The sequence below is a fragment of the Harpegnathos saltator genome, unplaced genomic scaffold (assembly GCF_003227715.2).
Source record: "Harpegnathos saltator strain DR-91 unplaced genomic scaffold, Hsal_v8.6 scaffold455, whole genome shotgun sequence".
Taxonomy (NCBI): domain Eukaryota; kingdom Metazoa; phylum Arthropoda; class Insecta; order Hymenoptera; family Formicidae; genus Harpegnathos; species Harpegnathos saltator.
In genome coordinates this window covers 5,497-77,585 of record NW_020230267.1, presented here as the reverse complement: position 1 = coordinate 77,585, position 72,089 = coordinate 5,497, and the positions used below count along the sequence as shown (strand labels likewise).

At 39.6% G+C, this 72,089-nt stretch overlaps 1 protein-coding gene across 1 annotated transcript; it reads right to left on the bottom strand.

Annotated features, from left to right (window-relative positions):
- Positions 1 to 28,966: 28,966 nt before the first annotated feature.
- Positions 28,967 to 59,447, bottom strand: LOC112589275 (proline dehydrogenase 1, mitochondrial-like). The gene is made up of 3 exons (XM_025301874.1): positions 59,014 to 59,447; positions 30,399 to 30,607; positions 28,967 to 29,889 (listed from the first exon to the last, which is right to left on the bottom strand). The coding sequence occupies exons 1-3, from the start codon at positions 59,371 to 59,373 to the stop codon at positions 29,505 to 29,507; spliced, it is 954 nt and encodes a 317-aa protein (XP_025157659.1). The 5' UTR covers positions 59,374 to 59,447; the 3' UTR covers positions 28,967 to 29,504.
- Between the last annotated feature and the right edge of the window lie 12,642 nt (positions 59,448 to 72,089).

Genomic DNA, 72,089 nt, shown 5'->3' with positions numbered 1-72,089 from the left:
GTTATTCACGCTTTTTTGTAAATTACGCCTGACTTCAATGCATTGTTCCTAAAGGAAAGATTAATAATTTTAATATGGCCAAACATATATACGCGCGTGTGTGTGTAAATAATAAAGAAAAAAATGAAATAAAATAAGGAATATATAGAAAATAAGTCATGAAATATAAAATTACAAATTGCTGTCGACAAATTTTTTTCTCCCGAAGTAATTTTTCAAAATTATTTAAAGCAGCAACTGTTAGACATGATAATTCGGGAAGATAATGATTTTCTCCACGTGATTTCTTCTCATAACGAAGAAGTTCAAGAATTTTATTTTGGTTTCTAATTATTAGTTTTAAGTAATGTTTGCAGTAATCTATAAACATATTTAATATTTCTTAGTAAGAATCAAAATTACTGAAAAGAAAGTAAAGAAAAATACTAACGACATTCGTCATTTCCTTTCCCCACAATTGTTTCGACTTCATTATGACCCACAGGAACCACAGGAACAGCGGAATAATTAGCTTCTTCATACTCTCTCCCAGAATCCTCTTCGAAAATCTCATTTAAATGTTCGGAATATGTTGCAGAGTTGGAAGCACTATTATCATTATCTATAAAAGAGTAATGTTATTTATTTACATACATACATACATACATACGAGGGCGGTCCGATAAGTACTTAGCCTCACCGCCCGATGGCGCCACTATCGCAAGAGAAATTTACTATCGTGTAGTACATTCTCGTAGACGGCTACTGTCGAAATTTCAGCCGAATCGGACTCGTAGTTTTGTTTTGACCGCGTGTGGAAGCGGGCGTGTCCGCGGATTTTAGAAAAATGGGAAAAGAGCAATATCGGTCGGTGATTCGATTCTTGCTTTTGGAAGAGAAATCGCGCAGCGAAATCAAAGAGCGCTTGGATGCTGTGTACGGTGACTCTTCTCCTTCGATGGCGACCGTCAAAAATTGGTTTAACGAGTTTCAACGTGGTCGCACGTCGATTTTTGATGAGCCACGCCCAGGTGCCCCGAAAACGGCTACCACGGAGGATAACATGACAAAAATCCACGATCTCGTATTGGCAGACCGCCGATTGAAGGTGCGCGAGATAGCTGAGACAGTAGGCATCTCAAAAGACCGCGTGGGTCATATCCTGCATGAAATTTTGGGCATGAGAAAGCTGTCGGCGCGATAGGTGCCGCGTTTGCTCACTCCGGACAACAAGCTCAACCGTGAGACCACTTCAGAGCAGTGTTTGACGCTGTTTAAGCGCAATCCGAAGGAGTTTCTGCGTCGTTTCGTGACCGTCGACGAAACATGGATCCACTGGTACACACCAGAGACCAAGGAACAGTCGAAACAGTGGACTTCACCCGGCGAAGAAGGCGAAGACTGTCCTATCGGCCGGAAAGGTGATGGCCACCGTTTTTTGGGATTCACAAGGTGTGATCTACATCGACTACCTGGAGAAGGGCAAAATGGTCACAGGGCTGTACTATGCCGAATTATTGGGCCGATTCGACGTCGAATTACAGAAAAACGGCCCCATTTGGCGAAGAAAAAAGTGCTCTTCCACCATGACAATGCACCGGCTCACACCTCCGCCCTCGCCACGGTCAAATTGGTCGAATTGGGCTACGAACTGCTGCCCCATCCACCGTATTCTCCAGATTTGGCCCCGTGCGACTTCTTTTTGTTTCCAAACTTGAAAAAGTCACTCGCCGGGCAGAAATTTGAGTCGAATGAGGTGGTCATCGCCGCCACGGAGGCCTACTTTGCAGACCTCGAGAAAACATATTTTTCAGACGGGTTAAAGAAGTTGGAGCATAGCTGGGTCAAGTGTATCGAGCTAAAAGGAGACTTTGTTGAGAAATAAATCGCCACTTTTCCAAAATTTTCGTTTTTCTTTTGTAGGCTAAGTACTTATCGGACCACCCTCGTACATATATATACGATGATTATAATAAAATATTGGGTCTGGGAAAAAGTTCGTGGCGTTTTTTTAGTAAAATTCAACTGGTTTTCTTATGGTGTGAAAATTTATTTAACCAAATATTTATTTATTTAACCAAATATACTCCAATATTATCGACAATGTTTCGCCATTTTTCGGCTGGAGCCATGATGCCATCGGTGAAGAACTTCTATGGTTTCTGGTTGAAAAACTGAATCAAGTGGTTTTCACAGGCTTCTTTTGAAACCAGCTTAATTCCATTGAGAGAGTTCTGCAGAGATCGGAACAAGTGATAGTCAGAAGGTGCTATGTCTGGACTATACGGTGGATGCATCAAAACTTTCCAACCAAGCTCTCGCAATTTTTGACGGTTCATCAAAGAAGTGTGTGGTCGGGCGTTGTCATGATGGAAGACAACACCTTTCCTATTATTCAAGTCGTTTTCTTTCAATTACCTGGCTTAATCTCTCTAGTTGTCCACAGTAGAGTTGAGAATCCATCGTTTGACCAACTGGAAGTATCTCATGGTGGACGATTCCTTTCCAGTCCCACCACACATACAGCATCACCTTTTTCGGTGTCAATCCTGGCTTCGCGAACACTTGTGACGGCTCACCATTCCTTATCCACGATCTTTTACGCTTCCGATTGTCGTACGTGATCCATTTTTCATCACCGGTTATGACACGTTTCAGAAATGGCTCGATTTCATTGCGTTTCAACAGCGCATCGCAGATGTTAATTCGGTCTATCATGTTTTTCGCGCTCAACTCATGAGGAACCTATACATTGAGCTTCTTTTTGTAGCCAGCTTTGTGTAAATGGTTCAAAACAGTTTTGTGGTCAATGCCTAGCTCCATACCAATATCGACACTGCTGATATGCTTATCTTGCTGGACTTTTTCAAGAATTTCATCAGCTTTTTCAGTGATTGGACGACCAGAGCGTGACTCATCTTTCACATCAAAATTACCAGAACGAAAGCGAGCGAACCATTTCCGCGCAGCAGATTTTGATAAAGTACCTTCACCGTACACAGCACAAATTTTTTCACAAGCCTGCGCAGCGTTCTTCCCTTTGTCGTAATAATATTGCATAATATAGCGCAATTTTTCATTACTTTTCTCCATTTTCAAACGCAAACAACTTTCCAACCACTGCACCAATTTCGACGTTTTGGTACACTCAAAGTAACGCTCGAAGTGTCATTTTTCTAACGAGCGTTTAGTGGTGTCGCTGCGATCTGTGTTTCCTGAGTTATTTGCAATTGACGCCATCTATCGAGATAAACGCCACGAACTTTTTCCCAGACCCAATATTAACTTACTCATTGACGAAATGAATTTTATATTTTGTAGTGCTTATAACTCTTCTGAAGTTACCAATAGTTTCCTCTTCTGCAAAATTAATAATATCAGCAGAATAACATTAAATATATCGTAATAACAGACGCACAACACCGACCGGAGCTCAATAATATGTTTTATATAATATACAGGGCGTCTAATATACAGGGTGTTATAAAAGTCCCGGAAGAACAGAATAACTCGAAAAATATGAGACCTAAAAAAATGTGAAGTATTGCGTTTTTATGATATTTCCCTGGCTATTTAACGGTGACCTTGGATTTGACCTTGACAATGATCTTGAAGGTAATTTCAAGGTCAGGTCAATTTTTTAAATAGGACTTCATACTTTTGATACCAGAAATGAAAAGAGCGGAAAATTTTACGTTCGGATATGACCTTGAAGAATGCCAAATTTGACCTCTGAAGGTCACGTAAAGGGCTAAGCTTGTTTTAGGCTGAAAACGCGAATATCTTTGAAAATGCACTTGCTAGGGAGCAATGTTACACATAAGAATAAGAATGTAAAGGTCAACGAGGGACATTCAGCCGTGACCTTGCCCTTATTCTCAAGGTCATGAATTAAGATTATTATTAAGGTCAAACCGGACTTTTTAGGACTGAAAATCCTAACCTAAACGTGTCAAGATTGAAAAATTTTACGTTCGGATATGACGTTTTCAATCTTAATCTTGTTCTCAAAATTATGCGTTTTACGTTACTTCACTGATCGTGAAGTCTACAGAAAGTAAAGCGTCTCGGAATCCGACCACTGAAGGCAAAGTGTCTCAAACCCGACTACTGAAGGCAAAGTGTCTCAACCCGGCCACTGAGGGCAAGGTGTCTCAAACCCGACCACTGAAGGCAAGGTGTCTCAAACCCGACCACTGAGGGCTAGATTTCTCAAACCCGACCACTGAAGGCAAGGTGTCTCAAACCCGGCCACTTAAGGCAAGGTGTCTCAAACCCGACCACTGAAGGCAAGATGTCTCAAACCCGACCACTGAAGACAAGGTTCAGTTAATCCCGGCCACCGAAGGCAAAGCATCTTGTAACTCGGCCTGAGATTACAAGAGATGTTCCTCATTGACCGTTTGACAGTGTGCTAAGCGGACGTACAAATTGTCAGTCGCATTCCTTATCGTTTCTGGAGGTATTGCAGCACATTCGTCTATGATCCGTTATTGAAGTTCATCCAGGTTACGAGGTTTAGTGAAATAAACTTTATTTTTTATGTAGCCCCAAAGAAAGAAATCAAATGGTGCAATGTCGGGCGATCTCGGTGGCCATTCGATTGTTTCTCTTTTACTTATCCATCGATTAGGGAAAGTATCGTTTAAATAGTTCCGAACCATGCGTCCATAATGTGGCGGTGCCACCCATCTTGCTGGAACCAAACATCATCACAGTCATCACCAACAATCTCCTGTATTGATGGAACAATTTGGTCTGTTAGAAGCTGCAGATAGGTTTCTGAGTTCAAATTCCCATTTATAAAAAGGGCCCAACCACTTGATTATCATAAAGACCTGCCCAAACATTCTATTTTTGAAGTTGCTGCGTATGTGCTTCAAGCATCCAATGAGGATTTTCGTTGTCCCAATATTTAAAATTATGACGGTTTACCTTACCAATAATTTCAAAAGACGCTTCATCTGAAAAAACGATATTATGCAAAAAGTTCGGTTGCTGATCAATTCTTTGCATCATAACTTCCGAAAATTGCACCCTATGGTCAAAATAATCCTCATTCAACTCATGATGGAGATGAATTTTGTAGGGGTGGAATTTAATGGTCTTTAGATTTTTGGAAATTGACAATACACTCATTTGAAGCTGTTGAGATGCTTCTCTAATTGACAATCTGGGATTTTCAATAAATGAGTGGGCTACTTCATTTTGTCGCTCTTCTGTCGTTTGGGACCTTGGCCTCTCAGATTTTGGGCGGTTTTTATTACTCCCAGTTTCTACAAATCGTCTGATGGTGCGAGATACAGTCGATATTGAAATACCTTCGCCTTCATTACGAAAGTTTTTATTGAACAGCAATCTCACTTCACTATGACCTTTGTCTATCCCCCCATCCTCTCATCATTAATAGCGAAACTCTCTCATGCTCTATAAGAGAAGCCATTTGGAATTGAAAACAAAAAATTAGCAAAAATTTGGTATAAAAAATTCGGTTTCTTTACCTTTAAATAAAAATAATACGCAATTTACCATTGATCGTTAATAATAATATGATAATAATTCAAAACGGACTAGAATGACATCAAAACTTGTTAAATCGATGAAAACTCAAAAACAATCTATTATCTATTTGACACTGATAGAATCGGGACAAATAAAAACCTTGAAGCATACACTTTATCGATGGCGAATACATTTTTCGAATACCGATCCTGGGATTTTTGAGCTCGCTAAAACCGAATCCAACGTCGGATTTTGTAAATTCAAGATGGCCGATTCAAGATAGCGGCCGATATTTAAGAATAACAAAAATTGGATCTCGTTTAAGGAGTTTTTGAAGTCGTTTCTGAAATCGAATCCGACGTTGGATTTTACAAATTCAAGATGACCGATCAAAAATGGCGCCCGATATTGAGGAATTACCAACAATCGGAGTGTGACCTCGTATGTAACGTAAAATCTCACTCTTCACACTATGGGGTGGGAGGGTAAAAGTATGTGTTTCCAGCCTAAAAAAATTAATTGACCTTGATATGACTGACACATAACCTTAAGAACAAGGTTGAAAACGTTATATCCGAACGTAAAATTTTTCAATCTTGACACTTTTAGGTCAAAAGTATGGATTTTCAGTCCCAAAAAAGTCCGGTTTGACCTTAATATAATAATTTTAACTCATGACCTTGAGAATAAGGGCAAGGTCAGGGCTGAATGTCCCTCGTTGACCTCTACATTCTTATTCTTATGCTTAACATTGCTTTCTAGCAGGTGCATTTCGGAGATATTCGCATTATCAGCCTAAAACAAGCTTAGACCTTTATGTGACTTTCAGAGGTCAAATTTGGCAGTGTTCAAGGTCATATCCGAACGTAAAATATTCCGCTCTTTTCATTTCTGGTGTCAAAAGTATGGAGTCCCATTAAAAAAATTGACCTGACCTTGAAATGACCTTCAAAGTCACTGTTAATGTCAAATCCAAGGTCACTGTCAGATAGCCAGGAAAAAATTATAAAAACCCAGTACTTCACATTTTTTCTAGAACTCACATTTTTCGAGTTATTCTGCTTTTCCGGGACTTTTATAACACCCTGTATAAATATTTCTGTATATGAAGTAAAAATATGTAAAAGAAATAAAAAAAGAATCGTTATTATTTTGCAAAAAACTAAAATTAAAATATTAATTATAGATTCCTCTCTTGTGGTTAAACATTTTGTATAATGGTTAAATATTATAGTAATATGTAATCTGCAAATTACCTCCATCGTCCTCAGCAATATTAAAATATTTGTTCTTTAATACTGTTGCGGATTCGCCGAGAATCAGCAACGCTGCGCGTGATGTTTACACGATCACGATCGCTGTGTCGCCGCTGATGTCAGCGTACACGTGCGAGGCGACTCTCCGACATTCTAATGTCTCGTGCGATACTCGCTGCGCTCGGCGTGATTGTTCGGCCTCCCGACACGTGAAAACACACTTCCAAACAAAACTTGGGATGTGTCGCGAGGCTGAACCAATCATTGAGCGCCAACTAATCCAATAAGACTTTTTTTGTTCTAATCGAGAAACCGTTAGAAGCATCAATTTTGTATTCGAGATTTTTCCACCGCCGGAACTCACTCCGAATTTTCTCGTTGTCCCGGACGGACACTCCGACTTTTCTCGTTGTCCCGGACGGACTCTCAGTTCTTGCTCGCTATCCTGAACGGATTCGCAATTGATCATTCTTTTCTTATTGTTTCTTTTGTTTCGCGAATTTGTCTAAATTTAAAACTGTGTAACGTCCTACGCCGATTATCGTTTCCGATAGCCGGGCGTGCCGATTATCAGCCGCTTACGAAAATCGCTACCGTCGCGCGATCAACTGCTCAAAGCTCCGAGGCAATTCTTCCGGCGTTTCGATTCAAATACCTTTTGAGATATTTGATTAATTGAAATAATATTCTTGGGCGGTAAAGAGCTTATAGAATTCTTACTTGAGGACGCTACTTTCTAAGCAGATTTTCGACAAGACTTTTTTGCAGGAATTACTGAAAAATAAAAAAGAGCGAACAAAAAGATTGTACAAAACATTCAAAATTAAATTAACCTTACGAGAACCAGCATTTTTCCTTTAAAATTTGCAATTTTTTTCGCGGAAAATTTATATACAGGGTCATCGGAAAGTATCGGACCCCTCTAATATCTTCAGTTAGAATACATTTTGGAGAAAATGTCCAACAGCAGTGTTGTATGGTTTCAAGCGGGGAGTAAGATGATGACCTTGACTTTGACCTTGACCATGTCCTTCATGATCATTTCAAGGTCAACCTTATTTTTTTAATGGAATCCCCCACATTTTATTGCATATTCTTATAGCTTATCTCGAGAGCTTTCCAAGACACTATAATACAACATCTTTTCATTAAGTATTTTTTCAGTTATAAAAGTTTGAAATTAACAATTTGCTAAGTGGTATGTGATTCCGGCCAGTTAAGACAAGAGTGATGTATGATTCCGACCAGTTAAGGCAAGAGTGGTGTGTGATTCCGACCAGTTAAGGCAAGAGTGGTATATGATTCCGGCCAGTTAAGGCAAGAGTGATATGTGATTCCGACCAGTTAAAGCAAATTTCATTCCAATTGATCAGCTTGGGCAAAATATTCAATTGTATCAAGCAATTCACAACAAATGTTCAAATTGTTGCCCTTCAACAGCCTAGCAATGTGCCAATCTGTTATAAACAGCTGAAACCGCATTCCGGAACGTTTCCGGCGGTATTAGTTCTATATCTCGAGTTATTCTCCCTCTTAAATCATTTAAATCTTGAGGCTTGGTGGCATAAACTTTACTTTTCAAGTAACCCCACGAAAAAGAATCAAGTGGGGTCAAGTCCGGAGACCGAAGTGGCCACTCAATATGACCCCTTCGCCCTGTCCTGAAAGACCTCATTCAAATATTGACGGACAATGACACCATAATGAGGTGCAGCTCCATCCTGTTGGAAATAAATTTCATCCATATTTCCACCAGCTATGTCTCGAATAGCTGGAACAATTTGTTCGCGAAGCATGACTGTGTGTACTTGTGCTGTCAAATTGCCTTCAATGAAGAAAGGGCCAACTGGTCTACCATTAAGAATACCAGCCCATATGTTAACTTTTTGTGGATATTGGGTATGATTGTCTCTTTTCCAGTGAGGATTAACGTCACTCCAGTATCTACAATTGTGTGTGTTTACATTTCCAGTCAGTTCAAATGTTACCTTATCAGAGAAAACAATATTATTAAGTAATAAAGGATCGTCGACAATCATCTCCATTATAAGATCACAAAATACGATGCGTCTATCAAAATCGTCTTCGGACAACTCTTGAACCAAATGGAGTTTGTATGGATGCCATTTATTCAATTTCAGAATTTTACTGACAGATGCATGACCGATTTCGTGTTTTTGTGCAACGCGATTGATGGAAATGTGGGGAATTTCAACGAAAGACTGTAAAACATCTAATGCCTTATCATTATTTGTTGTTGTTTTACGTCTACCAGATCTTGGGCGGCTTTTAACGCTACCAATGTCCTCGAAACGTTGAATAGTACGGATTACAGTACATTTGGAGATCCTATTATTTTCATTCCGAAAATTTTCATTAAATAATCGCGTTACTGTTTTATAACTTCTTTGTTGATCTCCCCATCCTCGCATCATTAACAGTGTTATTCGATCTTTTTCAGAAAGCTCCGCCATTCTTAATTAGAGCAAAGAAGAATTAATCAGATAAATGATAGGAAATTGATCTAAATAATTAAGTAGAGAAAAATACTAATTATTAAGTGTTGGTCCAACTATCGATTTGTTTATTTCAACTAGCACTAGCAAAAAGCTCGTTGGGCAACTGAAAATCTAATAGATCAATTAATAATATTTACGAAAAAATTCTGGGCTATTGGAAACAAAATGAAGATGTTTGGGACAATTAATTGAAGCGCAATGGTTTCTTTTGCTACAGAAACAATTTTTGGGGCTGTTCGTTTTCGTCCACGAGATGACTGCTGCTCGCTAAGAAGAAGACAGCACTGCATCAAAGATTCAAATCAGTGATCCGCATTGTTTGCTCAAGAGCTTGTATTACTATTGGTGCCTGCGAGAGTGAGACAATAAAGATCGGCCCCGCCAACGCTTTCGAGCAGATTCCCGCTAACGCCTTCGGACATCGAGCAGCTTCTCGCGATCACCTTCGGGCAGTTTTCCGCCATGGCCTACTAGCATAACCGCTTGAAGCCGTACAACTTTGCTATTGGACATTTTTCCAAAATGCATTCTTACTGAAAATATTAGGGGGAGCCGATACTTTTCGATTAATGTATTTTCTTTAAACCAATTAATTGGTCTCATTATTTCGTGCACAAAAGTATTAAGGTTATGATTACTGAAAACTAAATAATATTTTACAAGATATTTTACATTTTGTGTCAAAAAATTGTTAACTTCAAACCTTTATAACTCCAAAAGTAATGAAAAAATGTTTTATTATAGTGTTTTGGAAAATTCTCGAGATAAGCTATAAGAATATGTAATAAAATATTGGGAGTTCCATTTAAAAAAATAAGGTTGACCTTGAAATGACTTTGAAGGACATAGTCAAGGTCAAAGTCAAGGTTATCATCTTATTCCCCGCTTGAAACCATACAACTTTGCTATTGGACATTTTTTCCAAAATGCATTCTACCTGAAGATATTAGAGGGGTGCGATACTTTTCGATGACCCTGTATATATATATATATATGTAATCATCATGTCGCGTAGAGTTTTCGAGTTTCTTTGTAACTCCTATGGAAGCCACACTGGTCCTCTAAAGGTTAAAGAAATTACTTTTGCTTATGATAAATGCGTAATAAGTATTAAATAATGAAATCAGAAACAGAAGACATAAAAAGAAAAATATTTATAGAATAAAATTTATGAAAATTAACATTTAATGTCACTATGAAGTATGGGAAAAATATAACATTCATTGTTAAAACAAACAGCAAAACATTTTTTTTTATTTCACAAACTGGCCAAACCTGATGTTCAGAGAATTCATGAGCTTTACAAATACCAAGTCATTCTGAATCGCAAAGTTAATCTTCTATTGTCTCAGAATTTAATACCTTATAACCAAATATAACTGCGCGTTTTTTATAAAAACAAATAGATTCTATAAAAATAATACTTCCATTTTGTAAATAACAACAATTATCAGGAGGTTTATCACGCAAAGAAAAAGTACAAAATTCAATAGACTTATGCGCATTTGAGTAGCCTTCAGGAAGTTGACTGTGTTTTCTTAGATTAATTAAACGGAAATCAGATTTTGTATTTTTTATTGTCAAAGGATAAAATTTCGATTTTTCAGTCATTCTGTTCATGACTTGTGACAAAGGGAAATTACCGGTTCTAACTAATTGCTTCATTGTCTGCAAATAATCTTCAAAAATAAAAACGCTACCAGTTATGTAAATATGAAACCGGAATTTTTGAAGAGAGAAAATACACGTTTATTGTATGAAAATGATAAAAAATATTTTATTCGAAGTATTGCCCATCGCTAGCTATACATTTTTCCCACCTGTCTGACAATTTGTGGATGCCACGCTAAAAAAATTGTTGCTCTTTTGAGGCAAACTAGTCATCGAGCCATTTTCGTACATTTTCGTAAGAAGTGAAGCGCTGCTCAACAAATGCGTGTTCCATCGATTCAAATAAGTAGTAATCGGACGGAGCCAAGTTTGGTGAGTAAGCCGCATGCGAAAGTATTTCCCAACTAAACGCCTCGATCGTTTCCTTGACCAGTTTTGCTATGTGTGGTGGTGCATTATCATGAAGCAAAATCACTTGTGTTGCCTTTTTTGATATTCTGGTCGTTTCTCATGCAAAGCTTGATTCAAATCGATCATTTGTTGTCGGTAGCGTTCAGTAATAACGGTTTCGCCAGGTTTTAGCAGCTCATAATAGATCACACCCTTCTGATCCCACCAAACATAGAGCATTGTCTTCCGTCCATAGCGATTTGGCCTTGCAGTCGATGTCGATGGTTCGCCTGGAGTTACTCATGGTCTTTTACGCTTAGGATTCTCAAAATATATCCACTTTTCATCGCCAGTCACAGTTCGATGGAAAAATGACTTTCTTTTGTACCTGGCGAGCAGCATTTCGCAAGTGGTTTTTCGGCTTTCCTGCTTTCCTGTCTTTCATTCAGTTCATGTGGAACCCATTTTCCCATCTTCTGAATCTTTCCCATGGCTTTCAAACGTATGGAGATGGCTTCTTGTGTCACATTTAAGGGGGGAACCTGGTTTATAGCGTCAAAATTTTCGAATTTTTTTTTTGCTTAATCGATAGTTAAACTATTTAAAAATATATTCCCAAAGTTTCAAAGCCCAATTCAAAGTATTTTAAAAGTTATAGAATACATGGTGAGTCAGCGTCGCGCAAGTATACAAGCGCTCGGCCGGAGTGGGCCGCGCGCTCACCCGATACAGATACGTGCTTCATGCCGGCACGATATTTGATTACACATTCCTATAGATTGTCACGTAGGTGTATGAGTGTATGCGTGTCTATGTGTGTATACGTGTGTATAGTTTACAGTTTCAACGATCAGTCTTGCTCTGATTCTCAACGAGTAAAGAGTTTCTACTTAGCAAAAGTCATTTGATAGTTTTAAATATGTATCCAAAAGGCTCAAGAAGTACTTCGCAGCGCATTTCGAAACCGCCGAAAAGAAGATTTCGTGGCAACCAGCATTCCAAGAATGAAAGTGATAATTTAGACGAGAGTATCAGTGCGAAAAAATTAAGTACAGTGAGTACTGATAATATTATTGTGAATCCATTACATTATTATATGTTGCGGGTTGAATCCGAATCGTTAACCAGTTGAACGCCGGGATCACCCAGATCTTGGGCGCGAGAGCGAGTGCGGCTGTTGACGACGAGAGTCAGCCAAAAGAGAGGACTGATCTGTTCTCGGGGCAATAACTTGCTTGAGATTCCGATGCGTTTTATTTGCTTTGACTCGGTACAGCGGCTTGCAGATGTAATCACGTGCCGGAGCGACGCGTTGTAGAGATTCGACGGTAGCCGAGCGGAACTTGAGAGAATTGAGTTCGAAAGTCGGATTCTACTGAACTCTATCATCACGATATCGATCGTGATATTTATAATTTTATATCTCTGATGCGGCTCAAGCCGATTGGCAGATTTGTACAAATCGTTGTTTGGCTGACACAAAGATCTTGATGGTAAATACATTGTTTTGCCGTTAGTCATGAGACATTAGACTGTCGCAAGTTTCCTCTGATGGAAAGAGTGTTATTGTCACCGATACAATGATACAGTATAACGCGCCGAGACAACACCAATCGACAAGACAAAGATCGAGCAAATAATTCGCTTGTAAACATGGGTGATTTGCCCGACTCGATGTTACCGGCGTCCAGCACACGCTCCGCGAGAATCCTCTGGACGATTTTAATGAGCACGCAGAACCGCCGATATGATTTTCCAATTCGGAACATTATAGAATCATAGAAAAAAGAAAAACTTATAAGTCCATTTTGACTTTGAATCCGTATGGCGAAGATTGCCCCGTAAAAAAAAGTGAGTGCGTCGGACACATTCAGAAGCGGATGGGGACGCGGCTTCGAAATATAAAAAAAAAGGAGAAGCTTGGCGGCAAGGGGAGATTGACCGATCTCGTCATAAAAAAATTAACCACTTACTACGGTTTAGCCATAAGACGAAATGTAGATTCTGTGGATGATATGAGAAAAAGCATAATGGCAACATTCTACCACTATTGCTCGACCGATGAAGAAACATGCCGAAACATGGAAATTGCCCCGCAGGCGCCGACAGTTGGTGCGAGTGGCGCAAAGCTGAAGCCGCCGGTCAACTCGTAAACTATAAACATCCTGCTCCAATTATAAAGCCTGATATTGAGAAACACTTTACTTTGATCTATGAAGATCTTTCCAATGAAGATCTTTTGACTAGATGTTTAGGCGAGCACACACAAAATTCCAACGAATCCTTCAATTCGACTGTGTGGCGTATCGCTCCCAAACACCTCAATTCGGGCTTTAAAATTGTTCAAATCGCTGCATATTTGGCTACTGGCATCTTTAATGAAGGCTACACTGCCATTTTATTAACAATGCAGTTATTAGAAATCAATATCGACCAGCAATGCAAAATGTTCGTTGATAATTACGATGCGTAGCGAGTTACGAGAAGGGAGCGGCGCCGAAGCAGCACGACCAAGGAAGCTCGCACAGCTCGTGGACTGGAGCAAATGCAACGAAACGAGTTTTATGAAGAAGCTGAAGGCTTGCAGTATGGCCCTGTTATAGCTGATTAGCATAAGATTGCGGTAAGTCTCCAATAAATGATATTTTTTTGTACCACAAACTTTAAACGCGTTTTTCTCGAAATATCATTTTCGTACTTTTTTAAAATCTGCGGGAAAGATAGAGAAAAAAGTAATTGATCAATCGACTTGATTCAAAGTGCGTTAGCTAGAGAATGAACAACCATTCTATGTGAACCTCAAACATTGGTAAAAACATTAATTTAAATAATTGTTATTGCATAAAAACGGAGAAAATTTTTTCTCAAAAATGTCATTTTTTGTTCAAGTGATAAAAAGTTTTGTATTTTACGGTTTTTTAACCATGTTGTTGTTTCACATAGAATAAAAATACATGAAAATTAATAATCTTTTTGGTTTTTTTGTTTCAGATCAAAATTGCAGGCTACATTTTTCCCGCAGATTGGCCACTCGGTTGGCGAGGCGCTCTGATTAAAGATACACCATGGCGCCATTTTGCAATTATTTTACAATATAAAAATTTTTTTTACATCTTCAAATAGGCAGTTAAATATTATAAAAGTTTTAGGAACCTCAACTGCATCATTGTCAGAAAAAAAATTCATAAAAATCTCCTTTTTTTTAGTCTCTTAAACCAGATTCCCCCCTTAATTGATCCGCGAGTTGTTGTTGCGTTTGAGCGACATCCTCATCCAACAATACTTGCAATTCGTTATCTTCAAACTTTTTCAGTGGTCTTCCATGTTCTTCGTTCCTCACGTAAAAATCGCTACGTTTGAATTTTTTAAACCACTCAAAGCACTGTGATTTACCAAGAGCATGCTCACCGTAAGCTTCGACAAGCATTCGATGCGATTCTGCAGCAGTTTTCTTCAAATGGTAACAGAATGCTGTCCGCAAATCGTAGCTTCCAGGCACAAAATTCGACATGTTCAACGCTATTACAAACTATGCTGTTGTATGAAACTTGTATTGTTGTGAGTTGAAAATCTTTGTCAGATGTCAACAAATGGAAATGGCGTCAATGACGCGGTTTGACAGTAACTACATTGACAGCTAGGGCCATTTATGGGCAAATTCCGGTTTCATATTTACAGACCTCGTAAATGTATCTAAAAGCCCATGAGATAAATAGTAACGGGGTAAATATATAAGATTATGAACATTGTAAATTATTGTATGATCATCATAAAGTTCTCTAATAGTTTTGACAAAATAGATCATAAGCATATTGATTATTAATAATACATTGATCTCGGTCACACAAAATTCTAGTATCATAATGTAATGAATTTAAATAATATGTTCATTTTTAGATAGATAAGTTTGAATTATTACAGGACCCAAATATAATAAAAATAAACTAAATTCTGTTACTTTCCATCGAGGAAGTTCAACAAATGTCCGTAGTTTTCGACGTATGTAGCTGAAGAACAATACATTTGATCAATTGACGGAAATTGTGGTGACCGGCCATTTTGATATATTGTGGTCCATTTTGTTAATAATTTTTTTTGTAACTCCTAAATAAAATAAATGCATATAATCCGAAGGAAAATCATTCGCTATACTAATACTACTATTCTTAAATGGAGATTTAGAGTTTTTATAACTTTTTGGAACGCCAATTCTAAAATTATTGTCAGTACGTTGAGAAGAATCAATTTCTAGAAAGACTATACGATTTAACATAGTCACATCTTCCTGTATGAATTCGCCGCATCGACTATTATGAGACGGAAAATTACGTAAAAAATTTCTTGCCACACTATCAGCTAAAATTCCCTTGATGTGAACAGTGAAAAGATTATTGTTGAAATGAAATCCTGCAGCATTTAAAGGTGTATATTCTTGTAAAAATTTAGAAAGAAAATCTTCAAGAGATATCGGTTTTCCCGTACCATGATAAGCGGCAATTACAAATAGTTGATATAATTGTTTATCAATGAGTTTGCCTAAAATTGACCATAATTCATTCTTCGAATTTTTTGGTAAAGGTAAACCATTTACATTTACATAAATATTTAAATCCGAAGAAAAGGAAGAAATATTTATTCGTAATTGATCTATTAATGCTTTTTGCAAACCATAATATATGTTTTCCTGTACCAATATTAAAAATTTCATTCTTTCGCGGTGTTTGTACTAAAGTTTTAGTTGACAAAGGTAGATTTATATGACCAGCAGCTCTAAAATCATTTAGAAGATCATCGGTTGCAGTTTGAGATATTTTATGCTTTATTTGTAAAATGCTAAAAGTATGCCATATTTGTAAAAATTTCATAAGATTGAAGGTTTTACATTCATTACTTTCATTATCTGACTCTTCGTTTTCTTCTAAATCATCTGCTAACTTATATTCAACATCAAGTATATTATTATCAAATTGATATGTATTAAAATTTTCAAAATTAAATAAATTATTTTCCGAAATATTTACTGCTTCTGTACTATTAGATTGATGACCTACGTTAGAACACTAGCAAAAAGCTCGTTGAGCAACTGAAAATCTAATAGATCAATTAATAATATTTACGAAAAAATTCTGGGCTATGGGAAACAAAATGAAGGTGTTTGGGACAATCAATTGAAGTGCAATGGCTTCTTTTGCTACAGAAACAATTTTTGGGGCTGTTCGTTTTCGTCCACGAGATGACTGCTGCTCGCTAAGAAGAAGACAGCACTGCATCAAAGATTCAAATCAGTGATCCGCATTGTTTGCTCAAGAGCTTGTATTACTATTGGTGCCTGCGAGAGTGAGACAATAAAGATCGGCCCCGCCAACGCTTTCGGGCAGATTCCCACTAACGCCTTCGGTCATCACGCATTCGAGCAGCTTCTCGCGATCACCTTCGGGCAGTTTTCCGCCATAGCCTACTAGCATAACCGCTTAAAGCCGTACAACTTTGCTATTGGACATTTTTCCAAAATGCATTCTTACTGAAAATATTAGGGGGGGGCGATACTTTTCGATTAATGTATTTTCTTTAAATCAATTAATTGGTCTCATTATTTCGCGCACAAAAGTATTAAGGTTATGATTACTGAAAATTAAATAATATTTTACAAGATATTTTACATTTTGTGTCAAAAAATTGTTAACTTCAAACCTTTATAACTCAAAAAGCACTTAATGAAAAAATGTTTTATTATAGTGTTTTGGAAAGCTCTCGAGATAAGCTATAAGAGTATGCAATAAGATGTTGGGGGTTCTATTTAAAAAAATAAGGTTGACCTTGAAATGACCTTGAAGGACATGGTCAAGGTTAAAGTCGAGGTTATCATCTTACTCCCCGCTTAAAATCATACGACTTTGCTATTAGACATTTTCTCCAAAATGTATTCTATCTGAAGATATTAGAGGGTCCGATACTTTTCGATGACCCTGTATACAAGGTGTTTGAAAGCTTATCATGCAGACGAAAGTTGGAGATAGATTGGGTGTAGCCGAGAAGAAAAGTCACGTACTATAATGTCAAATTGGCAATAGTTACCGAGTTATTAATTAAAACATGTGAGCCAACGAGCGCGCAGAGAGCGGAGGGCGGCCGCAGTAAGCACATAGACATTTGATACAGGCGGAGTCAGCGAGTAGCGGTAGGCGAGCGCGCGCGGCGAGGGGCAACGTAAACAACAAGAGGCGAACGCGCGCGACGAGGAGCGAGCGAGCGCGAACGACGAGGAGCGAGCGAGCGCAAGCGACAAGAGGCGAACGAGCGCGACGAAGAGCGAGCAAGCGCGAACGACGTGGAGCGAGCGAGCTATAAAGAAAAAGCTATAAAGAAAAAGCTCGCTCGCTCCTCGTCGCGCGCGATCGCCTCTTGTCGCTTACGTTGCTCCTCGCCGTGCGCGCTCGCCTACTGTCACTCGCTGACTCCGTCTGTATCAAATGTCTACGTGCTTACTGTGGCCGCCCTCCGCTCTCTACGTGCTCGTTGGCTCACATGTTTTAATTAATAACTCGGTAACTATTGCCAATTTGACATTATGGTACATGACTTTTTTTCTCGGCTACACCCAATCTATCTCCAACTTTCGTCTGCATGATCAGCTATCAATCACCCTGTATAAGAACTTACGTTTTGGAAGTATGTGCTATAGATATTCTTAGAATATTTGATGCGAGAGCCTCGTCCGATAAGAAACATATTATTTCTTCCTCATCATTGATATTTAAGACATCAAATTCATTTTCATTTGTTCTACAAATTATTATTATTTAGTAAACTAACAGAGATAAAGAAATAGAGAAATTACTTAGTCAGAAATGATAATTTAATATTTATTCAATATTATCATTTTTTTCAGCGTTTTAACATTAAGGAAGATAAAGAAGAGGGCAAGAGAAAGAAAGAACGAGAGAGAGAGAGAGAGACAGAGGGAGAGGGAGAGGGTGGTAGTGAGTAAGGGGGAGGGAGGGAGGGAGGGAGAGAGTTAGGAAGGGAGGGGGGAGGGAAAGAGAGAGAAGAGAGAGAGAGAGAGAAGAGAGAGAGAGAGAGAGAGAGAGAGAGAGAGAGAAGAGATATCAGAAAAAGAACACAAGGATATTGTATGTTCAATCGTAACCTATTTTAAGTATACTGGTTGTGAAATAAGATTTATTGAATTAGACTTATTGATTGATTTTAATGATATTTGAACTAAATTGGTTGATTGATGATGTGACTGATATTTGTGGAATAAATTGGTCTATTGGTTATATTTGATTGATATTTGATTACTGGTTGTGACATTCTGTTGAATTGAATTTGGTGAATTGAATTTGTTGATTGATGTTGAATTTAATTAGTTGATGATCGTTATTTGTGGAATTAAATTAATTTGCTGTATTTTATTGGTAATTGATTTGCAAAATTAATAATTAGATTTAGATTGAAGGTATTTAATATTTTAAATGTTATTGATTAATATTTGCATTAATGAAATATATTTGTTGACTGATGTTGATAATATTAATTGAATTGATTGATTAATGATATAATTAATATTTATGGGATTAAATTGGTTTACTGGTTGCATTTGATTGATATTTGATATTTGGTTAAATTTGATTAAATGCGATAAATTAAATTTAATTGAAGTTAATATTGAAAAATTAAATACTTTGATATTTTCACTGGTTTAAATATTAAATTCTCTTATTATTTACTCATTCTGTTCTTATTAAAAATATTAAAAACTGAATTTCTCATAATCTGTTAAATATTAAAATATTTAGTGCTATATTGTTGCTGACACATGACATGTTGATATTGCTGAAAATTTTGAATTAAACTTGCGATTGAAGGTAAGATTGAAAAATTGAATATTTTGACTTTTTGACTGATTCTGATATATTGACATTAGGAAACTAGAAATCTGAAAAATAAATTTATTTTTATTTAATTGATCTTAAATTATATTATTGTTAATACATGATGATATTTAAATTATGTATGTTTTTAATTGAATTTATATTATATTAAAAGATTGTATAACTTCTGCACTGATATTGATATTTTAAAAAATGAATTAATGTTAACGTTATGAATAAAAAAGTGATTAGGAAAAAGGCTAACAATATTTATAAAAAATATTTAATATTATTAAACATTTCTCCATTTAATTTTTATTTAATTAATTAATCATGCCTGGACGGAAAGTAATACGAACTATGGAAGAAGAAGAAGAGTTTCAACATTGTAAGCGAGAAAAGAAGACAGAAAATCAGAGAAAGTTAGGAGAAGTAAAAAAGAGGTCGATAGAAGTTACAAATCGTAATACTCCTACACGTGTTATTGACCTTAGTCCAAACACCGGACAAAATTCTGTAAATTATTCTAAAATGTTCGAAGCGAGTTCTTATGTTTCAGCTAATACGCGTGTAATATATTCTAAGAATGATATCATCACTGATATCACTGATGCTGAATGATATCAGCATGTGATGATGGCATCACAAGCTATTATTACATCATCTATTGCTGTTCCTTCTACGATAGAATGTGATAATGATATTGAAATAGATGATAATAGAGAATTACTTAATGTCAATAATAGTAAAAAAGTAATTCAGGACGTTCGAAATTTATCTGTTGAGACATCATTAAATGCAACCGATAATATTATTTCTCCAATACCTAGCACGTCAAATGTGTAAGAAAATTTAAACATTAACAGATCTAGAAATTTAAATATGGCAGAAAATTTTACAAATTCTAACATGTTTGAAGAAAGTTCTTATGTTTTAACTAATAAACGTGTAAGAGTAATTTATTCTGTGAACGAGATGATATCACAAACTTCTTCTATAAGAAAAAGTGACATTGAAATTATTGACGCACATGATAATAGAGGATTATTTAATGTCGATAATAGTAAAAAGATAATTCAAGACGTTCCTAATTTAATTGCTGAAACATCGTTAAATATAGCTAATGTTATATCTCCAGTACCTAGCACATCAAATAAGTTAGAAAATTTAAATATTAATAGATATGAAGATTTAAATATTTTATATGAAGTACCATTGCAAAATATCAATAAAGGCAAATTAGTAGAACGAATTAAAAAAATACGAGCTTAAGTAAAAAAATATACAAATATTCAATCATTTGATAGTATGTAACTAAAAAATATTGTGGAATATTATATAGGTGAAATGAATATATATTGTGATCATTGTGGTGCAAAACATTTTAATTCAGAAAAATTATTTAATAAAGGTAACTCGTTCAATGATTGTTGTCATCATGATTCAGTAATTTTGGATTCATTACCACAACCTCCACATAAGCTTTATAAGTTATTTAGTGGTGAACATCCAAAGTCAAGACATTTTTTATCGTATTCGTGGTTATAATAATTTATTTTCATTTGCAACGTTTAATGCAAAAATATCAAATTTTAGTACACAAAGGCCTAGACCATATTGCTTTATAATTCAAGGACAAATCTATTATCAAATTATTAGGTGTACAAATGAATCCAATTTTTTCAGCTACATTCAAGGTTTATTTTAAAAGAAAGTAAATTAAATTGTTCAATCAAAGTATTCGCCGTTGCTTTCTATAACTTTAAGCCATCTTTCAGGCAGCTGATGAATTCCATCTCGGGAAAATGTTACGTCTTTGGACACGATAAAGTCGTCAAGCCATTTTCGGATCTCATCCACTGATTGGAAGTGTATATCGGACAAGGCGTGCTGCATCGACTGGAACAAGTGATAATCGGATGGAGCAATGTCTGGTGAATACGCCGGGTGCTGCAAGACGTCCGGGCGCCAAGACTCATTGGTGTCTTTTGTATTGGAAACAATGTGTGGCCTGGCGTTGTCATGCAACAATTTCACTGGACATTCTCCTTTGCCAGTATACGGGCGTTTTCGTTCTAATTCTTGGCTCAAGCAGATTAATTGACGTTGATAGCAGTCCGCAGTAACTGTTCCATCCGGTTCCAACAACTCATAATAAAGCACGCCCTTGATATCCCACCAAATGCAAAGAAGAACCTTCTTTCCGAAACGAATGGGTTTTGCATGATTCGCCGGAATTTATCCCCCATTCGCCCATGACTTTCTGCGTTTCGGATTGCTATAGAGTATCCATTTTTCATCGCCCGTAACGATTTTCCACAAGAAAGACTTTCGACGCTGCTTATTGAGAAGAGAAAGACACGCTGCCACTCGTTGATTTTTGTTGGTTTCAGTGGGTTCATGCGGAACTCATTTTCCTTCTTTCTGGATCTTTCCCACCTCAGGCATTTGGAAATCGTTTGCTGCGTTACTCCCAATTGTTCTGCAAGCTCTTTTTGTGTTTGTGCCGAATTCTCAGCGAGCGGTTGTTCCAAATCATCATTATCGCACTTCGGAGGGCCTCCAGGGCGTTGTTTGTCGATTAAACTGAAATTACCGCTTTTAAACCGCTTAAACCAAAATGCACACACATCGTACGTACAACACCTTTGCCGAGAAAGGAACAAATCGATTCGCACGCTCTTGCAACATTTTCTCTTTGTTGGAACTCGTAAAGAATGCAGTGTCGGATATGCACCTTATCTGTTACCATTTTCGACTGTAATGAACTGAATACTTTTGGAGGTAATGTTGGGCCTTTCGCCAAACTATATGTTCTTTTTAATAGCTATATGTCAACATTGCATAATCACAAAAGAGCGGGAAAATCTATTCAATTTAAAATTGATTTCATAACTGCTTAAAATAGTTTGGATTATTTATTTGTACACCTAATACCCTGTGTAGTTGTTCACAGTTCGATTTGCCGTGAAATACAAACTACTATTTTAACAAATATAAAAGAAAAACCATAGTTTGATTCTCATAATATTCATGGCCTTGTACACATTGCTGATTGCGTAAAACAATTCGGACTATTAGATACTTTTAGTGCTTTTCTGTATGAGAATTTTTGGAAAGAATTGAAAGCGTCTTTATGAAAATTTGAGAAACCATTGGAGCAAATTAGCAATCGCTATGCAGAAATGAGTTACAATAATATTGAGTCTGGGAAAAAGTTCGTGACGTTTTTCCCGATAGATGGCGTCAATTGCAAATAATTCAGGAAACACAGATCGCAGCGATACCACTAAACGCTCGTTGGAAAGATTTATACACTCAAAGTAACTTTGAGCGTTACTTTGAGTGTATAAACATCGAAATTGGTGCAGTGGTTGGAAAGTTGTTTGCGTTTGAAAATGGAGGAAAGTAATGAAAAATTGCGCTATATCTTGCAATATTATTACGACAAAGGGAAGAACGCTGCGCAGGTTTGTGAAAAAATTTGTGCTGTGTACGGTGAAGGTACTTTATCAAAATCTGCTGCGCGGAAATGGTTCGCTCGCTTTCGTTCTGGTAATTTTGATGTGAAAGCTGAATCACGCTCTGGTCGTCCAATCACTGAAAAAGCTGATGAAATTCTTGAAGAAGTCCAGCAAGATAAGCATATCAGCAGTGTCGATATTGGTATGGAGCTAGGCATTGACCACAAAACTGTTTTGAACCATTTACACAAAGCTGGCTACAAAAAGAAACTCAATGTATAGGTTCCTCATGAGTTGAGCGCGAAAAACATGATAGACCGAATTAACATCTGCGATGCGCTGTTGAAACGCAATGAAATCGAGCCATTTCTGAAACGTGTCATAACCGGTGATGAAAAATGGATCACGTACGACAATCGGAAGCGTAAAAGATCGTGGATAAGGAATGGTGAGCCGTCACAAGTGTTCGCGAAGCCAGGATTGACGCCGAAAAAGGTGATGCTGTGTGTGTGGTGGGACTGGAAAGGAATCGTCCACCATGAGCTACTTCCAGTTGGTCAAACGATTGATTCTCAACTCTACTGTGGACAACTAGAGAGATTAAGCCAGGCAATTGAAAGAAAACGGTCCGACTTGAATAATAGGAAAGGTGTCTTCCATCATGACAACGCCCGACCACACACTTCTTTGATGAACCATCAAAAATTGCGACAGCTTGGTTGGAAAGTTTTGATGCATCCACCGTATAGTCCAGACATAGCACCCTCTGACTATCATTTGTTCCGAACTCTGCAGAACTCTCTCAATGGAATTAAGCTGGTTTCAAAAGTAGCCTGTGAAAACCACTTGATTCAATTTTGCAATCAGAAACCACAGAAGTTCCTCACCGATGGCATCATGGCTCTACCCGAAAAATGGCGAAACATTGTCGATAATAATGGAGTATATTTGGTTTAAATAAATTCATTTTCACACTATAAGAAAACCAGTTGAATTTTACTAAAAAAACGTCACGGACTTTTTCCCAGACCCAATATTAATTTTGACGATAAAAGTATGCCCAAAATTTGTGTAAAATATCCACATGAAAAAGGGCCATTAATATCAGGTTGTTTCAATCCACAATTTTCGAAGATTGAATTTCCTAATTTTATTCTTTCACTTAAGTCTTCTGATAATTGTTGTCACATAAGAAAAGATATTGTCTGCGTTGAAAATATAGCAATGTCAAGAGAAGGAAATCACATTATAATTGGTCGTAAATTTCGAGTTGTTGAAGAACTCTATAATAATCTGTAATAAATTATAAGCACTGAACAATAATAATATATGTATAATAACGTATGTACATTACATTTCGCTTTAACATTTACGTAGTACAATCAAATTCAAGCGACATCTTTTGTATAATGTTACTCGCACAAGTATTTCTTCATATAATTTCAGACGAAGATGTCAAGTGGAAGATTCGTTGTCACAAAATTTCCCTGTGACATGCAATACCCAGAATTTACTGATTGGCCTTCTTATAGAATTCGCTGAATATTTGACGAATACTGTAAGAGGTAAAAGAAGACAGCTTTCCTTTTAAATTTTGTTTGTTATTACTAATATAATGTTTAACTGACTAATTACTAATAATGTTTAAAACATTTGTAACGCTTATACAAAACTGAGAAGAAAATAAAGAAGGCTACACACATATGTGATACGAACACCGAAAAGGAATTGAAATATAAATTCCACAGAGTAAATACAGTTTTCTCTTCATACAAATGCAAAGGACAGCCATGTACAAGCAGATTATCAGTCCTATGTCCTCCTGCAAAATATAAGTTATATTTCATTTATTATACATAATGATTCGTACTTTATATTATATTAGGTTGGGGAAAAAGAAATCCATTATTTTTCGTTTATTTCAAGGCTTTATTTAACATAGTTAGGATTGTTCGATTTTGCTCAAATAAGCACCGTTTTATTCTACAATTTGTCGCCCTTTTAAAGATACTTTCATGATCCCTCTTTCATAGAAGCCCTGGTCCTTATTTGCAAAAAACTCGACTAAGCGATATTCACAGTCTTCTCTTGAAGTCAATTTCTTACTATCAAGGAAGTTTTGCAATGACAAAAACAGATGATAATCGCTTGATGCCAAGTCCGGACTATAAGGTGGATGCATCAAAACTTCCCAACCAAGCTCCCGGAGTTTCTGACGAGTCACTATAGACGTATGTGGCCTGGCATTGTCCTGATGAAAAACAATTCCTCTCCTATTGACCAATTCTGGCCGCTTCTGGTCGATCGCTAGCTTCAAACAGTCCAATTGTTGACAATAGAGGTCCGAATTTAATGTTTGGCCATATGAAAGCAGCTCATGGTGGATGATTCCTTTATAGTCTCACCAAACTCAGCAAAACCTTCCTGGCCGTTAATCCTGGTTTGGCCACCGTTTGAGCCGTTTCGCTACGCTTTGACCACGATCGTTTTCGCACAATATTGTTGTATGTAATCCATTTCTCATCCCCAGTCACCATCCGTTTCAGAAATGACTCGATTTCGTTCCGTTTGGTCAAGGCTTCGCAGATTGAAATTCGGTCCATCATGTTTTTTTGCGTCAATTCGTGTGGCACCCAAACATCGAGCTTTTTTTTGAATCCAGCTTTATGCAAGTGGTTTAAAACTGTTTTGTGGTCGATCTTCAGCTCCTGGACGATACTACGACCGCTAACATGCCGGTCTACTTCGATCATTTCCATAATTTTATTGACATTTTCGATAACGGGCCTACCTGTGAGAGATGCATCTTTAACATCAAAATTACCGGAACGGAATCGACGAAACCAAAATTGCGCATGATTGGCTGTGACATTATTGGGACCATAAACACCATTCACAATTTCAGCCGCCTGGCTTGCATTTTCGCCTTTATCGAAGGAAAATTGTAAAATATACCGAATTTTCTCTTTGTTGACGTACATCTTTTACGTGCTATAACTCATAACTTAATCGACACATCACAAAACCGTTAAAGAATTTTTTTAGTACGGGAATGTCACTTTTCCAACAAGTATATATATTAACCTATGCGATTAATACATCACGTGACATATACCACTAAAGCCATCTAGCGGAAAAATAATGGATTTCTTTTCCCTAACCTAATATATTATAAGTAGCTTAGCTGTGGAGATTCTAACCCAGGAGTGCTAAGGGGGACGCGGGGAAGCGGGGAACTCAGGGCTCGGGGTATGACGTCGCGCCCTGAGTTCCCCGCTTCCCTGCGTCCCCCTTAGCACTCCTGGGTTAGAATCCCCATAGCTATGTCATATAAGATGGCGGTCGTGACGTCAGGCATACGTCAGAGAGAAAAAAATCTACTGGGATGTAGTATCTACTGGATCGGGTAGACTCGAACCTGGGTCCTCGCGTTACTATCCAATGCTCCNTCTCTCTCTCTCTCTCTCTCTCTCTCTCTCTCTCTCTCTCTCTCTCTCTCTCTCTCTCTCTCCCCCCCCCCCCTCTCTCTCTCTCTCGTCCGTCAAACTCGGCCCCAACGGTGTTACGTCACGCAACATTTGGCTGGAGAGCTCGCGGTGAGCCGTTCGCCTATCCGATATTTATAGCCGACCGTGAACAGCGCGGATGCGCACCTCTGACTGGCGGAATTTCGAAAGATCCATCGTCGTCAAGCTGTTCGTCATCATTGGACGACGCGCCGCTTGACGCCGCTTGTCGCGGTGCGCTCGTTCTGGCGATTGCCCGACGTACGCGGCTACATAATGTCGAACTCGATGTTGTGTGTGCCAGATCGGCGCGCGCTTTCGCGCTGACGAGAAAGACCCGCGCCGCCGTCGCCGAGGACGGCGATCGATTTCGCGCCGCGCGAACTCCGGCGACCTCGTGACGTGGTTCGACGCCGCTGTCACCCGCGGAAAAACGGACGGCCCGCGCGTTGCGCTCTCGTTCGAGATGTCGATTCAAGGCTGGCCAGATTCGCTGCTCCGCAAATCGAGGCCCAATCCGGCTCGATTCCTCGTCAAATATAACTTGGTCCGATCTGTATCTGCCTCGGTAAAGTCAGACTTGGCCCGCGTCATTTTGTTGAGAAGAAACCAAGCGCGGCGACCCGACAGGTCCGTTCTGTAACTTTTAGCCACAGAGTCGTAACCGTTACGTTGTCGTCGCGCGTTTTTCCCATCACACATTGCGATCGCACAGCGACGTTGTTGCCGTAAAAAGTAATTTCGCGGGCTCGGCTTTGACTAGGGTTGCCAGATGGTCGGGACTTCCGGGAATGTGCCGGAATTCTTAAGCTTGTTCCGTGTCCAGGAATTTAAGTCTTCTGTCCCGGAAAATGAGAATTTCAACAAAACCATAATCATAACATTCATGTTTCTGATTGATACCAGAGAGAAATCTGAGAGCGGTCATCGCGATCTATAAGGTCGAATTTTTCGACGTGCCACCTAAGAAAGGAGAATAGGTAAAAGACCTCGATTTTTGCCCAAAAAGGTGTAAGTGAAAGTAGCATTGTTTTTTATAGATTTTGACCTGCTGAACACGATAAAACTATTGACAAGTTCATGAGGCGAAAATTGAGCATGAACATGGTGTATTTACAGAAAATTACAGAAAATCGGTTGATGTCTGGAGCTATTATAAAACGCATTCGTGTGAATTTTCGCTTTGGTTCGGGAATAAGAGGTACATTGTGTATGTGTGTATGTGCAAGGGAAGGTGTAAACAACTGTGTGTGTGGGGGGGGGGCTTGGGCAGGTAACATGAAATTGGCTGAAAGGGACTACCACAAAACAAAAATGCATCCGACGTGTTTGTATATGAAGAGGACGGTTAAAGAGGGAGATAACGAGGATTGTGCGTGTGTGTGTGTATGTAGGCCTGGAAGGAGGGATGGAGGGTTAAATAGTGTTTAATTAGGAAACTCATTTAACATTTCATTACCTAAACTATTAATCGTTTTACAATGCTACTCTAAAAACTGACTTAGCCTCCCATTAGATAAATTGTTAATCTTATTACACTGCTACACAACAGAAAGGCTAAATTGATTTAACCTCTTGCTTCTATTAATCTCGTTCTCTGCCGAACCCGGAACGAGAATGTGACGAGATATTGGTTCCATTTTTATGTATTTAACTTTTTATTTTTTATATTTTTTGTTTTTCTTGTTTTCTTTGTTTTATCTTTTTATATTTTGTTATATTTTTTGTTTTATATATATTTTTTTAATTTTTTTTCTTGTTCCGCTTGTTTCCGTACGCTGAAAGTTGATTTATTTTTCAATTAATCTGTGTCACAATCAGAAGTGTCCGCATCTTCCAGAAATATGTCTTTCATCGACGATTTCATCAACTTCAAATCATTAATATTCATTACAACAAATCCATGTTGTGTTTTCATAAAAACAGCAACAGCAGATTACATATTATTGTAATTTTTAGGTTATGTCAGGGCACTAAAATCAATATCTGCCAGATATCCGCTACTTCAGATATCAGATAAGTTTATCTGCCGGATATAAACTTTACAAAGGTGAAGAAAACCGATTATGGCAGATATCTCATGGATAAAATTATCGACAATTTATCTAGAGATGAAGAAGTTGGGCATAAGAAATGCCGCTGTGCACTCGCAATAAACAAATGCGTGAATCAGTAGAAAGAAGTTCGGACATGAACGTGCGATTGTATTTTTTACCACTAAATGGCTTAGTTGACATCAAGGAGGATGGATAAAAGACCTCGATTTTTGCCCAAAAAGGTGTAAGTGAAAGTAGCATTGTTTTTTATAGATTTTGACCTGCTGAACACGATAAAACTATTGACAAATTCATGAGGCATCGAGAACTCATGAATATTAATATTTTTGAATCTGATGAGGATGATGATGATGATGATGAGGAATTTGTGGAAAAAAACCCTATACAATAAGAAATAAACCGAACAATTTTCAAGTGTGAGATGATAGAATTTTTCGAATGATTTCGTTAGAAAAAGGATACAGTGGTCGAATTATTACATGCAATTGAAGACCGATTGTTAATATTGTGGAAATTACTTTAATTAGTTAATACTAACCCGGGAAAGAATATGTCGCTGGTAGAATAAGGTGATTTATAGTATATTTCTAGTATATTTTGTGTGTCAAAAGCTAGTAGTATGAAGAATAGCTATCTGTTAAGCCAGCGGTACACGGTGCTTGTTTTCGTGCTGGATTGCTTGCTGGATGAAAATACTGCATTCTGATTGGTACATTTCCGAAAATGGATGGAAATGCACCAATCAGAATGTAGTATTTTCATCCAGCAAGCAATCCAGCACGAGAACAAGCACCGTGTGCTGCTGGCTTTAGATACGTAACCGGAGATTTCACTGAAGAAAACGAATTTTTAATTATCTGACGGATATCTTTATCTGGAAGATAGCTATTGGAAGGTATGAAGAAACCGGGCATTAGCCGTCTTATCCCTCTATCTCTCAAATTTAACTAAAATTCTCCAACAACCTATTTTTCAATTGTCAATTCACCGTCATCTAAAAAGATGTCCCGGAAATAGTCATTTCGCATCTGGCAATCTTAGCTCTGACCCGAAGAGGGCAGATATAGAGCGGGTTCTGAATGTTGCTCTCTTTCTTCGTCGTTGCGTTAACGCGTTGACTGCCATGCGCCGGTCTCAGCTTCATGCTGACGTTGTAAATCGCCGCAGGGTCTCATTCATCTATGCGCAGAAAGCGAGCGATTCAGCGCGACAGGGAGCCAACGAGACGCGCTAACGAACACGCGTGTCATCGCTCGCACGGATCCGCTGTGCATTCTTCATGACCGCGCCTTCAGTCGAGCATCGAAGCAGTGAGAACCCACATAGCAGCTAACGTATTAATTAATTTAACGCGTACCGCTCGCGTCTGATTGCTCATCAACGAGCGCGCAACGTTCCGGTTGCAAATCGGTTTTCTTTGCAGTTGATTGCTGCGTCGCGACGCACGCAGCACCGGTGCGCTCCGCAACGTGAAACTGGACGAGGGTATACGAGGAGCAGGAGGACGGGAGCAGCCCGTGGGTGGGAGGAAACTGAAGAAGCGACTCACCCGCCACGGCCTCCAGACATCTGATAAATATGTCCATGTTTCGCTCGCACGACGCCTCATTCAGGTAGAAATACGTCCTGGCCGACGACACCTTGTACCGCCGGTCGGCGAACGACTTTTCTACATGGTACTTCTTCAGCGGGCCCTCCCTCTTCTCGTCGCCAGCTTCCGACACCGAGGCCCTGAAAATAAGAGAAGCGCGTGCTGTTAACGTATTCGACGCGTTTCGTTTTACCTCATCTCTTCCTTTCCGCCCCCCCTCCTCTGTCTCTTTCTTTTTCTTTCTTTCGATGATCGCGTCTGTAACTTTCCGCGATCGTCGCGCGAGCCGGTCTTCGCGCGCCCCAGGTAGGAAAGAAAAAGAAGTGTCCTGCCGATCGCCGAGCGCGTGAAAGAGGCGGAAACGTAAATAGAGAAGCGCTGTTCGCCGATAATATTAGTGCGGCGGTGGTGACGTCGTCGTCGTCGTCGTCGTCGTCATCATGAGATACGGTAAAGCGACACGCGGGATTAAATTCCATACTTGGCGAAGGGACTCGCGTCGCGAAACGGCGCGCGCTACTTTCGTAAGGATGTCGCGTCCGCGCTCGAGAAATCGGGGATACGCGCGTAATACAGCGTAATGGAGTAACGTAAGAGCGGGAAGCGAAACGAGACGGAGCGGAACGTGGTGGTACAGCGGCACACTCACTGGAGCTCGCGACGCTCGGCCTCCTCCTGCGAGATGTCCTCCTCGACGGAATAGTCGAGGATCGGCTTGACGCCGAACTGTCGCAGCCTGTCCAGGACGGGCGTGATCTGTACCTCGTCCTCGCCGGCGACAAAGTGGCCGTAGAACGTCGCCTTCATGAGCCTCGAAAATAGCGACTCGCCCAGCATCGCCTTGGCCAGTTTCATGAACTGCGAACCGAAATTCAGTCGGAAGGTTGCGCGATCAGATTTGCCTGCGGCATTTTCGCTGCGAGAGGAGAATACGCGAGAGACAATCACGTACACTGAGGAAAAGACCTCTGTTGTCACAAGAAATTAACGTTTGCTGTTGGATTATACGGGGGACAAATCAGTTGCCGCGACAAAACATTCTTCGTTCGTTTTAACAAATACATTGCTGGAGATGCAAATCATATGTGTTTGTTGGATGTATAACTCCTAAGAAAAAGAATAGCAACGTCGTAATATTATAGGGCGCCCGGGATCTTTCGGAAACGAAAAATGTTGTGGAGATTAATCAAATCAAACTGAGAAGAAAAATCAAGTACATCATTATTTTATACAATTATAGGCTCTTTTAACCGGTTTACGGTTAGACCTAAGTCTGAGTAGAGGTAAGATTTATTATTTTCTAGTCCGCCATTTTTGACCTGCCATTTTGAATTTTGCAACAACAATCTCAAATCTAAAATCAGCACGTTCGAAAACTATTATAAAACATGAAAGTAAATGTTTTCCTTCGCAAAAAAAATTTAACCATTTTAATGCTAATTTCCACCAGTAAATAGAACCGCAAGAGGGTTAATTGATAAGTTGTAAATTTATGTATTTATTTGTAAAGTGGTAAAGGATTTTTTCATTCAGAATGAACTAATCTACAATTATATGACGGTTATTGTGTCCAGCAATAGATGTGAATATGTTGAACTTCGAATCTTGAACCTGTCGCTAGGCACAATAGCCGTTATACAATTGATAATGAAATAGAATTGAATGAAATAGATTAAGTCATTTTGAACAAAAAATCCTTTACCATTTTGCAAATAAGTACGCAAATTTTTAAGTTATCAATTAAAAGAGCTTCTAGATGTGGTTTTATACAATTATATACACACATACATATATATATATATATTATATATACATATATATATATATATTATATACGTATATAATTATTTTGCAAAAATCGCAATAGTTATTAAGTTATTAATGATTATTAATTATTGAATGTTATTAATGATTGAAAATGACCATATCTAGAGGCTCTTTTAATTGATAAGTTGTAAATTTATGTATTTATTTGCAGAGTGGTAAAGGACTTTTTCGTTCAGAATGACCTAATCTACAATTATATAACGGCTATTGTGTCTAGTGATAGATATGAGTATATTGAGCTTTGAACCTTGAAATTTGAACCCTGTCGCTAGACATAATAGCTGTCATATAATTGTAGATCAGGCCATTCTGAACAAAAACTCCTTTACTATTTTGCAAACGAGTACGCAAGTTTTCAAGTTATCAATTAAAAAACTTCCAACTGTGATCATTTTTAATCATTAATAACTTAATAACTTCTACGATTTTTGCAAAACAGTATTCGACTTTTCTTGTCAGTTTGATCTGATTAATCTACACAATTTTTCGTTTCCAAAAGATCCCGAGCACCCTGTATACATGTACGTGACTCTTCTTGCTCGATATTCTGAACTTTCATATTTAGATAAAAGTATCTCTTAAAATGATTTATAAACTTTTTTAAGTAGCTATGAACCACTTTTATAAATTTTTATATTAATAAAAGTACGTTTACAGTATGGGCTTTTGTATGTATATTCCCCTTAACTTTACTTAACCTCATTTAATACTTTATTAATTCTATATACGAGTCGTGCTAAAAATAAAGATTAATGTAATAACGCATTGCACTATTTCTTTCCTCGAATTCCTGTAAAACACACACATACAGAATTATTATTTTGTTAACCCTTCTCTAGCAATGTTTGATTAGACGTAATCGAGCTATATTTAATTATCTGGTAATTATGATACGTAGCATGTATGTTTCCATTAAGTATCTTATGTATTTTGCTGTATATTATACATTGGTGAAGAAGAGTTAATACAACTGATTTACTTATACAGTCTGTAAAATAAGAGCGTGTACGGGTTAATGTGTAGAAAAATTTATTTTTAATGATTTTTAAGTACATGGATTTGTTGTACTCCATGAAAAGAAAAATGCTATACCATTAATAATGAGTCCAATCACCATCGGCATTGATAATTGCCGCCTGGCATCTCCGAGGCATACTTGCCACTAAGTTGACTGCGTATTCGTTCGGTAAAGACCTCCAAATGAGACGAATTTGTCGTGTCAGCTGATTCAAAGTGCACACTCTTTTTCCTCGAAGCTTGTGCTTGAGATATGCCCACACATTTTCAATGGGATTTGCATCTGGTGACTGCGATGGCCAATCAAGTGTGACGATGCCAGGACTGCTCTTTCCACTCGGTGCAAAGCTTGCTCCGGTGTTTTGGGTCGTTGTCTTCCTGTAAGATCCAGTCCTCGTTTCTTTTTTATGAAGCATCGTTCAGCAGTCGGCAACAAACACTTCTCATAAATTTTAAGCATTAAGGTCGGGTTCCGCTTAAACAAATTCACAATTTTTTTTCCATATTCGGCGTCACTTTGCCTATCGAGCCACGTTCTGGCAAGTCATCGACATTTTTGATCGTCTTATATTGCTGAACCCACTTAGCGACGAACGATTTTGACTTTCCCATGTATTTATTGTCATATGCAGCCACTGCATATGACATTTTTGGTCCTTTGGGGTGGGAACAAAGGAACACAGCCTCGTAGCACGATGCGTATGCGGCACTTATGCGGCGGCGGTTAACGTGTTTCTCAGATTAGAGTTCGACGCCAACTGAATCTTTTGTGACAAAGCATTCACGACAAAGATTTCATCTATCGGCTCACAAAAAAACTAGGACGATATTTGAAGCTAACTGCCATTTATGCCGTGCATGCTCTTACTTTACAGACTGTACATCATTTCTAACTTTTGCTCGCGCGTATTCTGTATTGCCAATAAATAAAAAAATTATGATTTGTTGGATTAACATAACAATACCATTTGTTCCTATTGTAAAATTGTTGGTCAGAGCTATAAATCATAAGTGACAAATCATTTGTTATCACAACGGAGTCATTTGCTGTCTCACATTAACAAACCGTTTGTTGCGGTTTAATTTTACTGATGTTTCATTAACTCAACTAAATCTTTTTCCTCAGTGTACGAATCTCGTCAAGTTTCGCAAAAGCGGAGCTTTAGCCAAACTTGCTCGAATTGATGGTTGATTGTCTCGCATTAATCTTGATTAATGTGACCAAATTGCCAAAGATACGGCTTCATCGGCTCCCTATTGGCCGTGCAAACGGTTTTTCATTCAATTTTCTCTCAAACATAACTCACACCCGAATTAATAACGGCGACTTGAAACTAGCGTCATTTTATAGACACGCAAATCCGAGTTTGCAGTTAAATCCGAGTTCTCAAGTTTAGTCACGAGTAACGCATCTGTAATCGTCATTCAATTGAGAAACTCGCATTTCACTCTCGATCTTGAATCTGGATTTGTCCCGTGTAATACGATATATAAGTTTCAGGCAATGAATCTTGAAAAGGTGCGATAGTATTGGGTGGTGAGTTTCTTAATTCATCGGTTGATTCATCGCATAAAGCGCAAATGCAACGAAGCGTTCGTTCACAGATGAATTACATCAATGCGTTCTTATTTACAGCGCTGAACTCATCGTATCCATCAGACCCATCGATTCATTTTGTCGATGGACTGATGAAACTTCTGATTGAATATAGTGAGGATAATAACCTAATATAAAAATGTTAATTATGTATGATTATTGACATGAAAACATTACTAAATTATTATTCAATTAAAAAAAAAATGTATAAAGACGAATCTTTTTTCGATTTTTCTCTTGACATTTTATCTTTAACAACTAATGACATAGTAACAGTAATACAGATTTATTATTAATTATTATTAATTAAACATGTATATGCAAGCACCTAAAAATTATATTTGATATAGAAAATTTTTATAGATTATTATTATATATTATTATATATTAGATTGGGGAAAAAGAAATCCATTATTTTTTCGTTTATTTCAAGGCTTTATTTAACATAGTTAGGATTGTTCGATTTTGGTCAAATAAGCACTGTTTTGTTCTACAATTTGTCGCCATTTTAAAGATAATTTCATGATCCCTCTTTCATAAAAGCCCTGGTCCTTATTTGCAAAAAACTCTGCGCAACTAAGCGATTTTCACAGTCTTCTCTTGAGGTCAATTTCTTACCATGAAGGAAGTTTTACAATGACAAAAACAGATGGTAATCGCTTGGTGCCAGGTCCGGACTATAAGGTGGATGCATCAAAACTTCCCAACCAAGCTCCCGGAGTTTCTAACGAGTCACTATAGACGTCTGTGGCCTGGTATTGTCTTGATGAAAAACAATTTCTCTCCTATTGACCAATTCTGGCCGCTTCTGGTCGATCGCTAGCTTCAAACGGTCCAATTGTTGACAACAGAGGCCCGAATTTAGTGTTTGGCCATATGAAAGCAGCTCATAGTGGATGATTCCTTTATAATCCCACCAAATACTCAGCAAAACGGCCTTCCTGGCCGTTAATCCTGGTTTGGCCACCGTTTAAGCCGTTTCGCTGCGCTTTGACCACGATCGTTTTCGCACAATATTGTCGTATGTAATCCATTTCTCATCCTCAGTCACCATCCGTTTCAGAAATGGCTCGATTTCGTTCCTTTTGGTCAAGGCTTCGCAGATTGAAATTCGGTCCATCATGTTTTTTTGCGTTAATTCGTGTGGCATCCAAACATCGAGCTTTTTTTTGAATCCAGCTTTATGCAAATGGTTTAAAACTGTTTTGTGGTCGAACTTCAGCTCCTGGGCGATACTACGACTGCTAACATGCCGGTCTACTTCGATCATTTCCATAATTTTATTGACATTCTCGACGACGGGCCTACCTGTGCGAGATGCATCTTTAACATCAAAATTACCGGAACAGAATCGACGAAACCAAAATTGCGCGTGATTGGCTGTGACAGTATCGGGACCATAAACACCATTCACAATTTCAGCCGCCTGGCTTGCATTTTCGCCTTTATCGAAGCAAAATTGTAAAATATACCGAATTTTATCTTTGTTGACGTACATCTTTTACGTGCTATAACTCACAACTTAATCGACAAATCACTAAACCGTTAAAGAATTTTTTTTAGTACGGAATGTCACTTTTCCAACGAGTATAAATATTAACCTATGCGATTAATACATCACGTGATATATACCACTAAAGTCATTTAGCGGAAAAATAATGGATTTCTTTTTTCCCAACCTAATATTATTATTATATATTAGATATAGAAAATAGAAGATATTTGTATAGAAAATAGTGCCACTGTATTCAGATGTAGCTCTTAAAACACATTTTTTATTATCTAGGATTTCGAGATATATGCTAAGTGTATTCTAATTACGCAAAAAATGCGAAAGATATGTATTATGTAAAAATAACATGTATACAACAAATAAAATGTTTATAATTTCTAATACTAGTTTTGTATAACTTACAAAATCTGGGTTTCAGAATTATATCTACATAAATATTAAATTGTTGATATTCACGAATCAAGTATATATATAATACTTATTATTTACTTTAGTTGAATTTATTCATCAAACTGTTTTTAAAAATATGCCATCAAACATTCATCGCAGACACCATATTGTCATTTCATTTGTTCGACGAAAATACGGTTAATTTATTAATTAAAATGGATTAAAAATCTGGATAAAAAAACTCACTTGTTATATTACCAGCACCACCAGGTGTATGTGTGTGTATTCAGCGTGTTAATAAAGCATGAATGAAAGGAATAATGTGCAGGCAGAGTCGCGGCACAAATGTAGATCTAACTCTCGTCAGAACGGGCAAGCCCGAATTCTCGGCTCTCGGAAATAATTAGCGCCGGCTGAACAATCTTCCTCTCCGTCGGCCTCTCTCCGTGCAGTTCTGCGGAAACGTCGCGATCGCAAGATGGACGAGCGCGTGTAACGTTACACAATATTGCGAGGCGTGGCGGCCGCGGGGGTGGAGAGAAGGAGGCCACAGCGCGAGGGAAGGAAAAAAAGAACCGTAAAAATAAAGCAGCGGCTAATTTCTCGCTCGAGGTTCAACAACGAGCGGACGACGTTACATAAGCGCGTCCCTCAGCCACGAACGACGAAAACGCGCGGCGGAGAGATAGACGCGTCGTAACACGCCCTCGCGATAAAGCGCGTAGGTGGTCGCATCTGAATGTCTAACATCCTCGTGAACGGCGCGACCGCCCTCGCGGAATATCGATCAGCCGGGGAACGAAAGCGGGTTGCCGGTATGCGCGCATTAACCTCGCTGCCGCCGCCGGCGAATGCCAGCTAGCTGAATGTCTCAACACGCTTAACTCCTTCGTTCCGCGAATGTAAATTTCTTCCGCAAATTGAAGATAAGACAAAGCTGTTTCGGCTGTCTCAAGCTGGAGATTTCGTAAATATACTGTTTAAAAGACTCATCTTCAACGGTTTTGATGTTACTTTGCGTATTATTGAAAAGATCCCCTTAGTAAAAGGCCAAAATGTCTAATCATATACAAAAATGTATAAGTTGGGTTAGGTTAGGTTAGGTTTTCCTCTCGGAGCTCCGGTAATTATGCACTATAGGGGATGTACCTTCAATGATTTTGACCTTGACATATGTTGTCAAGGTCATCACTCTGAGCAACGCGCAAAAGGTTTTAGGCGTCGCTCGTTGTTTGTTAAAAAGTTCTTGACGAAAGAAGTTTTATTAATCGAGCATAATTTTTCGACACTGTGTACATTTAGGTGCGGTAAACTTTATACATATGTGAACAGAGAAGAGGCTTAACTGCATAATTACCAAAAGTTATTACTTTAATATATTTTGTTATATAAATTTATTATATGATTATAATTACTGAAAATACAAAGCAAGTTTCACAAGAAAATGCATGGTCTCATTTAAAAAAATGGAGATGACCTTCAAATCTCCTAAGCACCTCCACCTAGGAAAAAATTACCTCCACCCACGCCAGAAGATGTCCCTTTCGATACCATACAACTTTTATTTAAAGTATTTTTTCCTATCTCGAAAACTGTGGGAGTTATTCAGGTGGCCTGTTTCAGATGCCTCACCCTGTATAAAGCGTTTAAAAGTGCGCAAAGGTAGTGCAATAAGATAAGCAGTGTCATATTTCACTGCATAAATAACAGTCGCGTGCCCGGGAATATTTCAGATTTCTACCGGAAAGAATTAAGTGCCAAAACTCATGTATATAAAAACGAGCGTATTGATAATTCGTTTTGATGGTTCTGAATACCATTTATAAAGTTTAGATTGGCGGCCATTGTTTATTACAAATCGTGAATACAAATTACGTTCATTTTGTTAAATTTCTTTTGCCGATAACTTTTTAACAAACAACGACCGCCGCCTGAAACACTTTGCACATTACGCAGGGTGATGACCTTGAGAACATCAAGGTCAAAGTCATTGAAGGTACATTCCCTGTACTGCATAATTACCAATACATATTTTTCTTTATTCGTTTATTCTAATATTTAAGTCTTTAATGTATAATTCTAATTTATATAGAAAATATGCTTGACCTGCTGGGAATCAATGTCGAAAGACTATTCGTCGTAAGAAGGATTAATTTGTATATTGTGTCAGGAAAATGGGCTCTATTTATGAAACTTCCCCCTTTAATAATTTTTTAATAAATAATGAGCGAAAAGCTCTTGTACCATTCTACTTAGGAGAGTGAGTTTTATAATATACAGGGTGTATAAAAAGTATCGAGACGGCGAAATACCTCGAAAACTAAGCATTCTAGAAAAAAACGTTTCAGGCAAAAGTTGTATGATTTCAAGGGAGACATAAAACAGCGATGTCATTTTGTTTACATATATCGCCATTTCCGAGATATTTACTGATCATTACTTTTCTTAAATGGAAATCTCAATTTTTTATTATATCATTTTTTTTTGCCAATCAATTTTAACAATTTTTGTCTGAAACATTTTTTTATTTGCCTAATGTTTTTTGAGATATTTAAGGAAAACTTGGCAACTTTTTTAATATTTAATTTACGATACCTCGCTATTTGTCGGAAGAAAAAGTAGTACTAAACTTTTTACTCTATCTGGTCCCAAGAATACATTGTTACAATAGCGCCTTGATTTTGGTTAATTTGCTGACTTTGAAATTTTCAAAAGATAACGAAAGTTATTATTGTAACAATATATTCTTGAAACGAAATAGAGTAAAAAAATCTAATATTATTTTTTTCGACAAAATAGTTAGCGATATATTGTAAGTTAAATATGGAAAAAGTTACCAAGTGTTTAAGTATTCTCTATAAATATCTCAAAAGAATATTAGGCAAGTAAAAAAATGTTTCAGACAAAAATTGTTCAAATTAATTGGTAGAAAAAAAATGATATAATAAAAAATTGGGATTTCCATTTAAGAAAAGTAATGATCAGTGAATATCTAAAAAATGGCGTCATCTGTAAACAAAATGATATAGTTGTTTTATGTCCCCCTTAAACCATATCATTTTTATCTGAAACATTTTTTCCTAAAATGCTTAGTTCTCGAGATATTTCGCCGACCCAGTACTTTTTATACATTCTGTATAGCAACATATCAAGACCATCAGAGGTAGGTCGGCATATTTACCAAGGATTTTTAATGAAAAAAATTACTTAGTGGGGAAAGGGAATGGGCGAGGGAGGAGTGTAGAAGATCCAGTTGGTATATATATCCGGTAATTTAAAATATTTATGACACCTATGTGTGTACCACTCGGGTTGAAAGAGTCAAGCCACTGTCGAGCAGAAGAAACTCCGAAAAATTCGATCAAGAGCAGCGTGGCAAGGTCTCACTGAAAACTCCGACGAAAAAGGCAGCTGCGCTTTGACGGTTGACGTCGCGCGCTTGACAGATTTGTCACGACCGGAGGGGGACTTTCTTTTCAATTTCCTTCTCTCATACTTTCTAGACTTCTTAGGCTGAAATTTCAGCCAAGAAACGGTGCAAGCAGTCAACGAATCGCTCGAACTCAAGTGATTTTTCTCACTCGTGAGAAGAGCAGAGTTCCCTCGAGTGAATATTCTGTAGTCGAAGAGTGAATCCGGTGTGTTCCTCTATTGTCACACCGACATGCTCCAGCTTAATCGATTGCGACATTCGATACGAACTTGAGACTCGCTTGAACGAAACATTTCAGCAGAGAAACTCGCTTAACAACTATTGTAAAATTCGTGAACTTGATTGCCGCGCGTTCTTGGATTCAGTCAAATTTAATAATATTTAATAATAACGCCAATGAAATTCACAAATTTCACAAAAAACAGCAATTGTAAAGCAGCTTTTCTGCTGAACGCTGAATGCAAACATTCGGACGGTGCAGTCGCTACGACTTCGAATGAGGAGACCGGCGCTTTTCACCGATTTTCAGGGAGACTCACCCGAAGGAATTTCGAAAACAAAGGACCACGAGGCCAACGAGATGGAAGAACCTGATTCGACGTTGACGTTAGAGGAGTCCGGATTTTGCGAGGGATCAACGAGAGGTAGCCGGCGCAATTTAGACGGAATCGTCGCTCTTCGTGTGAGAGACATTTGTCTGTTTGACAATGTCGTTACGGCATTAACGTGTCTCGCGGTTGTCGTGTCGGCGACGGCGCGAGCTATAAATCACAAGCGAGGTGCTAATTGAATTTTCGTAACACGGAGGCGGAGGTGGCGGAGGTGCACGCGACATTGTGTGCACACAGACGTGCGTAAACATGCGCCTGGTCGCGCTCGCAGCAGCCGAAGATTCGCGTTAATTGCCCGCCAACAGCCGTATTAACGATACTAACGACAATCCGCCGTGATTCGCGGCGAAAGGGGCGGCGAAGTCGCTCGCCGCGGAGATACATTTGATTGGATATAATAGGCATGGAAAGCGAAGCGCCGCTTCGTCGGGGTGTCAAATTGTCGCTCGCTGCCCTTGATGACGCTCCAACGTCATCTGGCTCACGTCACTCGCGGTATCTTCCATCCGTTTCGCGAAATGGAAGATACCGCGGCAGCTCAAGGGCAGTGAGAGCGGCAGTTTAGAGAAAAGGAAAGTCGTAGGTTTTAAGGTAAATGTCCTTGTAACCAAACGTTTAAGCGTAGGTCGTCACAAAAAGTACAATATATAATATTAAAAATAGTTTTGATATAAATATTTGCATTTATTCGAAAGCCTAAGATTCCCTTAAGTAAAGAAAAATTATTTAAACCAATATATATATCTATTATTAATGAAATATTTGCACAAGTAATGAAACGCATTAATGTACCGGTGACCGGACAGTTGAAACAGGTTATGACTCAATGTTCGAATATATTTGTCTCAGTGTCTGATCGCGATTGGAAAATTAGTTTGTGCTAACGGGAAATAATAGAAATATAGATGCTATCTCTTAATAAATTTATTAACGATTGACCATTACTTTGCCAAACTATAGGTGCATGCTTATTTAATTTATTCTTATTTTAACGCAAAAGTATCAAATTGGGTATATTTTTTTTTCCAACTAATCATCACATGTAGGAGTTTTTTTTCTTACAATAATTATTACTTTCATTCGTTATTGTAAAAGTAAATAGTAAATATTTTTTTTCGAAGTGATCGGATACTGGGACGTGTCCAGCCATTGGGACGTTTATCTTTCTTTCCGCGCGGGACGGCTGCTCCCAGACATTTCTGCTGTGCGGAGGAAGGAAACGCTTAGGACGATCGAGTTGGCCGTGAAAAATTAGCGCGACACACGCGCGCTCATAACACGCGCGAGAAATTCCTACGAGAAATTCCGCAAAGGAACATCTGATGCGCGAGGGAGGCGAGAAGAGGCGCGATTAATCAGCCTGTTAAAATAGAAACAATACGGCGTCTCTCTCTCTCTCTCTCTCTCTCTCTCTCTCTCTCTCTCTCTCTCTCTCTCTCTCTCTCTCTCTCTCTCTCTCTCTCTCAAGGCGGGCGCGTCGCTTGATTGCGAACGTTCTATGATGGATGTCCGCTTGGGTTTCATCGGGCGAAATCGTAGAAGTATGATTGCGATAGGGTGAGTCGTAAAAGTATGATGCCGGCCCCACGCGGAGAAATCGCCCGTGCCAATTAGCTCGACATTCGTGGGCTTTCGCTGGAAACTTTTCCCATCATGGCCCCCCTCTTTCTCTCTCTCTCTCTCTCTCTCTCTTTTTTCATCCCTCTCTCCCTTCCTTTCGTCTCTTCGAAGGGTGCGAGATGCGCTCATGTTAGCGATTGAAATAGCTCGAAGCCCGGCCGACAGCTTGCCGTTTCCACAATCCGAATTACAACATTCCGACCCCGACGTGAGAATCTCACTCGAGGCTTCGGTCGACATCTCATCCTTCGCCATACGAAGCTAACGAGCACGACTGGAAGAGACCGCTTGCTATCGTAATCGCCAACTGATGAGCGTTCGCCGATAGAATAGGTGGCGAAAGCAATCAATGACTAGAGTAAACTTGAAATTCTAGATTCTTAAGTAGCGGGCAAACAGATGGACGGGGGCCGCCGTGTATCGCGCTAATGATGGTAGTCAAACACGCACGCAGTATGTGTGCTTAACCGTGTCACTTGAGTCTCTCGTCGGCATTGTTGTGTTTGCTAAACTCGATACGAGGGCTTGCTGGAGTTTACCGTCGTCATATAGTATACCTTTTTTATTGATAAGTGCGAACATCGCGTACACTTGCAAATCGCTTTCTATCTATCTCCCTCTCTCTCTCTCCCTCCCTCTCTCTCTCTCCCCCCCTCTCTCCCTCCCTCCCCCCCTCTCTCTCTCTCTCGCTCTCTCCCTCCCTCTCCCTCCTTTCCCCCTCTCTCTCTCTTTCTCTCTTTCGCTCGTCTATACATTGCGTGACAGATTCCAGGATTGGGAAGTAACTCATTCCTTGTAACGAAGTTATAGTTACGGTTATTTTTTCTTTTGATAACTATAACTGAACTTCGTTCCGTTTCTTCCATTTTTAACTATAACTTAGTTACATTTGTTCGATAACTAATTTAATAGTTACTTTAATAGCTACTTCATACATTTCAAACTTCATATATTTCAAACTTCATATATTTCAAACTTAAGTTTCTGGCAGACCAGCACGATAACGCGACGTGCGATGCTTGATATCCAATAAGTATAGAGTTATTCTGGCTGCATTTGGAAAACGCGCTATCGCGTCATCTATCTTTATCGTTCATTAGATGTAAAACAAGGATAAAATGATGCAATAGCGCTAATAGTCTCCTCTCCGAACGCAACCTGTATTTCTTTCAAAAAAATTGTACGCCTATTGGACATTTCCGTCGCGCGTCGCCAGTCTTTATTTGTTAACATAACCTGCGTTCAGCGTGAAGTGCGCTGCGTGGTTTCAGTTATATAAAAAATTCGAGCAATGAATAAAACATATCTTCGGAGAAGGATTGTAAAATGCCATGGCCAGCATATGCAGGAATTCGAGTTACAGCAAAAATTTGGAAATAAGAACAACTGGATATTTCTCTGCAAAACATGCGCTGGCAAAAAATTATTCATTAGATTAATTATTCAAGTAGAACTTCAAATGCAACTGCAAATTTAAGAAAACATACGAGTGTACGTCTTTATTTATAAAATATCAATATATTTTATAATGAAAACTAATTTTTGATGTTAAGATTACTTTTAGTACCTTTAGTATTTATTATCCTCATCAAATTCACTTTCTTACAATTGTTATTAATAGTCTTAAAGAATAAATATGAATCGCTTATTTAAATTAATGAATTTAATTTGTAAAAATTATATACAATATGAGGAATATAATAATCAACAAACTATTTTTATATAAAATTAAAGGAATTTACGCAATTACGAAATTTAAAATAATAGCACAATTATTGTAAAAAAGTAACTGAAAAGTAACGACTCGTTACTTTCTAAATAACTATAATTGTAACATATTATTTTTGAAGGTCAGTAATTTGTAACTGTAAGTAGTTACTTTTTCAGTGAAAACAAAACTATAACTGTAACTGGATACTTTTACAAAGTAACTTTCCCAACTCTGATAGATTCAAATACAAGATGCACGGTAAGACACTCGTGCCTCGACCAATCGAGTCAAGCCGAGGAAAAATGGGAGACACGCGAGGCGCGAAAAAGCAAAGTCCGCGACTGCGCTCCCACTCTTCGATTTCGGGCTCTCGCGAATTTTAACGACTCACACATACACATATACAAGCTATGCCCGTACTTGCGACGTCGGCCCCGTTGGCGGCTCGTGTTGGACCTGCGGACTGCGGAGATTAATCGAAAGCGCGGCGTGCGCGCGCCACGTGCCAAAAGTACAGTCGCAGCTCGTCCGCCTCTCGGCGAACATTGTTCAAAGACGACGTTGCACAATCTCGCGAGCGGTCATTCGACACCTGCGCCCGGATGCGACAGGGTCCTGTAGGCCGTACCGGCCTCTCCGGGTCTCGTCTCGAAAATAAAATAGCCGTGATTAATTCCACGTTAACCCGACGCGTTAATAGCAGGCTGCGTCTCCTGCGTCATCGTCGGACAATGAGAATCGCGTTTCTTGGCGATTGTTGCTTGAGGGTTGTTGAACTACACCGTCCATGTCCCGTCCCGAGGTCTCACTCGAGTCCACGACGACGGTGTCTGGTAACTGGAGAACACGGCAATACCGGGTATCGCACGTGCGCAGCGCGCTACCGCGTTTCGCGTGACTCGAGATGACGGCTGATCCGGAAGAGACTGCCGACAAGCGAGCGAATGCCGGCACCTTAGGACTCGAATTCGCGTTCCTTTCAAAACGTCTCTTTCTTTCTCTCGGGACGGCGACTTGTCATGTCGACGTCGTTCGTTACCGTGACGGAAGCGCACTGCGAAACGGCTCGCGCGATTCTCGCTGCCGCGTGATTTTTCGTCATCATCGTCGACGTCATCATCGTCGACGGTCGGCCTACTCGTCTTTTACCGTATGGCGATGATCTACCCCGGAATGCGTTCATCGTCGAAATCGATGATATATTTAACATTCATTATCTCACGGATTTTCGTCCCGTTGAATCATCATCCGGCTTCAGGAAGAGAGGGGGGGGAGGAGGAGGAGGAGGAGGAGGAGGAGGAGGAGGAGGGGGGGGAGGAGGAGGAGGAGGAGGAGAGAGAGAGAGAAGTCGATAGTGGATCGTGGAACAATGTACACACTCTGGTGCTTGTTTTCGAAGGCTATCGCCTCGCTCGTCTGTCTTCTGTAAATACGCAGGGAAAAAAGCAGCGGCGGATGAAAGGCTGCTTTGCGAGGAGAGCGCACCTGCGAAATCACTCGACTTCGTCGAGAAGCGGAGCTCGTTATCGACGTCGACGGGCATCAGCTGTTTTCAGCTACGATCTGTTCTATTGATCACGGGCGTCCCGTTAGCCCTTAGTCGAATTCTCAGTATGTCAAGAGGCCCATCAGCGAATACCGATCGGCCAGTTCTCTACGAGAATGTTCAATTGTGGCTGATTCGTATCGGAGGTCCGTCTGCTCCGAGATCCCAGAACTTACGCAAGAAATTCGCGTAACGAAATCGCGAGTGAACTTTTGTCTAACCGAGATTAATTGATTCACTATGATCTTAGTTCGCTGTAATTCGGACTGGCATCGGGACTGATTAAATTGCTCTTCAGTCGCATCTGAATTTGTCAAATTGGTCTCACATCGGGGTTAATCAACTTTAAGCAATGGACGATTAATTCTGAGATCGCAGTTCTAAATTAATCCTTAAAGGCCACCATGAGTGAAACTTCATCCCATGCGAATTTTTGATTTTACTAAAAAACTCACCTATTCTGATTTTATACACTGAGAAAAAATTGTATTAAAATTAAACAAATCTTTGTTCGAATACGACTGTGAATACATTTATTTAAATTAAGCAATTATTTTCTAAAATTCAAGAAAACAGTTTACATTCAAAACCTCTGTATTTTATTTTAGAAATTAGTCGCATAATTTGAATAAATTTATTCACGGTCATATTCGAAGAAAGATTTATTAAATTTTAATACAATTTTTTCTCAGTGTAGATATATTTTGCTATAAACTGATTTTATAGATATATTTTGCTATAAACATAACAAGAAAAGTTAGCTTGGGGTGATATTTGACGGTAGCTTTTAAAGATTATTGAGAACTATTGAATGCTTTCCAGGTCCTGATTTGAACTCGAGTGAGATCGATCGAGCTCTCCTTTCGAGAGACAAAAATCGGACGCATTTCGGCGAGTCAACATCCACAGAGTTCTATATATAAGGTGTCTCAGAACTTTGGGACACGGGCTCCGTAGGGATATAGAGCTAAGTGAGAGGAACAAAAAAGTCCTGTGCCATAATGTGAAAATCGTAATAGTTTTTTAATTATAACAGCGCAAAGTTTGGCGTTTTCCACGCCCAGCGCGGCCTATAGACGCTCCGCGGCAAGCTATGTGCGTAGAGGCTGAGGTGTCTGTGAAGTTAGCACGACGTTTTAATAAAAAAAAAAAAAAAAACAGTACTAGTTCCAGTAGCACTTTTCATAGTTCTATAGTTCCTGATAAAAAGAAAAAAAAGTTTCGCATTTGTAATACCAAAAAATCGAAATTGAAAAAATGTCGTGCTAACTTCCGTTCCAGCACGACACAGTTCCCTCTAAAGTTCCAGAAGGTTTTACGTAATAGGCTTTCTGACGAGAGTTCCCGTTAGTTCTAGTCTAGATACATAGTAATTCCGAATTACAGTACCAAATTGCATCAAATAACAACATAACATCTTTGAAGCCAGCACGGCACTCTACGAAAATGCATCGTTCCGACGATTTCCGGCACGTTTGACGACTGTTCTAGTTTGTTCTACTCGAGTTCTATCCATTTCAATCGTTTTCAGAGAATGTTCCGACGTGCAAGTATTTTTTTATGAATTTTGAAATTTAACGCCAGCACGACACTTTACGAAAATGCATCGTACCGACGACTTCTGGCACATTTGACGATTGTTCTAGTTTGTTCTACTCGAGTTCTATCCATTTCAATCGGTTTCAGAGATTGTTTCGACGTGCAAGTATTTTTTTACGAATTTTGAAATTTAACGCCAGCACGACACTTTACGAAAATGCATCGTGCCGACGACTTCTGGCACATTTGACTGTTCTAGTTTGTTCTACTCGAGTTCTATCCATTTCAATCGGTTTCAGAGATTGTTCCGACATGCAAGTATTTTTTTATGAATTTTGAAATTTAGCACCAGCACGACACTCTATGAAAATGCATCGTGCCGACGACTTCCGGCACGTTTGACGACTGTTTTAGATTGTTCTACCCGAGTTCTATCCATTTCAATCGGTTTCAGGGAGTGTTGCGACGTGCAAGTATTTTTTTATTAATTTTGAAACTTAGCGCCACGACGTTCTATGAAAATGCATCATGCCGACGATTTCCGCACGTTTGACACGTTTGAGTAGATTGGATCGGAACATTCGCTGAAACCGGTTGAAATGGATAAAACTCGAGTAGAACAAACTAGAACAGTCGTCAAACGTGCCGGAAGTCGTCGGCACGATGCATTTTCATAGAGTGTCGTGCTGACGTTAAATTTCAAAATTCATAAAAAAATACTTGCACGTCGAAACACTCCCTGAAACCGATTGAAATGGAACTCGAGTAGAACAAACTAGAACAGTCGTCAAACGTGCCGGAAGTCGTCGGCATGATGCATTTTCGTAGAGTGCCGTGCTGGCACGACAATGCTTCAAAGATGTTATGTTGTTATTTGATGCAATTTGGTACTGTATTTCGAAATTACTATGTATCTAGTCTAGAACTAACGGGAACTCTCGTCAGAATGCCTATTACATAAAGCCTTCTGGAACTTTAGAGGGAACTGTGTCGTGCTAGAATGGAAGTTAGCACAACATTTTTTCAATTTCTATTTTTTGGTATTACAAATGCGAAACTTTTTTTTCTTTTTATCAGGAACTAAGGAACTATGAAAAGTGCTACTAGTATTGTTTTTTTTTTTTTTTATTAAAACGTGCTAACTTCACAGACACGGGGCTGAGTGATAACGCAGCTCGCGCTAATCATCACGCGGCCAATTCAAAGCGCGAAGACGTCATCGCGACAGTCAACGCTACAGCCGCGGAGCGGCTATAGGCCGCAATAAGCATGGAAAACGCCAAACTTTACGCGGTTATTACTAAAAAAACTATTACGATTTTCACATTATGGTACAGGCTTTTTATGTTCCTCTCACTTAGCTCTATGTCCCTACGGAGACCGTGTCCGAAAGTTCTGAGACACCCTGTATAAGCTAGACTGAGAACTTCCATTGGTTTTCATATATAAAAGTGACCCTTATGTAAAATATAAAATCGTGTGTACATGCGCATCGCAAGTTCCCGTAGTACTCTATATATTAAATGAACATTGAATGTGAACATTGAGTGTGTCATTGAATGTGACATTGCAAGAGGGAATATTAAATATTGGATAAATATTAACATCTTCTGGATATAAAAATGCTTGGTATGGTGCAGTTACATTCCTCTCGGAACTTTGTAATGCGCATGCGCGAAATTTCAATAGATACTTCTAAGGGACGTATTAAAGAGACTAGTTATCGGTCTAGTGCAGCGTTTTTCAACCCGTATGCCGTGAGAGGATCTAAGGTATACCGCGAAAATTTTCAAAGATCATTAATTAAATTATTTTCGAAAGCAGTTCAAAGCAGAATACGTGTATACGTCAAAATTAAAACCTCTTTAAATTGATTTTACGAATATATCATTGTTATAATAAATAAACATCGGCTTATTTCTAAAGTGGGTGTAGCCTTCATTACAAATTATAATAAATGTTTTATTTTTTGGCTGTGATGGTGCATTTTGTTTGTGTTAATAAATAATAAATCGAAGAAGGTATATTCTTTTTTATACTCTTTTTTTGATCAGCATAATTTAAGTGTGTCGCAGAAATTTAACTATAGGTTCAAGTGTGCCATGAGATAAAAAAGAACACTTGAAGAGAACACTGGTCTAGTATACGAGGGTGGTCCGATAAGTACTTAGCCTACAAAAGAAAAACGAAAATTTTGGAAAAGTGGCGATTTATTTCTCAACATAGTCTTCTTTTAGCTCGATACACTTGACCCAGCGATGCTCCAACTTCTTTAACCCGTCTGAAAAATACGTTTTCTCGAGGTCTGCAAAGTAGGCCTCCGTGGCGGCGATGACCTCCTCATTCGACTCAAATTTCTGCTCGGCGAGTGACTTTTTCAAGTTTGGAAACAAAAAGAAGTCGCACGGGGCCAAATCTGGAGAATACGGTGGATGGGGCAGCAGTTCGTAGCCCAATTCGACCAATTTGACCGTGGCGAGGGCGGAGGTGTGAGCCGGTGCGTTGTCATGGTGGAAGAGCACTTTTTTCCTCGCCAAATGAGGCCGTTTTTTCTGCAATTCGGCGTCGAATCGGCCCAATAATTCGGCATAGTACAGCCCTGTGACCGTTTTGCCTTTCTCCAGGTAGTCGATGTAGATCACACCTTGTGAATCCCAGAAAACGGTGGCCATCACCTTTCCGGCCGATAGGACAGTCTTCGTCTTCTTCGGAGCACGTTCGCCGGGTGAAGTCCACTGTTTCGACTGTTCCTTGGTCTCTGGTGTGTACCAGTGGATCCATGTTTCGTCGACGGTCACGAAACGACGCAGAAACTCCTTCGGATTGCGCTTAAACAGCGTCAAACACTGCTCTGAAGTGGTCTCACGGTTGCGCTTGTTGTCCGGAGTGAGCAAACGCGGCACCCATCGCGCCGACAGCTTTCTCATGCCCAAAATTTCATGCAGGATATGACCCACGCGGTCTTTTGAGATGCCTACTGTCTCAGCTATCTCGCGCACCTTCAATCGGCGGTCTGCCAATACGAGATCGTGGATTTTTGTCATGTTATCCTCCGTGGTAGCCGTTTTCGGGGCACCTGGGCGTGGCTCATCAAAAACCGACGTGCGACCACGTTGAAACTCGTTAAACCAATTTTTGACGGTCGCCATCGAAGGAGAAAAGTCACCGTACACAGCATCCAAGCGCTCTTTGATTTCGCTGCGCGATTTCCCTTCCAAAAACAAGAATCGAATCACCGACCGATATTGCTCTTTTTCCATTTTTCTAAAATCCGCGGACACGCTCGCTTCCACACGCGGTCAAAACAAAACTACGAGTCCGATTCGGCTGAAATTTCGACAGTAGCCGTCTACGAGAATGTATTACACGATAGTAAATTTCTCTTGCGATAGTGGCGCCATCGGGCGGTGAGGCTAAGTACTTATCGGACCGCCCTCGTATATATACAGGGTGCACGATTTATCTGAAGACATTAAAATATCTCGAGAACTATGCATTGGATAAAAAAAAGTGGTTAATGAAAATTGTTAGTCTCGAAGGGGGACATCCAATGATACCAAACTTGACCTCCCACTCCACCTCCTGGGGGTGGGGGTTGGGGGCAACTTTGAAATCTTAAATGGAAACCCCCATTTTTTATTGCAGATACGGATTCTACGCCACAAAATACGTAAATTTTGTCCGAAACTTTTTTTTTGATTCGTGATAGATGGCGCTGTAATCGCAAAAAATTATATTTTCCGCAATTCTCCAGAAATGATCATTGGATTGAGAAATAAAAAATACCTGTTCAATATTTTTAAAGAACATAATAAAAGTTATTCCCCCCCATCCTCTCGGGGTAGGGTGGGTGGTAACGTTCAAATCTCAAATGGGAACCCGAATCGAAGAGGGAACTGCTCGATATAAAACTACTACGTCCTCGTCGTTGTTCCTGTGTAACGCTAAAAGTAGTTTCTCGGAAAAATTCAACGCTATCTATCACGAATGAAAAAAATTGTTTCAATAAAAATATCACGTACAATCTAATTCTGCAATGAAAAATGTGGGTCCCCATTTGAGATTTGAACGTTATCACCTACCCTATCCCGAGAGGATGGGGGGCAATAACTTTTATTATGTTCTTTAAAAATATTGAACAGGTATTTTTTATTTCTCAATCCAATGATCATTTCTGGAGAATTGCGGAAAATATTATTTTTTGCGATTACAGCGCCATCTATCACGAATAAATAAAAAGTTTCGGACAAAATTTACGTATTTTATGGCGTAGAATCTGTATCTGCAATAAAAAATGGGGGTTTCCATTTAAGATTTCAAAGTTGCCCCCAACACCCACCCCCAGGGGGTGGGGTGGGAGGTCGAGTTTGGTATCATTGGATGTCCCCCTTCGAGACTAACAACTTTCATTAACCACTTTTTTTTATCCAATGCATAGTTCTCGAGATATTTCAATGTCTTCAGATAAATCGTGCACCCTGTATATGTAATATAGAAGTCTGTGGTCAACATCATCCCTCGCACGGTTCTTCGGTGCTACTGCAGTGTTGAGAGAAAGCCGTGTATTGGTGGCTACCGGCTCGATGGTAGTATCGAACCGACGCGACCCGCCGGAGGGCAATTTGTTCGTCCGTCCGTCCCTGGCGCGAGTCGTGCGAGCAGGCGCCAGCCGAACTCGATAGCCTTGGGATTACTTATCACGTGTAGTTACCAACCAACCGAGCCACAATCTCGCCTCTTCTGTCTGCCGCTCATACGGAACACCCTATATGTGTGTATAATTGACTGTCGACGGGCGCTACGTCACACCGGCCGGAAGACACACACATGTTCAGGCGCGTTTCGAGATCGACCGAGAGCGAGCGACCGGCAGGCCGAAATCCGGGCGTGTCAAGAGCGCAGGGGAAATTTCTAAAACGCGCGTGCCAACGAGAACAGGAGGAAAAGAAAGAGGACACGCGTCGGACCGGTCGGCCCGTCGATCGCCGGCCCAACGTCGGATCTGTTTGCCCAACTATTGCGCCAGGCAACCGCGAAGTACGAGTCAGCTGCAACGTCAGCGTCAGTCCGCCGAAAATCCGCGAGACTCGCTATCTCGCACGAACGCGTCGCAGCACGGCGTCGTCGCAGGGAATCGTCACGAGACAGATAAATGGGATAGATTTCGCGTGACACATAAATCGTCGATACATATACACATAAATACCAGAAACGAGAGAGAAGGAGGGAGGGAGGGAGGCGATGGGTGACTCACTTATCCCGCGAGAGGGAGAGAAAGAGAGGGAAAAAACCGGCCGCTGCACGAGGGCTTCGAGAAAGAATTGGAGCCGCTCCAATTTACGCTCCAACGTTATGACGAACGCGACTCGAGTAACGAGCGCAGAATTACGGCACGTACATACATAATTTACGCGGACATAAAAGGGTGCGAATAAAAGGAGAGAGGGAAAGAGAGAGAGAGAGAGAGAAAGAGAGAATAAATTTCCTCTCACGATCGCGACGCGCGCCTCCGTTCTTCGGCGGAGACTCCCGCGCGCCGAGAAGACCACTCGGCCGGTAATCGATGACACGTCAAGGCGAGCTTCGCGGAAACAAAGTCGCGCACGGCAGACGCGGCGACGCCTGCTGCGATAATGCATCGACGCAATGACGATGATGACGACGATGACGATGTTGGGCAACGCGCATGCGATTGGGTAACCGTGAACGGCTAGACGATCGGCGGAAAACGCGACTCGCTCGTCCGGCGATTCACGGCGCGTCAGTGATTGCGCGTGTACGCGCGTACTACGTGTCCCACTTCTGCTTCGTGTCGCTGCTAGCTGCAAAATGAGAGAGACAGAGACAAAGAGAAACAGAGAGAGAGAGAGAGAGAGAGAGAGAGAGAGAGAGAGAGAGAGAGAGAGAGAGAGAGAGAGAACAATGAGAACGCATCTCGCCTGTCGACGAGAGATGAAAGCATGAGTGAGAGACAGAGAGAGAGAGAGAGAGACAGAGAAAGAGAGAGAGAGAGAGAGAGAGAGAGAGAGAAGGGGGGAGGGGAAAGGAAAAGAAAGGGGGGAAATGAGAGAAGAAAAGATCCCATTTCCTGCCAAGGGCTCGTCGCGATGCAGCGTCGTGGGCTGTATACACGCGACCTTTTCATGGGCGGCGCGCAAAATTTCACGGAGAAGAGACGCATCACTCCTCGCACCGTGCCGTTCGGTCTGGTGCACCGTCTGACCGGAGTCTGACTGTCGCGAGAGGAGAGCCAACGGGCCTCATGGCGCGTCACGGGTCAGGTCAGGTTCTCAGGGTTGTGCCATTACAGGTGCCGGGACGATTCCAGGAGCGCGCGCAGTGGTGCACATTTGTGCGCCGATGCACCAAGTACGGTCGTCGTTCTCGTCTCGCAGCGCGTATCGAGAACCGTGCGTCGTGCAGCGAACATGTGTTCACGGCCACGAAGGAGAGAAAAAAGAAGGAGAAGGAGAGAGAGAGAAAAGAGAGACGGAGGAGGCCTCCCACACGCAGAGTGGCGTTCCTGCGGATTCTCACGGTCGCGAAATTGGCGGAGAACGCGTCCTCCTCGTCTTCCTCGGCCGGCTGCAGTTTCTCGACTTCGTTGAGGAAACTTTGTCAGACACCGAAGAGATTGAGATTGAACAATGCGATTCTCAGAATAAGGAAAAGGAACGACGACCGGGATGGGAAAATCGTTCGCGCGCGACGTCGCGTTTACCTTTTCCGCCACGAAGGAAAATTCTCTCCCCGAATCTTTCGTCAATCGATCTCCGATAAGACGAAGCCGTTGGTCGGCCAACTCTCGATTAGGGACACCGCGAGATCTGCGTCTCGTGTGACATGAAGACGCCGCGAAACAGCGGAGGCGAGAGGAGGGGGAGGAAGACGGACTGCCGCAACGAGGAGAGACCGGTCGAATAAATCTGTGGCTTTGTACGAAGTACAACTGTGTTAATTACTACGATCGTTTCGCCGACCAAGCGAGGTCGTTTTCCTCGTCCGTCGCGTTGCGTCACTTTTATTGCTGTGCCGCTTTCATGGCTTCCGCGTAATCCGTTAAAAATGCGTTCGTCTCGACCTGTAAAGCCGCCCCTTAACATCGTTTTCCCGTCCGCGACGAGAATTATTGCGTCTTGAGCGTCCGAGGAACCGTCATTGGAGGGAGCGATCGATATGGCAGCATGTGAGAGAGAGAGAGAGAGAGAGAGAGAGAGAGAGAGAGGAGAGAGGGGGGAGGAGGAGGAAACGAACCATTCGCGAATGGAATCGAGCGACGGAAATCGCTGGCGCGTGCCGCCTCTTTCGGAGAAACATTTTCCAGCCGGCCGCGAAACGCTCTTGCGAGCCACGTCGTGCACGATGAATTATGCATCGTCAAATGAACGAAATGTTGATCGGGCGACGGGTAATTGGCGGGTTTACATGCGGCGTGATTTATTGTCGAGCGATCGCGAGAGCGAGCGAGCGAGCGAATGAACGGGCGGACGAACGCGACGCCTGCGATTCCGCAACGAATAAACGCAGCCGATAGCGCGCACGTAACGAATTTTGCGTTACGTAAAGTTCGGCGGTTATAGCGCGACTTTGTTGCATACATACGTGCGTGACGAAGATGTATCTCCGCACGTAGAGTGGCTATTTCGCAAGGCCAGAGGAAGACCGCCACCTCGAGCAAGTCGCGCGCGCCATAATCTTATCGTTCGTCTCTCCTGATCCCGTCGCTGTCATCGGCCCTTTCGTGTTTCGGGGATTTGAGAAGAAACGCGAGAAGATCAGAAGAGAAACTTAAAATCCCATCGCGACCCTCCTCCACCTCCTCCTCATTCCCGTCGCGATGGGCAGTACCTCGTGACTCCATCCGCACTGAAAAGGTGGCGGATTATCCACGGGCTATTATTTTTCCGGCTGTAATTAAAATTCCACGCAACTGCGATCACACAACGGCGACTCTAATTATGGTAAACAGCTCGGTAAAAAAAGAAAAAAGAAAGAAAAGAAAGAAAAAAGTCACACGGCGCTCGAGAGAGCGGGACAGGATCTTTCAATCGGCGAGACAGACGACGTCGATTGAACACGCTCTTCCTGGCATCTCTTCTTTTAGCCAACAAAAATACGAGCGAAACGAGTCAACGATTATATTTGACGTTGCATAATTTATGAAGTCGCGAGTAACAGGCACCGCGATCGCACCGATGCGGTCCCCATTACACCTAGTGTGTAATGAAAAGACCGACTGTCATTAATTGGTTCCATTCCACACAGACGAGTCCGTATATTTTACTCTCCGATTGGCCTCCGATCAGCTCCTGATCTCTCTGGAATCGCGACAACGACGATGGCGATCCGCGTGCACGCGAGACTTAATCAACGATCGAGATTATAATGACGCGATGTTACCGTGAACAGGGCGTACACCGCAAATCTGAGTGTATTCTTGTGACACGCATAAGCGTGTGATTGGCTGAAATTTTCCTTACACGTTTCTCATCGTCTTCAATCATGTCATTCAATACGTTCGAACGTGTTAAATGCTGTCTGAATGAATTAAATGACGCGATTTAAAACGATAAGAAACGTAAAGAAGGAATGTAAAGAAAACTTCAGCCAATCACACGCTTACGCGTGTCAAAATAACACACTCGGATTTGCAGTATAGTCGTGAACTTTTTATATCCTGACGGTGCTTAAAAGTATCGCTCTATATAGGGTGAGTCATTTTAAGGTATATGTGTTACCTACCTCAATAACTTTCCCATTTTTAGTTGTAGAAACAAATGTTTCGGACAAAAATTGTATGGTTTCAAGGGGAATATAAAACAACTATATCAGTTTATGTATAGATGGCGCCACTTTCGAGATATTCATTAATCTCATTACTTTTCTTAAATGGAAACCTTAATTTTTTATTATATAATCTTTTTCTACCAATTAATTTAAATAACGTTTGTCTGAAACACTGTTTTATTTGCCTAATATTTTTTTAGATATTTAAGAAAAATTTGATAACTTTTTCCATATTTAATTTACGATATCTCGCTATTTGTCGGAAGAAAAAGTAGTACTAAGCTTTCTTACTCTATCTGGTCTCAAGAATACATTGTTACAATAGCGCCTTGACTTTGGTTAATTTGCCGACTTTGAAATTTTCAAAAGATAACGAAAGTTATTATTGTAACAATATTCTTGAGACGAAATAGAGTAAAAAAGTCTAGTACTAATTTTTTCGACAAATAGTTAACGAGATATAGTAAATTAAATATTAAAAAAGTTATCAAGTTCTCCTTAATTATCTCAAAAAATATTAGGCAAATAAAAAAATGTTTCAGACATAAAAGTTGTTAAAATGGATTGGTAGGAAAAGATTTTACAATAAAAAATAAGAAAGTTATTGGGGGTGGGTAACACACCCTTAAAATGACTCACCCTGTATAAGCGCTCATATGTTTTTGAATTCTTCTTTTCTGTGTCTCACCCTATACTCCTGCCGGTACTTATAGGCACCGCTTTAAAATCGTTAAAATGTTATAAAATTAATTTTCCTACTCCTTAAGTTTACAATATGCCAGAAGCTACTTAACTATATAAAAACTTAAATGGAAAGTCTCGGGTAAATTAATTTAGGATATAAAGGATTAAAGAAAAGAAGACAAAACAAGAAGAGAGAAAGAGAAAGAGAGAGAGAGAGAGAGAGAGAGAGAGAGAGAGAGAGAGAGAGAGAGAGAGAGAGAGAGAAGAAAAAAGAGGACGACGACTACGGGATACATAATTGCGACAATGGACGGAGCAACCTTCCGCTTTCGTCCTCCGTCGTCCGATAACCGATTAAGGAAGCATTCCTCGATTTCGCTTAGCAGAAGCGCGCTATCGCGCGTGTCTATTATCGGACGGCCGGTTATGTAATTGCCGGACGGCCGGCGGTGGTTTGCGGCAAAATTCCTAGGTCGATCCGGTGTCCGACAATACCAGAGATCAATAACGGCGCGGCGCCACGCCACATCGTCGTCGGTGGTACCTCTCAATGCAAATCGCGCACGCGAAATGCTTACGTAACTCGCGGCACATCGGCGTCGTCGGCGTCGTCATCGACGTCGAGGTTCTCTCGCTTCGTCATGGCGAGCGGAGCGCAAACAGGCGAATTGGGATTCCCGGCGTCTCTTTCTTCCGCTCTTCCTCGCCTGCGCTTCAGCTTCGTCGCTCGTGTTCGCGAGCCGGCCGGAATGCGCGCCAAACGTACCCGCTTGGTCCGGCCGCGATTGAAAACGCGTTGCGAATAGCGAACCGCGTTTCCGAGAACACGGAATAAAACGAGCGCGATCGATTAATAGGCGAAGCGACCCGTCAAGAGTCGCACTGTTCTTTTCTTTTCTCAACTGTTTATTATTCTTCTCGAGATTTCGACGATCGGTCGAACATTCTCGCGACTAATGCGCCGCCCGGAGCGAGACGACTTGGCGAAGGACGAACACGAGTTGAAAATGTGCCGGTGAAAATTGAGATAAATTGCGCAATTAATAGCACTGCAAATGATAAAAGTACCGCAAGAGAATGATATGGTTATCGGCCGTATCGGGAAAATTATTGCATAATTATTCGAGAACATCAACTACGAGAGAGAGAGAGAGAGAGAGAGAGAGAGAGAGAGAGAGAGAGAGAGAGAGAGAGAGAGAGAGAGAGAGAGAGAGAGAGAGAGAGAGAGAGAGAGAGAGAGAGAGAGAGAGAGAGAGAGAGGAGAGAGAGGAGGAGGGAGGGAGGGAGGGAGGGAGGGAGGGAGGGAGGGAGGGAGGGAGGGAGGGAGGAGGGAGGGAGGGAGGGAGGGAGGGAGGGAGGGAGGAGGAGAGAGAGAGAGAGAGAGAGAGAGAGAGAGAGAGAGAGAGAGAAACATGCTTGAAGGAAGTGTTAGAAAATTCGGGAAATATTCATGCCGCGTAGAGAAACTGACAGGTATGTGAAGGGGAAGTCCTATCTCAGGGAAGAGGTCCGCCCAGCATTTTTGTCACGTCGAAAATCATGAAAAGGATTCAGAACCTCTGCCGCAGGATTAGCCTGGTCGTGTTGGTCTCGTGCCGTCGACACGAGCTCGACTGGAATCAATCCGCGGAGAGAGACTCGATATATCGTGTCCCTCGCTCTTCAGCGAAATATACTGTCTCTTCCTCTTCAGATAATCTGTGACGCAAAGTAGGAAGGCTACGAGTTGCCTGGGGTTAGTGCCGCGTACTCATGCGTGCTCGCGTTATCTACATCGCGACGACTGCGTCAGATTTCATTCGTCACCGATCGTTATAACCGGAGCTCCGGGCGTCCCGTTTAACGCGGACGCGAAAGCCGCGAGTGTCATTTCCGGCCGTGGCAGCAATCCGTCCGCGAGCCGGCGGGTCGTTAGTCTGGCGAAAGTAGCTTGAAGAAAATAACAGAGCCGCGCCGGGATTTCGAGCGTGTGACAGGTACACGCACCTGCGGCAGGTGCGTGTATCGCCGCCGCGCACGGATCTTTAAAGGTGCAGTGACCGCCTTTGCTGGCCATCGACGAACTGCGACAACTCGCCTGCGAATTTCATAAATAAGACGTCTCGCTCTGTTTCTCGAATCGATCGTCCTATCGACTAGACAGAAAGGTCGATCGTTCTTGAGTGACCAGCGGGGAGAGATTCGTGATGGTTCTATTTGCACTGTTTATTCGTGTCATTTTCCGCTGCCCTTCGCGATTCCTACGCTTAGAAAAATGCGAGGAAAAGAGGTTCGCTGCTTTAACCTTTTGTACTCGGAATGCCAGCACAGCTGGCAAGGACATTTATTCCGGCAACTCGGAATGCCAGTTGTGTTGGCATGAAAAAGATTTAAAGACAGAGAGCAATAAAATAATAAAATACGGCGACAACATTACAGGAAATAAAAACCCTTTTTTGTAGTTTTTTTTTCTAAGAATCTAGAAATTGTATTTATAATTATCGAGTTGATGGAAGGAAATATTCTTCGAATGCAGAGAATTAAAGGAAGGAAAAAGCGAGAGGCGGCGAAGAAGAGGGATCTTATCCAGCGGACGATCTGAGTCACGCGGCTGACACTTCGCTATTATTCCTCCTGTAGATCGCGATCCTACCTGCGTCGCATATACGGAAAAAGGATCCGAGACATCTCTCGACAAAGGAAACTGTCCGTTCGCACAGCTCTGTGAGCTGTCTCAGTTAAACATCTGCTCGGGAAGCCTGCACGAAATTCACCCGCGGAGATTGATTCTTCCCCTTCAACGTGTGTGCTACCTATCGCGATGTGTTTTCTTTGCTTGGTGGAATTGCTAGATTTTGTTAATTTTGGTGAAACCTACAAATTTCATCTCATCATTGTGTACAATGACGAGATCTTCAGCTTGGAAGATAAGCTTGGGAGCAGAAGAAGCATGGCTACGAATTGCAGGGAGGGAGGACCTCCCAAGGCCTCTAAAATGCGCATATCTCACCTTCATATTGTTCTCCACGACGTACTCGATGGAGCACATTTGGTACACCAGGTAGGCACGTATCAGCTCCATGGTGGTCTTGCTCTTGAACGCGGCGATCGGGTCGTTAAACTTCAAATCGAGCGGGTCGATCTGCCGAGGCGGCGCCGGCGGCTGCCGCTTGACGTCAGCGGCGGTGGTGGCGGCGGTGGCGGTGGCGTAGCAGCGCGTGTCGCGCACCTGTGTAACCAGCCGCAGGGACGGTGTCCTCGTCGCCGCCGCGTTCTCCAGGAGGCCGACCACGGGCATCGGCGACGCGCCGCATTTGGCCAGCTTTTTGCCGGCGCAGCATCGCCGCGACACGCTTCGCAAAAACGCCATTGCTTTTTGGCGCGGTCGCGCGCGCGTGCGAAGGAACAGGGAAAGAAAGAGAGAAAGCGAGACGAAGAGAGCGAGGGAGTGAGAGAGAGAGAGAGAGAGAGAGAGAGAGAGAGAGAGAGAGAGAGAGAGAGAGAGAGAGAGAGAGAGAGTGTGTGTGGGTGTGTGTGTGTGTGAAAGAGAGAACGCGCGCGCGCGCGCGTGTGTGTGTGTGTGTGTGTGTGTGTGTGTGTGTGAGAGAGAGAGAGGGAATTAGCGGACGAAAGAGATCGTCAGGGCGGCGTTTTCGCGGTATCGAAACGATATCGCTACGGAACGACCGCTTGCTCGCCGAGACTACCCTGATCTTCTCCTTCGGATAGGAATGTGAGAGATTAGATGAGAAAGAGAGGACGGGAGCAGGAGGACGGTGGGAGGGAGAGAGAGAGAGAGAGAGAAAGAGGGAGAGACGATCACGCGCGATGGATCAGCTCACCGACGGCAACGATGGCCCAGGGTAGTAAATGGTACCTGCCACGGTCGAGTCGGGGAGTCCAATAGTCGAGGCGGCGGCTGCGACGGTGGTGTTGGTAGTAGTAGCAGCACAGTTAGTTGTAGTAGTAAGCAGTGCAGCAGCAGCAGTAGTGATGGTAGTGGTGGTGACGACGACGACGGCGGCAGGGCTCCCGTACGGTACTCTCGGCGCGAAGCGCGAGGTGTGGTGCTGCTGTTGTTGGTTCTCTCGTTTGCGACACACAGCGACGTATACCCTGGCCGACGTATACGTGCATACACGGGAGCCGCGCGGCGCGACTGAACCAGTCACTAGCGCGTCCTATTAGCGCGTCGTCGTGACGCCGCGAGGTTGGCAGACGTAGAGCTTCGACGAGAAAGGTACGCGAGCGCGCGAGCGAGCGAGCAACGCAACGGCAATGGCGGCCGACCGACCGGCTCTGTGCTTCTCTACCTCACCTCACGACGCGACGGGAATATTATTGATTTTCGCTCGCCGGGCGCCGTCCGACACGGTGTCGTTGAAGTCGAGACCGTGGATGGCTTAAATATAACGCGCCGCGCCGGAATACTCCGACCGCCGCCGACGCGCCTCGGCACCGATTAACGCGCGCCGCCGCGTTTTTCGCCCACGTCGATTGGCCAGTCGCCGGAGGTGTGTACCGCTGACTCGCCAGCGCATTGGTCCGCGGGGAACGCCGACGCATGCGCTTCAGCGGCGGACAGTAGCGTGCCTTGCGCTTCAAATCGTTCTGGGATTATTTGTCGGAATGCTTACGGAATTTATTGGGTGAGTGCAAAAGTTCGTGCGGAGTTTGTGAGTAAAAGTCACACAGTGATTAGGCAAACAAAAATCTTTATTCAATCAATGATATATTCTCCATCGTTTTCTATAATCTTTTCCCAACGTTCTGGCAGCATACGGATGCCTTGATCATAAAAACTGCGCGGTTTAGATTCGAAGAACGAAGAGACGCCGTTTTTTAAGGCCTCCAAAGAAGGCCGTCAAAGTTTTTTCCATTTAAATAATTTTGCAATGACCGGAACAAGTGATAGTCAGATGGTGCGATATCAGGAGAATGCGGTGGATGCGTTAAGACATCCCATTTCAGGCTCTTCAGTTTGCGCAGCGTCTTTTTCGAAACGTGTGGTCTGGCGTTGTGTCGTGATGAAAGACGACTCCCTTGCGATTTGACAAAATCGGACGTTTCTCTTTTATTTCTCGATTCAGATTGGTTAATTGGCGACAGTACTTGTCCGAATCAATCGTTTCGCCAGCGGGGAGAAGCTCGAAATAGATTATGCCCTTGCAATCCCACCAAACAGAGAGCATCACCTTCATCGGGTGCAAACTGGCCTTTGGCATTGCGTCACCATGCTCACCTGATTGTTTCCATGTCCGCTTGCGCTGAACATTGTTGTAGAGGACCCATTTCTCATCGCCCGTCACTAGTCGATCAAAAAACGACTCGTTATTGAGCCGCTCGAGTAAAGAAACGGCTGCAGAAATTCGCTTGATTTTGTTCTTCTCGGTCAGCAAATGGGGCACCCATATATCGAGCTTCAAATCGAATCCCATCTTTTTTAAACGCCGAAAAGCGGTTGATCGGTCAACGTTTAGTGCTGTAGCAACTTCTTCTGTTGAAATTCGCGGATTATTGAGCACTAAAGTATGCAAAACATCGTCATCAATGTCAGAAGGTCGACCAGAGCGTGGCTCGTCTTCAAGGTTAAATTCTCCGCGCTGAAATTTAGCAAACCATTTTTCCACAGTTCGTTTAGCTGGTGCTTCATCCTGATAAACATCCTGAATGTTTTTTACGGCTGCGGCAACGTTTATTCCCTTCCGAAACTCGTAAAGCATAACATGCCGTAAATGCATCTTATCGATACTCATTTTTAAAGTGATATTTCTCGAAGCAGTTTGTATGAAAACAAATGATTTTTTTTTTAATAACAGCTGAAGACGTCACCTTTCCAACGTTATATAATATGTAGATGGAAGTATTAATGACAACACTTTACGACGCTTATAACTCCATCTATTGAAACTCCGCACGAACTTTTGCACTCACCCAATATATTTCGATTGTATTTATTTTTTCACAGGGAACACAAATTCTGTGTAAACGGATATATCAATTGGATGCTATGTACTCTTTCACGGATCAACCATTCCTCGTAGTTACATCTTTAGGCTAAAGCTAACATTACATATGTTGTACGAGCTTATCAGTCGTTTCGATTGGCTGATATTGTGCATGCACGCGTTTGTACGAGAAAATTTTGTCATATGTAATATAGTTCATCTGTCACAAAAAAAATATTACATAATTATGTATACATATATAATATACAGGGTGTCCCATTTTAAACGATCCACTCAAATATCTCAAAAATACTGCGTTAAATCGAAAAATGTTTCAGACAAAAATTGTTTGGCTTGAAGGGGGACATAAGACAGCGATGGCATTTTGTTAATAGATGGCGCCACGTTTGAAATATTCACTGGGACACTCTGTATAACAAATGATAATTTGTATCAGCCATATTTCAATGTTTCTTAAATGGTTAGTGAATTAAACAACACTGTATTTGTAATATACTAATGTATTTGTAATATATTAATGTTAACTAATATACTGATGTATTTGTAATATATTAATGTTAACTAATATACTAATGAATTTGTAATATATTAACCCATTAACGCCTAAAAGTCCTAAAATATTAGCCTTGCTTTGCAATTGTATTTTATGTAGAGAAACATATTATATAAGGTTGGAATAGCATTTCCTTATGTTTTCGGGGTCGTCCTACAAGATTCCGGCATCAGAATTCGTTTAGATTCACAATAAAATCCAATATGGTGGAATTTTTGGAAAAAAGCCGTGAGAAATCGACAATTTTATTTCTTATAAGCTCGATTTCGTATCAAAAACGTTACTTTGATACAGATACAAGTGTCACATCTTGTTTAAAAAATGTTGAACTTTCAATGTATGCATTGGTGAAAATGTGAATTCAAGATGGCTGCCTCAAAATGACGGTTTGAACGAAAAAAACTTAAAAAATAATGTATTTTTAGAATAACTTCGCAAAATCCTAATATTTAGCATTAATTTAGTGTCCAGGGTACTGATTTTAGGATATTTGTTGACAACTAATTCATATTAGAGGATTTCAACATGGCGGATCCAACATGGCGACTAAAAAGCACGAATAATCGTGAAAATTTCCAGATTTTCATGAATTTTCTTCCATTATTTTCATGTTCATGAATTATTTTCGAGAGGTATATACACATATACAGGGTGGGTAATTATAAACTTACAAACTTTATAAAAAACAAAAAATATCGAGGTAAGTACAACGGAGGGGAAAAAATTGGAATCGGCTACGTAAAGTTTTGAGAAAAATTATTAAATAAATGAGCGTATAAATGCGCGTCATTAAAATATCAATATTACATTGATTAATCTACAATAACAGAGATAATTGCAGAAACATGTAATGTTTATATTGTACATATTTATATTATACATGTAATATTTAAATAATTATGGAAAACTTTAGTATTCATTGTTCTTAAAATACTTACATGTGATGAGCAAAAACAAAAATTGCAAAAGATTTTGATATAATTTCCTACATTGTGTAATGCATTATGTGGATAGAAAGCATGTGGTCATACAAGTGATATTACATTTTACTCAATTTTATATTATTTTCTTTTAGAGTAATTTATTTTCAAAATATTTTTGTATCTAAAAATATAATTTTATACTCTACGATATACGGACGATAATCCACATATTACAATTATAAATATTCACATAGCATAGTGTTAATGGTTATTTGTGGTAGCAACTATAAGTTTCTGTTGATATTAAAGTAGGAGAACATCAAAGTGATAGAGACATATGATTGAGATCTACTAAAGACGAAGCATTTGCAGCAGATGAAATAGATATATCATCCCCAGATTATGTTTTTGAGGGACCAATTTGTTACATATATTAGTAGCTAATAAAGCTGTTTAATTAAGTAATTATAGAATGTTATTCTCTGCAAAGGAAAATTTAACAAAGAAAAAACATATAATTAATTACTAAACTAGTCGAAACAGATATTAGATATATTATTGACATTAGAGATATTATTTTGGAATGTTACAATTCTTATAATATATAATAATAATATATAATATTATCGTTATTATATTCAGCATATATTGTACATGAAAATTAATATAAAAAAAAATTAATAAAAATTGATTGCAATTTTTTTCACAAACTCATAAAATAATTTGCACATATGTATATATTATAAATATATCCAATTAAAACTTGCAATTGTCCCTATTTATTTTTGTTTCATTTTCATGTTGTACAACATATTAAATATAATAATTATTTACTATATATATTGTACATATACAACTATAGTGGAATATAACAATGCTAGTTTACATATAATGGTCCCATTTTCTATAGAACATACTTTTATTCCATTAATTTTTTTGAAACATAAATATTCAAATGCAAATTATTAAATATTTTTATTCAATATATTTCTTATATCAATATAACATAACTTCATTCAGCATTATATAAGCAGCAGTATATAAATATATTGTGTATATTTCTTATTAAAAATATACTATTTGTAACATGTATACTTTTTTTATTTTTTTTGTGATTGCAAATAAATCTGTAAATAATATTTAAAATATTGTATTCAAGTAATGACATTGCTTACCAAGCTATGGACATAAATATTCACTTTCACTCATATAAACAAAAGTAATAACTATAAAAACAGATGTTTTCCTAATGCTTCTTCGTTAATTATATCTTTAGTATACTTTATACATCATACATTTAGTAATTATTTAGAAGACGGGCCTCACCTTGGATTTCGCTCAAACTCACCTATCTTGTGTATTTTGACGTGTAGAAGCCGAATCTGCAAGTAAAAATGGTCGCTCGGCTCTAGTTTGCGAGAAATAAATAGTTAAAAAGTGACACATGCGAGGTTAGGAAATCTGTCATGCCGGTAATACAGAGACTTAAGGCCATTGCACGTACAAAAGTTTTAAGGCTCGTCTACAATAGCTGTAAGAGTAAGGCTGTAAGGCTGTAACGTAAACTGTCAGCGAATGAAAATATTTCATTTCGTATCTTGCAACCTTACAGCCTTACTCTTACAGCTAATGTAGACGAGCCTTAAGGTTACGACTAAAAATTTTTTACGTGCAATGGCCTTTAAAGGTCATTCTACAATGAAGTTGTAGTAATATGCAGTAGAGAATAGGTTGTAGGATGCAAGGCGTAGCGCGATTTCTTACAACCAGGCTCATCTACAATCAGGTTTCGTAAATACGTCATACGGCGTAGCAGATAACCAATCACACTTCTCCGTGTGCTCATATGCGCGTCTCGCCGTTTTGTCTTAACCTATTGTGTTGTCTTCAAATCTAATTAAATCCTGTAAGATTGATTGATACAATTGACTTTGATGTGAAATCACTATCAATATACAGGGTGTTATAAAAATCCCGGAAGAGCAGAATAACTCGAAAAATATGAGCAGAGAGAAGCCTGAGAGCGGGGATGGCTGCATTTACAGCGTTATGGAAAAGTTGGCTGATTCGCAGCGCCAACTGGGTCCATTTTTCATGGACATGAACTACTAAGCCAATGTCCACGATTTGTCGGTACTATTCCGTGCTATGTCCATAATTATTTGGTTCTGTTCTGTGCTATGTTCACGAGCGAGCTAGATTAGTTAGATGAAAACGAAGAATCGGTCTTTGTCTCACCACCAGCGAATAGACAATCGCGACGAAGCGAGCCAGCAGCGATGTTATCGTAAAGGCTCGTCTACATTAGCTGTAAGAGTAAGGCTGTAAGGTTGCAAGGCACGAAATGAAATATTTTCATTCGCTGACAGCTTACGTTACAGCCTTACAGCCTTACTCTTACAGTTATTGTAGACGAGCCTTAAGGCAGACGTCGCCGTCCCCCCCTTTCACCCTCTTGTTTTCCTTTCCACACTGTTTTATATTCATAATTCGGGAAGAAAATAATTTCGAGAGTTCGGACGATTTCTAGCAATGACGCGACAGAGATAACACGCGGCCACATTAATTTGTCATGACTTTTATGTTACTTATAATTACATAAACGCCCATATATGTAAATTATAGATAATTATTGCGCGTATGTTTTAATATTGTACAATATGGTATATAATAACAACAACTTCATTTCTTGCAGTAATTTTTTTAAGATCTTCGTTGAGGTCGTGAATTAATCTTTTTCTTCATCAATCAGTTTTCTGCAAAAATTACGATTCTTTAAATAAAATATAAAATGTTTCTTTTCTCTTCTGTCCGAAGAGTTAATTAAAAAATATGTACTCCACAGAGTCAACTAAAAAATGTGTAGTCAGAAGAGTCAATTTAAAAGTGTACTCCGAAAAGTCAATTTAATAGCGTATTCCGAAGAGTCAATTTGAAAGCGTACTCTGAAAAATCAAATTAATATTGTAATCCGAAAAGTCAATTTATAATAGAATATTTACTTCGATGATTCAGCTAAAGAAAAAAACATTTATTTATTAATATATTCAGAGAATAATATTTAATTTATTATTTATACTTATCTTACTTATGCTTACCCTACATATGCTTCTTTGAATGAAAAATTTAATTTGTTGACTGATTCAGATTCAGATTTGTTAAAATATCTCTTATGCGCAACTCTTGAACAGGTAGGTAGTAAAATAATTTTTTTTCTCTACGAATTTTACAAACTTTTCACGAACATAAAAATTGAAAGATTCTCAGAGGACAAATAGTTTTTCTTGAACATTTAAACCAAAGGAAAATATTTTCCCATTAATAAAGAATGAATAATTAATATCTCACACAAGAGGAATCTTCATCCTTGAAATCACCGTGCGATTTTGCTTTTAGAAAAGTATAATATTGATGTAATACTAACAAATGCTACCCAATAACGGTGCAAATCTTAAACGTTTTTGAGAAATGCAGTTCGAAGTTTAGTCTTTTCTTTTAGTGTCGTTATAGCAGAAGAATTACCAATTTGCTTCAGTAGCGCAGTGGATCAGGCTTTGTGATATGAGAGTAGAGGTTGTTCAAGTGTGTTATTTTTACTATCACAGGGAGAACTATGTAGAATGTATAATAATACTCAGACAAATTCTTTACATAATTATACTTATTTCTTTTAGCATGAATAAAAATGATCAGTGCTAACATGATAAGTGTATATCGCAATTGTATATGTACACATACACACACAGATACACACGTATACCAATGATGTCAAAACCGAACAATTCGTGAAAATTTTTTATTGATCGCAATTGTACGCAAAGATGAAAGAGAAGTACACGGGTCTCCGCGGGTATCTCGTCATATTAATTGTCTATGAGCTGATAAACAATTGATCTCCGGTATTTACAAGTTACGCTTGTCCGCAGCTTGTTCGGTTTTGACATCATTGGTATCAGTGATGCGAATTTGGTGATGGGCTTGCAGGAGGATTCTCCCCCCCTCTCATATACGCACACAGCCAGCTCGGTCAATCCGTGTGAGCCACGCGATCGTCAATCGTCGACGCGCCGAGCGAGCGAGAGAGAGAGAGAGAGAGAGAGAGAATATCATTCCCTCCTTGTCGCTCTCGTTCTCGCTCAGCGAGCGAGCCTAATTCTTTCTTGCCCATAAACTGAATCGCGGGCGCGACTGTCTCTCTCTCTTTTCCTCTCTATGACAATACTGAAAAGTTTTGTCTACTCGGCGCACCGAAATTATTACAAATAATATTTTATTATTAATAATATTATTTGTAATATATATTATTTGTAATATTATTATTTGTAATTTTATTTGTAATTGTATAATAATGTTACAAATAATACAAACTTTTACTAATTTTATTTGTAAAAATTTATATCATTCGTAATATTATTTGTAATAGTATTGATAATATTCGGCGCCAAGAAAATGAAATATATTTTATTAATTATTTTGCGGAGTCGGGCAGGTTCACAGGTTTTATTATTGAATTGTTTAATAATATTTTAAGAATAATTTTAAGTTATACAAGGATGTAGTATGAAATATAAAAGAATATTGTAACAGAATCAAGAAGTACGAAATGAAACCTCTTTGCTTTTATTACAATATCCTGTAAGTTAATAAATATTTTTCATACGGTATTAAATAATCTCCAAAAATAATTACATCCGTGAAATTTTCTATCTGCGCAAAAAAAATTCATAAAATATATTTGTTTCGTTGCCCTAAATGAGAAAACTCTCAGAACAATGTTATAGTTGTTCAGTGCACTACTCAATAAAAATATAATAATACTATGTTTGTATGTGTGAAGAATATTTGCTAACTTACAGGATATTGTAATAAAAGCAAGGAGGTTTTATTTCGTACTTCTAAGACCAAGACTTATTAACGGCTAAAGACATATTCGAATTGATCTTGCCTTAGTTGGTCGGATCAGTGATGAGTCTTACCTTAAATTCCAAGCCTCATAACTCGGAAAGTACTCGATGAAATGTAACTATGTTAGAGTGTTTTTGAATGCTCTCGAGATAAGCTACAAGAATATGTAATAAAATATCGTAGTTTCTATTTAAAAAAACATTAATGACCTTGGCCTGATTTTGACAAGGTCACTTCACTCAAGGTCAAGTCCACATTTCTGTTATGTGTCATCCTTCATGCCATGCAACTTTCGTTCGAAAAATTTTTTAATAAAATCATCGATAATGGACCATATCATTTAGTTATAAAAGTCTGGAAACGGTCAAATACCTCGAAAACGAAACATTTTTAAGAAAAATGTTTCCAACTAAAGTTGTAGGGTTTTAAAAGTTCTATTGAATGATTATATCCAGTTGATCTTGAGTAGAGGAGTCAAGGCGAGGTCAATGCTAACATGATTTTTTTAAATGGAACATCCCATTTTTTATCACACAGTGTTAAAGATGACAGCGAGACGTTTCCAAAACACTACTTGATGACTTATTTTTGTTGAGAATTGTCTGAGTTATGAGCTTTAGAATTTACGGTGCCGCCAGCATTAGTATTATTCAGGATGTATCGCGTGGAGGTTGCATGGTCGGAATTTACACCCCCCTGTGTGTGTGTGTGTGTGTGTGTGTGTGTGTGTGTGTCAGCAGAGATAAGGACTATGCAGTAGTAGTGCGTCAATTTTTAACTGATACTTTCCCAAACCGATGGATAACAAGATGTGGAGAAATAGAGTGGCCCTCTAGATCACCAGATCTTTCTCCATTGGACCACTTCTTATAGGGATACATTAAAAACAATGTGTACGGAACGAAACCTGCTAACTTACGGCAGACCTTACGGAACGCATACTGCACCAAGTAAATCTTATTTCACCAGAAATGAGACGAAACGTTTTAAATGAATTTCATCTACGATAAGGTTATTCTCAAGCAGCAGACGGAAGACAATTTGAACACTTAATTCAATAAAAACCCGTCTACATACACACGCGCACGCGCGCGCGTGTGTGTGTAGTAATGTAGTAAAGTAATGTTTTGGAAACGTCTCGCTGTCATCTTTAACACTGTGTGATAAGAAATTGAGTATTCCATTTAAAAAAGTTATGTTGGCCTTGACCTCGCCATGATCTTTTTACGCAAGGTCAAACGGATATCATTATTCAATAAAACTTTTAAAACCCTACAACTTTGGTTGGAAACATTTTTCTCAGAAACGTTCTATTTTCGAGATATTTGACCGTTTTCAGACTTTTCTAATACCCTGTATACATATATGTATAAACAAATTTACTCTGCGTGCTGTCCCAACAACTAAAGTATCAGTAGCAGGACAGTTGTATAAAGTAATGAATGCCATATTCATCATGGATTGTGCATTGCAAGCGGTCATTACACAAGTATATGTAGAGAAGGTAAATCTGATTGGATTGAAGCTGATGATACGCAAATAAAAAACACTGGCCCAGAGGCGCTACAAATGTTTGTATTCTTTTCATGGCAAAAATTTAACACGTTTATTAATAGTATCCAACATTAAAAAAAAATATCTTTTTAAAAGTTATTATTATTCAAGAAAAACCTAACGAAAAAAAATGTACGTAACATAAGTTTCTACATGTAAAATTTATTATAAAATTTTTAGAAGTATCAAACCCAAATTATTTTTTTTAATGTATATATGTGTACATAAGTTTTTACAAGTAAAACTTATAACTATAACAAAACTCTGCAACACTATTCTACTGTACAAAAGAAGTGATTTATTAGAACAGTAGCGCCAACTAAGAAACCTAACATATATATATGATTATTGTATACTTAACTTAATATTTTTAGAAATCTCAAACCATGTGGAGGTTGTATGGTCGAACTTTACATCCCCCCCCTGTGTGTGTGTATGAGTGTGTATGTGTCAGCAAAAATAAGATTCGTTCCTCCGCGGTTCGTCACTACCGCAGTATTTAATGACTCCAAACCCTCTCTGCTATGTGTGTATGTGCGCGCGCGCGCGCGCGTGCGCGTGTGTATGTAGACGGGTTTTTATTGAATTAAGTGTTCAAATTGTCTTCCGTCTGCTGCTTGAGAATAACCTTATCGTAGATGAAATTCATTTAAAACGTTTCGTCTCATTTCTGGTGAAATAAGATTTACTTGGTGCAGTATGCGTTCCGTAAGGTCTGCCGTAAGTTAGCAGGTTTCGTTCCGTACACATTGTTTTTAATGTATCCCTATAAGAAGTGGTCCAATGGAGAAAGATCTGGTGATCTAGAGGGCCACTCTATTTCTCCACATCTTGTTATCCATCGGTTTGGGAAAGTATCAGTTAAAAATTGACGCACTACTACTGCATAGTCCTTATCTCTGCTGACACACACACACACACACACACACACAGTGGGGTGTAAATTCCGACCATGCAACCTCCACGCGATACATCCTGAATAATACTAATGCTGGCGGCACCGTAAATTCTAAAGCTCATAACTCAGACAATTCTCAACAAAAATAAGTCATCAAGTAGTGTTTTGGAAACGTCTCGCTGTCATCTTTAACACTGTGTGATAAAAAATGGGATGTTCCATTTAAAAAAATCATGTTAGCATTGACCTCGCCTTGACTCCTCTACTCAAGATCAACTGGATATAATCATTCAATAGAACTTTTAAAACCCTACAACTTTAGTTGGAAACATTTTTCTTAAAAATGTTTCGTTTTCGAGGTATTTGACCGTTTCCAGACTTTTATAACTAAATGATATGGTCCATTATCGATGATTTTATTAAAAAATTTTTCGAACGAAAGTTGCATGGCATGAAGGATGACACATAACAGAAATGTGGACTTGACCTTGAGTGAAGTGACCTTGTCAAAATCAGGCCAAGGTCATTAATGTTTTTTTAAATAGAAACTACGATATTTTATTACATATTCTTGTAGCTTATCTCGAGAGCATTCAAAAACACTCTAACATAGTTACATTTCATCGAGTACTTTCCGAGTTATGAGGCTTGGAATTTAAGGTAAGACTCATCACTGATCCGACCAACTAAGGCAAGATCAATTCGAATATGTCTTTAGCCGTTAATAAGTCTTGGTCTTAGAAGTACGAAATAAAACCTCCTTGCTTTTATTACAATATCCTGTAAGTTAGCAAATATTCTTCACACATACAAACATAGTATTATTATATTTTTATTGAGTAGTGCACTGAACAACTATAACATTGTTCTGAGAGTTTTCTCATTTAGGGCAACGAAACAAATATATTTTATGAATTTTTTTTGCGCAGATAGAAAATTTCACGGATGTAATTATTTTTGGAGATTATTTAATACCGTATGAAAAATATTTATTAACTTACAGGATATTGTAATAAAAGCAAAGAGGTTTCATTTCGTACTTCTTGATTCTGTTACAATATTCTTTTATATTTCATACTACATCCTTGTATAACTTAAAATTATTCTTAAAATATTATTAAACAATTCAATAATAAAACCTGTGAACCTGCCCGACTCCGCAAAATAATTAATAAAATATATTTCATTTTCTTGGCGCCGAATATTATCAATACTATTACAAATAATATTACGAATGATATAAATTTTTACAAATAAAATTAGTAAAAGTTTGTATTATTTGTA

What these genes read in the sequence shown, in the direction of transcription:
- LOC112589275 (XM_025301874.1), bottom strand. Translation starts at nt 59,373, where the DNA reads ATGGCGTTTTTGCGAAGCGTGTCGCGGCGATGCTGCGCCGGCAAAAAG. An exon ending in TCGTGGAGAACAATATGAAG is followed by an intron (nt 30,608 to 59,013) that starts GTGAGATATGCG and finishes TTCGGTTCGCAG; the next exon opens with TTCATGAAACTGGCCAAGGC. An exon ending in GCCGAGCGTCGCGAGCTCCA is followed by an intron (nt 29,890 to 30,398) that starts GTGAGTGTGCCG and finishes TCTTATTTTCAG; the next exon opens with GGCCTCGGTGTCGGAAGCTG.